Genomic DNA, 72,089 nt, shown 5'->3' with positions numbered 1-72,089 from the left:
TTTCTTACTTTTTGATAATAGCCATTTTGATTGGTGTGAGATGGTATCTCATGGTGGTTTTAATCTGAATTTCTCTGATGATTAGTGTTGATGAGCATTGTTTCACATGTTTTTTGGCCACATTATGTCTTCTTTTGAGAAGTGTCTTTTCATGTCCTTTGTCCATTTTTAATGGGGTTATTTATTGCTTGTACATTTGTTTAAGTTTCTTATAGATTCTGGATGTTATAATCTTTGGTAGATGCATAGTTTGCAAATACTTTCTTTTGTTCTGTACTTTTTATTTACATTTTCCTTTTTTGTTGTTGTTGTTTTTTGGTTTTTTTGTTTGTTTGTTTTTTTGTTTTTTTTTTGGTCAACAAATGTCCAAGCTCTTATTTTGTCCTACATTGATGTGAGAGTGGGGTGACTACCTTCCCCTGATCTATCACATTCTTCAGTGGGACTCCTATGACCAAGGGATTTAGAGTTTAAAGACTTATAGCCAATTAATTATTCTAGGCTAGATGGGAACAAAAGTGGATTTTAATCCTCAAAACCCTTTTAAGTAACATAAGAGCCAAAAACCAACAGCCAAAATAGGAAGGTTAAAAAACTGACTTGTCTATAAGTTCTATGTGTTGCACCATCAGCTGTTTAGGTATCTGTGTATCATTTTTTATTTGGAGGGTCTAAATTAATATTATCTTTCAAAACTGTTCCTTATAATCTCATGTGCCCACTTCTTCCACAATAGTCCCTGGACCTCGAGGGATTGAATAATTTCAAATTTTGGAGGTGAAACAAAACATGAAGCATTAGCAACATTTCAAACAAACAAACAAACAAAAGATTATAAGCCCTGTCTAGTTCTAAGAATGACAGGAAGAGGAAGTTCATAGGTAGCTAAACATTCTAATTATGTGGTATCAAGGATTCAGATGGAGGTAAAATTATTAAATGAGTTTTAATGTCTTTTATTATGGGCCTGTCCCTATGTTTCATGGAAGCAATTTACTTTGATTGTTGCCTTTTTCCAGATCTGGAGACAAGGCTTTGGTTACTTAGAGTTTGTTGTCAGATACTGGCATCACATTCAAGATTTGGCAGCAGATGATGCCTTTTTAGATGAGGTGTGTATATCGAGGTGTCAAAATCCTGTAACATAATAGCACAGGATTAGTTAATAGCACCTGGTAAGGACCTTTTCAAGGGGCTGAAGGTGGTGATACTGGAGTCAATGATCTGTTTGGAAGTTGTAAAACAATTCTATAACTTTGTAGTGATTAATTTTTATGGTTTCGATAAGTCCCCAGTATAAGTCTAGGTCAGAAATTTAGGTTAGAATTTTGATTTTGATGGTGTTTATGAAAGATGTCAAAAGGCTCAAAATATTTGATCACATCACAGGTTATTGTAAAATAATAGTCATTCATTTAACCAATAGTGATAATTTTTAAAACCTCAAAGGCAAAACAGAAAGTTACATGGATGTAAGAATCTTACTTAATCTTTTTAAATCCTAGTCCTCCTAAATAATCAAAAAATTGAATAAAGACAGCATGGAAATTTTCTTGATAAAATGTAAAATCTTTTTTCTTAAGCCGGTTACCAAAAAAGGCAACAAAAAACCTTCTGCACTGTGATTGCTTCTCCTTTTGGGAAGCCCGTTTAGACAACCTGGAAAGCAAACCTGATGAAAAAAAGTACTTGAATTTAATCAGACACAAGAAGAGTGTGTTCAAAGTTATAATTACAGCAGGGGAATACATAACTCTTAGTAACAGCATGAGAAATTTCCTGATTACATTTAAAAATTACATATATCAAGAAAAGCCAAAAATACAGAATCAAGTTATATTAGAGGAAAACATTGCTCTTCTAGACTTTTAAGATAAAATCTTTCGGCATCAGGCCACAGCAATAGTTAGAACTAGGGGGAAAAAAATTACAGGAGTTGGTGAAAAAGTTGAAGGAGACAGTTACCATCTTGGGCACCTCTAGGAGAGAAATAGTTGAAAGCAGTGAGACATTGCAAAAATTGATCTTCTGAGATATGAATCTGAGAAGTTTTAAAAAATAAAAACAGGTTATAGAATTAGAAATTAAAACTTCTGGCCGGGCGCGGTGGCTCAAGCCTGTAATCCCAGCACTTTGGGAGGCCGAGATGGGCGGATCACGAGGTCGGGAGATCGAGATCATCCTGGCTAACTTGGTGAAACCCTGTCTCTACTAAAAAATACAAAAAACTAGCCAGGCGAGGTGGCGGGCACCTGTAGTCCCAGCTACTCGGGAGGCTGAGGCAGGAGAATGGCGTAAACCCAGGAGGCGGAGCTTGCAGTGAGCTGAGATCCGGCCACTGCACTCCAGCCTGGGCGGCAGAGCGAGACTCCATCTCAAAAAAAAAAAAGAAAGAAAGAAAGAAATTAAAACTTCTTATAGTTTCATTAGCAATAAATCAATGCCTTGAGAAAACCTTATTTTAACATAGTGACCAATCTTAGAAAGACTATTACAAATAATTCTCTTTTTGTTATAGCTAAGTTAATCACATACAAATATGTTTTTAAAAATTATCTTTCCATAAACCTTATCCTGACTTACTTAGACTATCTACAACATGCTTGAACTTTCTTATTTGCCATACACTTACCTCTTTTCTAAATAATCAGTCATTTTATTTCAGGACCAAAATTTAACACATAAGATTCTTTCTCATACAAAATTTTTCATTTAAAAATAACCTTCTTTACCAAAACTACATCTTCACATAAATAATTTTCTTCATATCTCTCTTTTGTACTTACTATTTATCTTTTACATTCTTTCACACATTACTTCAAAATAACATCCAAGTTACATAAAGTGATTCTTTCTCAATAAGAACAGAACTTACAGAATTATACACTAACTGGAATTCTTATTCTCAGTAATTTTAAATTTTAGTGAAAACCTAGGAAACAAGAAATCCTAAACTACCTATCAGATGTTTCAGATGCTTGCATTTTATAGATGAAACAACTCCATAATTTTTATAAATATATTTTGCCATATCATAACTGTCTTAATTGGACATGACCCAGATATCCAATGAGTGCCTATTATTCAATTTAAAATAATTTAAAAATTTTAAACTACATAAAAAGTTCACCTGTAAGCATTTATCTCATTTACATGTACCCCAATTCTTTCATGTTTAACAGTTTATAAAAATTACTTTTGAAAACTGAGATATTAGGCAAAACTAGTCATCATTTAAAGTAATTTTCCTAGTAACCAGTTTTAAAGCCTGTGAACATCAAGGGTTCACCTAAGTAAGAACCTCAAAGTTAAATACTTGGGCATTTTGACAATAGTTCAGAAGATTCAGCTGTTTTCACAGAATCAACAATCTTAAATTACTACTTTTTTCAAGAAAAATCACACAAAAAAAGATTATTCTGTTTTTAGTTGGGTTTATAGCCTTATAACTTTTGGGTCAAACCCTGGTACCTTAAAATATCTAGCAGAGCAAACTTACCTAATCAGTAAACTCAGACAAAAAATGAATGCCAACAATTCTAAAGACATTTCTATTTTTATTTTACCAATAATTTTAAATCAAGTTTGTTTATCAAAAATTACTAAATTCATGTGAACTTGAAAAGTATTTGGACTTAATTTATGAGTACTCATTTATTTATAAGCCAGTTTGGTTTTATGCTATGCAGAATACATAACATAATACATGTACATACACAAAAATACATCTAAACATGTATACACACATCCCCAAACAAAAATCCAATAACTTTTACTTTGGAACTCTATCCATGAGACAATATCATGAACTCACCAGCCTACAAAAGATAGCTAAATTCAATTATATCTCCAAAAAAATTGGAACCTGTTTACTTGGCTAATTTTGTTTGCCCCAATAGGTAATCCAATAAAAGTTGAGAGCCAAAATTTGGGGTAAAGCAGTTTTCATGGCAGTATAATTAAAAACAAAAGCAAAAAACATCTCTTTTACTCTTTTCTTCCCTTCATTTTCAAGTGAGTTTCCAATGTTTACATTTTAGGTAGAACTGGTGGAACTATGTAAGAAAAACAAAATCTCCAAATAACCTTGATTACAGGGATCATAAACAGTTTATCTCAACACCAGTAGTTTAATAACAGCAGAGTCAGATCAGGCAGAAAAAGAAAGTGAGAAATAAGTAGCTTTAGATGACTCTACTTAGCTCTGTAGTTACAAGTTAACCATTTGAGCTCTGAATTTTCCTTACTGTAATTTGATCATTATTATTAAAATGTGCACAAAAATGGGCCACAATATGTAACCATCTGGAGTTCCAGAAAATCTGGCATGCTTTTGAACTTTTCCAGGGCCCACAAAGACAATTGACAGACAAATGCAAATGAACCAGCTCTCAAATGACCTAAAAGTCCAACAACTATTTTGCTTTCTGACAGGGCACCCCCGTCAAACACAAAAACACACTGGTTTATTCCAAAAAGAGGGAAAAAGAGTTCCCAGTTGTACATAGCAAAATTACTTACTCCATCTTGAAGCCCATCAACTCCCCAGATGCTGCTTTTTCTTGTATCAACTAAGTGTTGGAGGCAGCTGATGCTACAAAGTGGAGAGGAGGGAAAATCCCTGAGACAGTTCTTGGCAGCTGGTGGAACATCCCTGGAATCCTAGCCATGAGGTCAGCTAGTCACGAGCAGCTGGCACTCACAAGCAATTATTTGCTCTGTCTATAGTATGAATGGGTAAGCCCTGATGCAATGCTGCAGTCAATTGCTCTGACCGTCAGAAAGCAGGCAGGCTAGATCACATAGGGCACACAGTCCCAAATTGGGTACCATAAATTTTAACCAAACCCAGGCTCAGCTGTTTGCTGCTTGCAAGCCAAACTCAAGAAACGAGAGTTAGTAAGAGGAAAAGCAGGTTTATTCAAGAGTCAGCAGCCTGAGGAGATGGATGACAATGTCACAAAGACCATCTCAAGTTTTTCAGGCTAGCCAGAGGGTTTTTATGGGAGTGAGGATGTGGAGAAACTATGTGCAGGGGTCGACTACATGCAGGTCAGTATATCTGGTCTCAATGACTATGTTGAGCAAATGGCTATCTCTTGGTCTGATGATGTCAGCTTGGTTGCAGCAGAAATACAGATTAACTTTTCAGCATTCTTCCTGAGGTGGGATAGCCTTGACTCTATGCTTAGCTTTTCAAGGCCAATTTCTGAAGTTCTTTAAGCAAAGCACATGCATCAAATTAACCATTATTAAAGCATTATTAAAAGCTCAGCATAGAAAGGAGAAGGAAAAAAAGAAAAACAAAGGAGAATAATTGTTTTTCAAGATTTGGTGGTAGTTTCTGTTACATAAGGTCAGCAATTCCTCCTAACAGAATGAGAAAGTCCTAATAGTAAAAGGAAAAGAAGACAAGGCACTCTGTGATTTAATGCCATTTCTGAAAGCTCTGCAACTCTCTTATAAAAGAGGGAGTCATTCTAACATAAAAACAAGTTTTCTGTGCAGGTGTTTGGGTTCAGTTTGCCACTTAGGCCCTGGTGATGGGGCTCAAACCTAAGAAACAGTGTTTGATTGTCCTGGCTGAAAGGTCCAGCTCTCCTTGTCAAGGGAATGGGAAGTAGGAGGGTTAGGGGCACAAGGGTCCAGATGAGCAACTTAGAAGTATTCATTTCTCCACTGCTGCCCCTGTTGAAGAGAATTGCTAATTGCTTTCTGGAGCATTATTTGTTCTGAAACACAGGTCATGTCCTGAGAGCCCAGGACAGGATTCTTTTATATTGAACAAGCTGTTCTGCCAGGTGTGAGGTTCTCACCTGGGAATGAGCTACTACATCTACAACAGAAACAAAAACTTAATGAAGAACACGCATAGGAAATTACGTCAGGGAAGAGGGTAAAGTAAGAGAAGTGGGGTATGGTGAAGGAATCCACAGAGTTGAAGACACCCGTCTGGCTGGTGAAACACTGGTAGAGAAAAGTGTGATCATCAAGAGACACACATGAAAATGAAGGCAGCAAATCATGGAAGGCCATGCCTGGCTACGGAAGGCCAAGATAAGGAATCTGAACTTTGTGGTATGGGCAGTGCTAGGTGTAGGGGCCTGCAAGTTGTGATTAACAGGCACTGTGATGAGCCAGAACTTAGAAAGATCTCTCTCTGCTGCATCTTTTCTGTCTTTTCCTATGCAATTCATTTCCTCTTAATTTGCCTTTACACACACCTTGTTAGACGTAACCATGGAGCAAGGGAGCAAACCCTCGGAGTCTTCAGAGACAGCAGTCACTTAACACCCAGCCAGCAGGTTGAGGAAGCAGCTATCAGGAAAGAAAGCAAATTCACTTTCCTACAAAAGGACACAGGCATCTCTGCAGCCAATGAGTTGGATACAGATGGGAAAAATGACTTCTAACTATCGGGGGTGTTGATCTGCAATGAAATGAACCACCACATCATTGGAGGTTTTCCAATCCTGGCTAACTTGCTAAGTTCTCTAAAGGGTGTGGAAGATGCCAAGTGAAGAAGCAACCTGACCTTCCGTTTTCTTAGGCTTTCAAAGAAGAGAGCACCTTCTAGCAGTTGCGACTTGATATCTGTCATGCCGATTTATGCCATTGTATCCTGGAGACAGCATTCCCTCCCAGCAATGATGGAGGAACCTAGGAGGGAAAGAAAACACAGAAACTGAATCTCTAAGTATTTAAATCAACATCTTGATATGAATTTCTTTTTTTTTTTTTTTTTTTTTTTTGAGACGGAGTCTCGCTCTGCCGCCCAGGCTGGAGTGCAGTGGCCGGGTCTCAGCTCACTGCAAGCTCCGCCTCCTGGGTTTACGCCATTCTCCTGCCTCAGCCTCCCAAGCAGCTGGGACTACAGGCACCCGCCACGTCGCCCGGCTAGATTTTTGTATTTTTTTTTTTTTTAGTAGAGACGGGGTTTCACCATGTTAGCCAGGATGGTCTCGATCTCCTGACCTCGTGATCCGCCCGTCTCGGCCTCCCAAAGTGCTGGGATTACAGGCTTGAGCCACCGCGCCCAGCCTATATGAATTTCTTCAGGAGACATTGAATGTCTTCTTGCCTCATCTTTGTCAGAAACAGGAATAGAATTCCCGTTAGTTTGGGGTTTAGGAAGTGATAATAACAAAATGACCTTCAAATTCTCAACTGTAAGCTTTGAGTATTTTTGCCTGATTGCTGGTTTTGAATGAACCTCACAATCAAGGACCACAATCACACAGAAGAGTAGAAGTTTGGCACAAGCTACGTGGGTTTGCCATGTGGTTCTTTCATTCTGTAATTCTGTAATCCTGTACAAACCATTTAACCTACTTAAAACTCAGATTACTCATTCTGTGAATGGGGAAAGTAATAATGTCTCCCTCTTTAGGACTGAAGTGAGACAATACATATAAAGCACTGAACATTTAGTAAGTATCTCCAAACACATCCATTATCCAAACCGTTAGTGGGGTGTGTGTGTGTGTGTGTGTGTGTGTGTTTGTGTGTGTTCAGAGTGAGAAAGACAAATCACTCCATTTCATACCACAAAGAAGGCTATTTAATAACACCAGTTGGCAGACATATCTGTTCTGTCTCAAACTCTCCTGTGGATACTTGTATTTGCTACTCTAGCTGCTGAAACTTCCATCCTTGCAAGCTGTAATTCTCATGCAGATTTGAGCCTTCAGGCTGTTGACTTCATTGTTCCTCCTCACCCTTTTCTTATTTCAATAAACTGGCTCTGTCCTAGCTCCCTCAACCCACAGAGTCCATACTCAAGGCTTTCATCGACTTCCATAGAAAGAGGAAAGTAAAATAACACATCCTTGTCTTGTTTTTATTATTATTTTTTAACATACTAGGAAGCTGTTAAAATTTGGACGTTGGCCAGCTGCCTCATTTAACATTTTGCTTTCAACCACCTGTCACCTATTTAATTTTAAGCACTTATTATTTACCACTATTTGATTTTTAGTAATTTAGCTTTTAAAAATTTTTTTATCATTATCTCGCCATTATCTCATTTTCTTTGTGATTTAATATTTTGACATTTCACAACACTTCACTACACTATTGACTTTAAAACATGTTTTATTTTTCTTCTGCATGTTTTCTTTCATTTCCTCTAGTGAAAGTATTGATTATCACCTGAATCAGGGCTTCCAGAACTAGCATAGAAGCAAACAGTAATTTTTGTTGTTTTTCCAATTTTGTTTTTAATTTTTTCTCTCTTAAATGCATTTTTGGCATTTTGGGTTTGTTTGTTTGTTTGTTTAACTGTGACACAGAAATAAAGTACAAAAGTTGAATTTGTCCTTATTCATTATCAGTATGAAAAGCAAATATCTAGCATGTTTATTATCCAAACCTGTGAGCTCTGAGCATTTTGGAATCCTGTTCACTTTTAGTTAACTTTATCAATCAACATAAATGTAATTCTCAACATCTTTTCATATATATATTTTAAGTTTAATCATTCTCCTTTATGTGAGTTCATGATTTTAGTACTTTTCAGCATGTTTTTCATTCCTATATTTTATTTAGTCTTTTCTTTACATTTGTCAGTAACATAAAAACTTTTTACAGAAACTTAATTTTCACTTTGTGAAAATATTTAACATTCTTTTTGTGTAAATATTTCTCTCTTTATTTCTGTTTTGTTTTAACTCTTTGTTCTTTGAAATCTTCAAATCTTTAGATTTAGTCTGGTTTTGTCTTGTTCTTTTTCTATTTAAAATTTTAATACATATGTACTTATGTCTGCCTTTGCATGTTATTTTTACATTATATGTTTATGCACTTATGTCATTTTATTCATTTGTATATCAGTAACTTGAAAGAGATTATTTAAAATTCCTACATACCTAAAAATTATATTTTTATATACAGTATATGTTTTATATATTTGTGTATATAGGCATAGTAGAGAATATATGTTTTATGTATGTATGAAATATAATATGCTAAAATATATTAGCTCTTCACTCATTCCCTCTGACCATACAAAATCTATGCTAATATGTTTTCTTTTAATTTTATACCTTAGAGTATTTATTGCATTATCTTATTTTATTTTAGGATTTTTTATTTTTTTGAGACAGAGTCTTGCTCTGTTGCCCAGGCTGGAATGCAGTGGTGTGCTCAGCTCACTGCAACCTCCACTTCCCAGGTTCAAGTGATTCTCCTGCCTCAGCCCCCTAAGTAGCTAGGATTACAGGTGTGCACCACCATACCTAGCTAGTTTTTGTAGTTTTAGTAGAGATGAGGTTTCGCCATGTTGGCCAGGCTGATCTCAAATTCCCCATCTCAAGTCCTCAGACTCTCAAAATGCTGAGATTACAGACATGAGCCACTGAACCTGGCCTATTGCCTTATTTTAAATTTACACTTAATTTTATTTTTTATTATATTCTACATCTGCATATATTTCTTATTAAAATGATCTAATTATTATGTACATTGAAATACTTATAATACAAGTTGTATAAAGGTAAGAATAATATATGGGCTATGAGCTATCTGCTCAAATAATCTCTGTTGACATATACTCATGCATTGCATATAATATCACAAAAAGCAGTATGGAAAATTAGAGAATGAAAACCAAAACTGTTCTTTGTCTATCTCCTCCTCTCTTGCAAGAGCCTACCACTCACATCCCCTAAAACCATATTAATATTGGTTTTATATCATTCTAGATTGCACAAGTGCAAATATAAAGACAAAGAGAGAATTTACTTGAAGGTAATAGGAAAAAATTATGCTTATGTGAAACCAAAGGGCTCTCCAATCTTCAAAAAAAATTTCTTCCCGGCCGGGCGCGGTGGCTCAAGCCTGTAATCCCAGCACTTTGGGAGGCCGAGACGGGCGGATCACGAGGTCAGGAGATCGAGACTATCCTGGCTAACACGGTGAAACCCCGTCTCTACTAAAAATACAAAAAATTAGCCGCGTGAGGTGGCGGGCGCCTGTAGTCCCAGCTACTCGGGAGGCTGAGGCAGGAGAATGGCCTAAATCCGGGAGGCGGAGCTTGCAGTGAGCTGAGATCCGGCCACAGCACTCCAGCCTGGGCGACAGAGCGAGACTCCGTCTCAAAAAAAAAAAAAAAAAAAAAAAAAAATTTCTTCCCTAAAATGACATTATTTTATAGAAGTTTCCTTTTTGGTTTAAGAAGTGATATGAACAAAATTGAGGAAGCTGAAATCATTGCTTGTTTGTTAAGATCATGTTTAAATTTGAGATAATACCATTTGTTTTCCTTCTATGAAAGTTAGAGAAATTAGTTTTTGTATACTTTTCCCAAAGTTTCTTCCAAGTTCTATGCCTTATGTTATTAGTTTGATTTTGTAATGGCTTGTAACACTTACTTCTCTTCAATGGCTTTTATTCTCATAGATAGCTAGCCCTGGACTCTTATTGGGTTTGAGTCAATGCTTCTCGTGGTTTTTTAAGCTACTATTCTTTAGTTCCTTCACTTTTATTTCTCTATAAATTGACTGGGATCCAAACTTTTGTCTTGATTTATTTTGCTTAAAAAATCATCTCTAACATTTTATTTATTGCTAAAGGTTTTCATTTGTTATAAAATAATTTATTTGTCACTAATAGTTTCTTTTTTTTTATCTCTAACTTCTTAATTGATTAAAGACCAACTGAAAGAGTTGGTAGAAGATGGAAATAGGTATAAGAATTGACCATGCCTTTAGAAAAACTGAACACAACTGTTTCCTTCCAGTGATAGCTGTTACACCATGGCTATATTCCTGCAATTTGTGACAAGAAATGTTTTGATCATACTGTGAGGCAAAACTTAACTCCAAAATTAAAACTTTTTTCTAGAAAAGCATACGTCATGGATTGAATCAAGTATTCAAGCATTAGTATATTTCCCAAAATTTCCTATGTCTACATCTGTATCTATCCTCCATTATTCCCCCTTTTAGTTGTGAGAGCCATGGAGAACTGGCTAAGCGTGGGATCATCCTGCAAAGGACATACAGAGTGAAGATAGCCAGATTTTAAGATCATTCTCATAGAAAAAAAGCAAACCCCTGTTAGGCATAAACTATCTGCTTAAAATATCATGTAGCTCTACAAATTGAACACTAAGCTCATCCCTGACTCTTTGTCTTAGTGTCACAATAAGCATCAGCTGTTTGCAGGAATGACAAATTTTTGATGAAAGAATCATGGATCCCATTTGCCCACATTACAAAACAAAAATTTGATTCTATTTTGTCTCACAGTGGAGTTTATTTAAAATAAGCTTTATAGCAAGTAAATTTATAAAACTCCATTTGATTAATATTTGTTTAATTAGCTTCTATTATGGGAAAAGTATTATACTCCCTACTTGAAAGTTGATTATAACTACTAAATTATACAATTATTTTATTACATATGTATGTTACATCGATTTGGAATATGAAGAATAATTAAGCATTGTTAACCACAGGTAAAGGATGTGGTGGAGACATATGCAGAGAGAGAAATTTATAAGCAGGGTCTGAGCTACAAAGAATTATAGTCCTCTCAAGGATTTGAATGTCAAGGCATATTTGGCTGGATCACACTGAAAAACTAAAGAAAGTAACATAGAATGATTCTGGTGAGATGACTTAATCAGATACTTTGGGCTCAGTAACTGAGGTTAAAAATTTTGTATTTTCAAAAATCAACTTCAAATGCAATCCAAAAAAGGATTAAAGACTTAAACATAAGACCTGAAACTGTAAAAATACAGGAAGAAAACACAGAGAAAAGCCTATATGACTTTAGTCTGGCCAATTATTTTTTACATTTGACCCCAAATACATAGGCAGCAAAAGAAAAAATGTAAAAGTGGGATTATATTAAAATAAAAGCTTCTGCACAACAAAGAAAACAATTACTGAAGAGGCAACCCCCTATGGATTTGGAAAATATATTTGCAAGCCATATATTTGATAAGAAATTAATATTCAAAATATATAAGGAAATTAAATAACTCTCTAGAAAGTAAACAATTCAATTAAGAAATGGGCAAGGGGCTTAAATAGATATTTTTCAAAAGGCTTACAAGTGGCAACAGAAACATGAAAAAATGTTCAACATCACTAATCGCGAGTGAGATACAAGTTAAAGCCACAATGACATATCACCTCACAACTGTTAAAACAGCTTTTATCAAAAAGATAAAAGATAATAAGTGTTGGAAATGGTGTGAAGAAGATGGAACTTTTGTATGTGGTTGGTGGGAATGTAAATTATTACAATCATTATAGAAAAGAGTATGAAGGCGCCACAGAGAACAAAAAAATAGAAGTGCCATGTGATCCAGTAATTCCACTTTTGGATATTTACCTGAAAGATTTGAAATCAGTAGGTTGACAAGATATATGCAATCCCATGTTCATTGCAGCACTGTTTACAATAGCAAAGACATAGAATCAACGTAAGTGTCCATCAAGGAATGAATAAAGAAATAAAATGTGGCATATATACATAATAGTATACTATGCAGCCTTAAATCACTTGCAATAACGTGAATGGAACTGTAGAATATTACACAAAGTGAAAAAGCCCGACACAGAAAGACTAAGATCTCATGTTCTCACTTATATGGGAAATCTAAAAAAATTGAACTCATAGAACCAGAGAGTAGAATGGTGGTTACTAGAGGCTGAGTGCTGGGGAATGAAGAGAAGATGGTCCCACAGTTCAGAGCTTGAGTTAGATGGTGGAATGTTTGATATTTTTTAGATAAATTGCACAGTGTGGTAAATATTGCTAATCATTGAGTACTGTATATTTTGATGCAAAGAGAGTAATTTCAAATGTTCTCATCACAAAAAAAGTTAAATATTCAAGGCAATGGATATGGTAATTAGTTCACGATCACTATGGTAATTAAATCACATAGTATCTAAAAATCGTAACATCACTCTGTACCATGAAAATATGTCCAACTATTATTTGTCAATATATAATAAAATTAAAAGAGTGACTAAAATAGGAATTTTGTATTTTATTCTGTGAGTACAAGAAAGACATTGAAAGGCCTTAAACATGACAGTGATCTGTGCGGTAAAACTGTACTGTTCTGTCTCAGATTTAGAGATTGCAGTAAAGGTACAAGATCAGACAGCAATACTATAGTAAGGAGACTGATGCAGGATGAAAGATAATGGGATCTTGGAGTTAGCTGGTAAAAGGTGATTTGAGCAGCAAAGTGATTTTCAAGATATTCAAAGTATAAAATCAAAAGGATTTGGGGACTGATCTATGTGGAGACTAAGATTTTAAGAATGACAAGTTTCTTGTTTGAACAAATAGGTAAACTAGATGAACAATTAAGTAGATAATTCATTGAGAATGGAAACTAAGAAGAAGTAAAATTAACATCAGGGAGAAAATCATCTCTTCAGTTTTGGACCCTCATGCTAGTTAACCTTGGATTAATGTTGATATCATTATTTAAATTCCCTACTCATCTTATCCAGTATACCCTTTGGATTATTGACCATCATCTATATCTGCTCAGTTGATATCTTCCTTAATTTGCTTCTTTTCATATTCCAGGGGGTATGCTGGATATAATTAAAACTAAAAATGGAAGTAGATTCAGAGATAATATGGCTTAAAGACTCTTAGTACCTGATAGGTGTATTTTCCCCAGAGTTATAGTCCCAGAACAAATTGGACCTTCAGCTTATAAATCCAGAAACTCTTAAATCAGAAATTATCAGAGCAAACGCTTTAATTAAATTAAGTCTTTGGATTATATTCTTCCTCCACTACTATATTAAAGCTTTTCATATCTAAATTACCAAAGTATTCATATTTACTTACTTTTTGTATATGCTAAGTTCTGAAAAGATTAAAAATGATATATTTTTCCAAAGGAATGCTTCTGTTTTCTCAGACCATGTTTTTCAGGTGGTAGTATATGCTTTCAGAACCTGATTTCAATTATTTTTTTTTTTTCCAGAAATTGTTGTGTCTCCATCCAATATCTCTATCCAATGGGAATCTGCCAGGTATAAACCAAAACTACTTTGCTATTGCTTACTCTTAATAATGATTTATTTCAGTATGTAAGACAGAACCTTTTATTGACCTATCAGTGATTATTCACAAAAAGGGAGTAGTTAGAAACAAAATGTCATAAATTCAAGAAACCTGAGTTGTCAGATCGATAAAGAATGAATAAAAGTTATCCAGGACTACTGTAGGGTTAAAGGGAGGGTGCTGCTTTAAGAGGGTGAATTTACCACAGGATTTTGGATTCGCAATTGCTCACATACTCAAAATCTAGGTGTGAGCTTGTTTCTTAAGAAGGTACATGTGTTTCTTCAGATAAGGTGTATTCATCAGTTCATATCAAGATATCATAACTTCTACAGAAATTTATTTTCTCACAATTCTGGAAGCTAGAAATCTGAGATCAGGGTGCCAGCATGGTTGAGTTTTGCTGAGAGCTCTCTTCCTGGCCTGCAGATGGTCACTTTCTTGCTGTAGCTTTTCTTCAGTGTATGCAAGGGGAGAGAGGAACTACTTCTTCTTTTTTCTTTTGGTTCTTTTTGTTAAAACTTTTATTTTAAATTCAGATGTACAAGTGCAGGTTTGTTACACAAGTAAATTTACGTCATGGGTATACAGATTATTTAATCACCCACGTATTAAGCCTAGTACCTATTAGTGGTTTTTCCTGATCCTCTCCCTCCTCCCACCCTCTACCCTCTGAAAGTCCCAATTGTGTGTTGTTCCCCTCTATATGTCCACGTGTTCTCATCATTAGGAGTGATCTCTTCTTAAGGGCCACTGACTCCATCAGATTAGACCCCACCCTCATGACCCTATTTAATATAAATAAATGCATTTTTTCCGGATTCTTACTAAATCTGAAATTGTTTCTTAAAGATAGTAAAAATATAAATGCATATTCAGATATTCAGAGAATTGTCAGCTTCTCACCTATCTTATCTGTTTCTAACTGTACAGTGCTTAATGCTGAAGGTGACGTAACAAAATAGTGAGCTTCTATCGGCATTTTAAAGCTAGTTTTCCTGGTTTATTTTCAAAAACAAGATAAAGGGGTGGAATTTTTTGAACATTTTGGTTAAGAAATTCCATATAATTTCATCATTGTGATTTACTCATCTGTCCTAAAGCATAAGTCATAGAGTGACTAGAGCTCCTCAAAAATAGTATAATAGTTGTACATTTAAATAGTAGAAATCATTATGTTTTCTTATAGCCTACACTGTATTCAATCAAATTTATAAATTATAGGAATAAATTAAGCACTGAAAAATTGTTTTTTGTTTTTTGTTTTTTTTTTTTTCTTGAGACGGAGTCTGGCTCTGTCACCCAGGCTACAATGCAGTGGTGTGATCTCGGCTCACTGCAACCTCCACCTCCTGGCATCAAGTGATTCTCCTGCCTCAGCCTCCCAAGTAGCTGGGACTACAGTTGTGTGCCACCACGCCCAGCTAATTTTTGTGTGTGTGTATATATGTGTGTGTATATATATATATATACACATATATATATATATTTTTTTTTAGTAGAGATGGGATTTTACTGTGTTAGCCAGTATGGTCTCTATCTCCCGACCTCGTGCTCCATCCACTTTGGCCTCCCAAAGTTCTGGGATTACAGGTGTGAGCCACCGTGCCCTGCCGGTCCTGAGAAATTCTAGCATAGAGTTCAAAATGGGCAACTACCCTCGATTTTCGAAGTGGATTATTTTAGGCAGAAATAAGAGCAAATAACTACTATAATCAAAGAAATTCATTTATCATAATCTAAATAAATATGGGATTGGAGTGCTATAAAGGCACATATTTGGGCCTCTCCCAAGAAAAACATACTACAACCCATTGTTGCTGAGCAACCCACTCTCAGAGAGTCAGAGATAGAATTCGTGTCAAAAGTCGATATCCCCATGAAAACATTTTTTTTCATGTGGGAAAACTAATACCTTGACAGGGAGAAATTCATCCATGTCCTAATTCAAATTCAAGTCTAACTCAAAAGTGATGTAAACCCCATATTTGTAAAGAATGTTTAAGTCTGTATTTCACCCTTTCTATACCTTAGCAGAAAAATATTTCCTCTGAGGTCGAAAACATTTTACAAACATTTTACGCGTGCCCCTACCAAAGTGATTATATTTATTTGTTTAACTATCTGATACCTCATGTCAGATAATAATACCACTGATGACAAGGATTACATCTCATTGCTCTTTGATATGGTGATAGGAATAAGGATATAAAAATAGTTCCTGGATTACTTCCAACATTTGTAATTTTCTGAAGTTATATAGTGGAGTCCAAAACTGGTATGCTTTTGCTGCCAGGAGCACAAGGTCAAAGGAAATAGAGACAGGGTAGAAATTCAGGCCCTGAGTTAAGGTACCCTGACTTCTCAATTGAGAAACGTCTTCAACATTAACTAAATCAGCATCCCAGATAGTACCATGGCAGGCTATAGGAGAAGTGGTTGTAATGATATTTGAGATAGACTTTTATGTGTAAAAAGCTCAGAATGGGCCGAGTGCGGTGGCTCATGTCTGTAATCCCAGCACTTTGGGAGGCCAAGGCAGGTGGATCACGAGGTCAGGAGCTCAAGACCACCCTGGCCAACATGGTGAAACCCCGTCTCTACTGAAAAAAAAAATACAGAATTTATCCGGGCGTGATGGCACGTGCCTGTAATCCCAGCTACTTGGGAGACTGAGGCAGGAGAATCACTTGAACCAGGGAGTCGGAGGTTGCGGTGAGCCAAGATTGTGCCATAGCACTTCAGCCAGGTGACAGCGCAAGTCCCTATCTAAAAAATAAAAAATAAAAAATATATTAAAAATGCTCAGAATGATCTGAAGGTCCATGGTTGGTAAACAAAATAATAATAATAATAATAATAACACTTCATATTATAATGAGCTTTGTCCTGTGGCTCTTTGGTAGTCTAACCCCTATGGGAATCCCGTAATACCAACTTTTAGTAACATCATCAGAAGCAAAGGTCAGATCTTATTGGCCACTCCATTAAGATATCTACACCCTTGAGTGGACATAACTAATTCACAGGATGGTTTTTTATCTGTCATGGATTTTTTTTTTCTTTATGTGCTTTATATCTTGCTAAGTTAGAAATAGGAATCCTGGTCCCTAACAGATGTCAAATGGATTTTTTAAAAATACTATTTAAACTGTATCTCCACAATTCGGCTGATCCACACGTGATTCCTTCTATATCTTTCATGGCCAAAAACATACGTGTTATCTTGAGCCTATGTGCTGTCACATCCTTTGAAGTTTCTTAGTTTATTAAGAAAATTAAAAACAACATGTTTTTCTTGCTTTAAAACTTCTACTGTCTTTATTGGTGCCCCTCCTAGTTCCTTTCTGCTTAGTAATAGAGCTTTATCTCTGGTAAATCACGACTGAGACATAGTAAATACATCATTAGGTAAGCAACCTGAGCTGAAAATTGGCTATATTTTTTAAATGCTGACATATGGGATTTGGAGGTCTTACCTTACCTGACAGATGGTGAAAGAAAATTAAAGAAAATGGTCACAGCGGATCCCTTCCTCCACACTTCAGTGCTTTGTTAAATAAGAATAAGCCTATTTAATTAATATTGATTTAACACTGACTGTCCTTGAGACATATTACCCTTTGACATATTTTTACCTTCAAAACTGCCAAAATTGTAAAATGTATAATAACAAAATGTAAATCCATTCCTAAGCTCAGGGTTATTGTGGGTTGTTATCACCAATTCCCAGCCACTCTAGGAAGAAGCCACGTGTTTTTGCAGGTGGCAATGTCTTTATTTATGACCTCCAGTGATTAGCTAGCTTTGCCAGAGATTTCTGAGAATGGCCCAGGTCATCCAAGTGTGGGACTTCAGGGAAGAATAAAAGATTCTGACTATTTTCCTTATGATTCTGGCATTTGTGAGAGCATTAAAGCCTTACTTTGATATAAATATTAGCTGGTTATTGCTTTCTAAGTCTAATAATAACCCAAAGGAGGCATTTGTTTATCAGCTGAAGAAACATTACAAGTTTGTTATTCTTGACACTTTTTATCTGGTAATTTGAATCATACATAAGTAACCAGCAACCGTTTGCTTTCTTCTGTGTTTCAGAGGTCTTGGGTCATAGTCTTTTGTAAGAAAACTTCATCTCTCTTCGTGGGATGAGTGTACATTATTAGATTCAGTAAGCAATCTGAAATTCACACTACATTTTCAGTCTCAGAATAGACTATTAGACTACAGCAGACTATAAGCAGAGTGACTCTATGTAGAATGAGAGTCACTCTGCCTATAACTTATTAGTACATAATTTCCACACATAATTTATATACATATAAGAGTGATATAGTTGCAATATCATAAAACATATAAATTATACCCGAGCACCTAAAATAACCAATACCCTTTTCTGTGCCCTGGTGCAGATCACAGCATTTTTCCTGGCTCTGACCCCATTTGAGAGAAAGATGAACAAGGAGGCCCAATGTCTGTTGAACTTTCCACACTTACTGAAGAAGTAGTCATACAGCACTTATTTCAGCCCTCACCACCCTAGAAGTCATTACCCCTGGAAGTCCTCTGCCTAGATCTAGGTATAACACTTGCAGTATGTTTCTAGAACAGCATGATCAGAGGGGAAAGCTGTCCCATTATGGGGCAACGTAGAACTAAAAGTTAGAGACCTAGAAGTAAGAAATCTCACTTACACTCCCTTTGAATTTTCTCCCAGTTTTCTCTCTCATAGTAATTAGCTAGATTTGTAGGCAGTAAGACAGGAAACAGAGAAAATCCTGGAGCCAGAGCAAGCCGTGTGTTTGTCTAGTTTAGAGGAAGACATGTGGTCATTCCAACCTGGTATGATATCTGTGGCAGAACCTAGGCTAAACAGTTGAGCATGAAAAGGATTAAGACAAAATCAATTGACAGACAGAATGATTCTGAGTCAATGTGTAGAAAGTCAGGGCTGGTAAAAATCAAAAGGCCATCTCTGGGACAAACTTTGCCAGCAGCATGAGGGACAGTCCGCCTAATTATTATGGCTGTGAGAAAGGTTTTGAAGAAATCGCTGGTTATTTTTCCTAATGGCATAGTTTCGCCCTCCTTCTCTGCTTTGTTTCTAGGGTGAGCTATGGCCCTTTTCTCTGGGTCATGACCATCTTCTCCTTCTAATCTTAACATCCATCCGTGTAACTCATTTTTACTCCCTTTGAAGTAAACTGTAACAAAGAGTGGGTGTTGTCCTGTGCTGAGGACAGAGAAGTAGTGTCAGATGTACCTCTGAAAATCAGTAGATTAGCAGTTGGAGGAGTAATATAATTGTCCCTGGCAATTCCCACTTTCCATTCCAATCTCTGTGACAACCTGTTGGTTAGCACCATACTCTAGAAACACAGAACTTAGGCAGTCACACTTCAGAAGATACTTCTACCAACTCCAAAAATCACAAGAAAGATTTTCATGAAGTCTCTCATACAGATCTCAATATCATCTTCAATCTTAAATGAGTGGTGGTGATCATTTTCTACATAGGCACCTTCCAGGATTCCCTTGGGCAATGCCCCATTACAGGTCTAAAGCTTTCTAACTCTCATCATATATTTTTTCAAAAGAAGAAGAAATTAATAGAAAAATTAATAGAAACCAATAATTTCTAGATATTAATTTCTAGAATTAGAAAAAATTAAAAATATTAAGATAAAAATAATAAGTTGTGATTGTTAATTACTATCCTCAAGTAAATCCCATCAAGATATATGTGCTTCTCTTTCCCCAAAGAGAAAATTATCCCATTTCAACAATATTTCTGGAAATATAAAATGTAATATTTGCAAAATTCATGTAAGATATGTCTGTTTACAAGCTGTGCCAACTCCTTGTTTAACAGTTCTTTGAATGAACAGAAAGAAGGTGCTGCACCTTGAACCTGCCTTAAATGAGTCCTGGAGTTTTGATCGCACATCACTGTTGCTAAGCATTTTAGCTCCAGAGGAAACCATTTAGAGAACTGGGAAACACCCCGTCTTTGTAGAAAATTTATAGTTAGCGTCAAAGTTTTTATGCCGATTCTTCCTAAAAGGTAAATATTTGAAACAAAAGAATCTATAAACAGAGGAGAACAGACACCAAGGTTGTGATATCAGAACTGTTCGTGATATTGGTTGGCCTGGAGAACACAGAGGCAATTGTGTTAGACTTAACTAGACATTAGTCTCTTTTTATCTTAAGATTTCTGCCTCATCAGACATCGTAGAAAAATAAAAATTAGACAAAGGCTAAAAACTAGAGCCATCCAGCCGGGCTCAGTGGCTCACACCTGTAATCCTGGCACTTTGGGAGACTGAGGTGGGCAGATCATGCGGTCAGGAGTTTGAGACCAGCCTGGCCAATATGGTGAAACCCCGCCTGTATTGAAGATGCAAAAGTCAGCCAGGTGTGGCGGTGCGCGCCTACAGTCCCAGCTACTCAGGAGGCTGAAGCAGAAGAATCGCTTGAACCTGAGAAGAAGAGGTTGCAGTGAGCTGAGATCGTGCCACTGCACTCCAGCCTGGGCAACAACAACAACAACACACACACACACACACACACACACACTAGACTAGAGCATTCCATGATTTGGCAAATATGTAAGATAGAGCAGACCATGAAAGAATCACGGGCTTGAAGCTCTGGGAACTAAAGATGGACTTCAAAATGTCTTAGCCTTTTGAGACTTTCTATATAAAAATGGTTATGATTTTCCCTTATGTAACAAAAAATAATGGTCCATTAATAGACACACACCCATCCATGAACAATGCTCAGAAGAGCTCAAGCAACTCCTGAGCATTTCCTTAAGCCATCCCCGTGTTCACATTGATTTATGGGCCTCCAGTCCATCGTTTCCTCACCATTAGCTGTCATTAGACCATTATGACTCCCTGCAGTCCCTCAGCTTCCTGCTTCCAGGAGGGAGACACAATTGCGCCCAGCTGTGCTGAGCTAGCTATCATTACCACTAATTTTCTACCAGAACCTATGAGTAATGTCACATTTCATGCTGTTCCAACAAAAACATTTGCTCCTTGGCAGGGCTAGTAAAGAGCTTGATGAAGAAACTATAGAAAGTCCCTGAAGGGGCAAAAGGTGACAGAGCGACCTCGTCAGGAGAAAAACTGAGTACCTGTTAGGCTACACAGCAGATCAGAACAAGGAAGAGAGAATGAGGCAATCAGGTCAGAATGCAAAGACTTCTTGATATTTATTTATTTACTCAACAATATTTTTGAGCACCTACAAAGTGCCAGACACTGCGCAAACAGAATTGTCATGACTGTTGGATACAATCTCTTGGAGCCAGAAGGCTTGGGATCTGCTCCATGTTTCCACTTAACTGAGCTGTGAAACCCAATAAAAACTGCTTAACTTTGTGACGATCCCAGCTTCTGATCTATATAATAGTAGCTATTATATAATAGATCTATATCATAATAATCTATATAATAGATATCTGCGTAATGTACTCTAGATAATAATCATCCATGTCTCAACTTATTGATAGAAAATTATGGAGCATGTTATTGTAATAGGAAGCATTTGGAAAAACCTGAAACTGCATATAAACATATATATGACATTATATTTGGCATATATATATTTTTATATTACATTTATATGACACACATACATATATGTGTATGTGTGTATATGTATTAGAAGTATTTAGAAAAAGAGAAAAACATATATATGATTATATATGTGGTTTATACATACGTTTTTATATTATATTCATATAACACACATAGGTGTGTTGGGGGGGTGTGTGTGTGTGTATTTAGACAGAGTGTGTGTATTAAAGAGCTCTTGGGGAGAACATTCTCCTACATAATTTATCCACTGCAGTGAACAGGCAGAAAGGCAGGTTCTCATAGCATCCAGCTAACAAGTGCAGTCTCCACATTGCCACCTACCTGTGAATCAAACACAAAGGTTGACTGGACACTAGGAGTACCCATTCTGAAGAGCATTAAGTTCTGCATCATGCATCATGTTCAATTGATAATGAAACATCAAGAACATGCCTGAAGCATAGACTCCAGGAGAAGTCACTGCCAATCAACAGAAGTTTCTGGGATCATTCCATTTGTTTCTCTTTATTTACAGTATCTGTGAAAATTTGGACATATTAACAGGGACACAATGTCTCTGATGCTAGTGTTGTTGCTAAAGTAACATTCCCCTATCTGCATTGGCTTCCAATCTGTTATCACAGCTGCTTTGAGGCATGTAACTCAGTTTACATGAAAACTATAGGAACCAACTCAGAAACATTAGTTAAAATAAACATAGGATGTATTTAGCATACTCCATACATGTTTCTCAACACCTCCTTCCAGACTCCATTAGTTGTGTCATGAAGTGGAGATGGGATAATTAGAACCCTAATCCCACGTAACTCAGATGAACACTGATATGGTTTGGCTGTGTGACCTCACCCAAATCTCATCTTGAATTGTAACTTCCACAATTCCCACGTCATGGGAGTAACCCAGTGGGAGGTGATTGAATTATGGGGGTGGGGCTTTCCTGCACTGTTCTCACGACAGTGAATGAATCTCATGAGATCTGATAGTTTTAACAAGGGGAGTTTCCCTGCATAAGCTCTCTCTCTCTTTGCTTGCTGCCACCCATGTAAGATGTGACTTGCTCCTCCCTGCCTTCTGCCATGATTGTGAGGCCTCCCCAGCCACGTAGAACTGCAAGTCCAATAAACATCTTTCTTTTGTAAATTACCAAATCTCAGGTATGTCTTTATCAGCAGCATGAAAATAGCTAATACAAACACCATACTAGATTCATACAGTATTCTACCCTTTCCACCTAGAATGCATACTGAACAATGCCCTCTAGCCATCGTCCAGGGCTCTGGTTCCAGGCACATGTCTGTTTTCCCACCATGGTTTTAGGACCCCATGGCCTTCATGACCCTTTTAGTTCATTACATGACCAAGAGTCTGTCTAAGCAGCTTGCTCAATGCTCCCTTCCCCTGAATCCTACCTTGATAGCTTCTTGACATTAAGTTGTGGGTTTATGTTGAGAAAGAAGCATCCAGAGGTTCATGATTTAGGGCAACAAAAGCTAATAAAAAGTAAATACAGAAACACTTTCTGAATGAGTAGATCCAAATATTAAGAGAAGAGAAGTAAGGTCACCCCTGCTATACCCCAGTCACCGTTCTGCCAAGGCCCTTCTGTGGGCTCAGGAACTTTATTCTGTTTCTAACACATGTCAGAACATTTTCTCTTAAGAATGAAGTATGGAAGAGATGGACTTCTGAGCTTCCTTTCAGAATTCGCTACTAATATTGCCTATGCACTGCTACCTCACCTCACTGAGAGACATCTGGTTTGTTTCCAGTGTTTTGGCTATTACAAATAAAGATACTATAAACCCATGTATAAGTTTTCTGGAAACAGATGATTTCATCTCTCTGAAAGAAATATCTACAAATGTGATTGCTGAGTCATATGGGGGTTGCTCGCTTAGCTTAGATTTTTACATAACTTTTTCATTTTATCCTAGCATGCCTGCATGACACTCTTGCAAGCAGTGTTTAAATGACATGGTTTCTCTGTATCTCCACCAGAATTTGATGTTGTAACTACTTTTTAAAATTTTACCCATTCTGATAGGTACATAACAATATGTACCCATTAAAATAACTCAGTATGGTTTTAATGTTCATTTTTTAGTGACTAATAAAGTTAAACATCTTTTCATGTGCTTATTTGCTATCTGTGTCTCCTCTTCAACAAAATGTCTGTTCATGCCTTCTCTCCATTTCCTAATTGGGTTTTATTTTCTGTTGACATTTGATTCTTCTTTATGTATTCTAGACACTAGTCTTTTCAGAGATATGTGGTTTCCAAATAATTTCTCCCAGAGTTTAGCTTGTCTTTTCATCCTTCTCACAGTCTTTTGCAGAACAAAGATCAGTAATTTTAAAGAAATCCAATTGATTTTTCTTATTTTATTGATTATACTTTTGCTGTCAATTCTAAGACTTCTTTGCTTAGCCCTAGAACCTAAAGACAATCTCTGTTCCTTTGTTTAAATTTTATAGTTTTACATCTTACATTTGAATACATAATGAGATTTATATTGAGTTTCTCTTTTTTGTCCTATAGTATCCAATTACTCCAACATAATTTTGTTGAAAAGCCTCTTCTAATCTATTGAATTGCTTTTGCAGCCTTGTCAAAATTTAACTGGGCCTATTTATATGGCTCTATTTTTTGTTTATCTGTGCCCTCCCGTTGTCTACCTCTCTACTAAAACTACAGGTGGTAAATAGTATTGATTTTATTAACTTCAATGCCATGTATTCATTACTAGTTTATAAAAATATAACTTATTTTTGTAAGTTTACCTTGCATTCTGTGACCTAACTGAACTATTAGTTCTAGCAATTGTTTTGTAGATTCTTTGGGATTTCTTATGTAAACAATTATGTTATCTTTAAATAGAAACCATTTTATTTTTTCGTGTTCTATCTATATGACTTGATTTATTTTTCTTTTCTTATTTCACAATCTTGAACTTCCAGCACTCTGATGAATAAGAATAGTGATGACAGTATCCTCATGCTGTTCTCAATATTAGGGTGAAAGCATTCATTATGCTATTTGCTATGGGGTTTTTTGTAGGTGTTTGTTAATTTCACCCTATTCTTTACTTGATGATATTCTATTATAAATACATGTTGAACTGTAACAAATGTTTTTTGTGCATCAATTGATGGTATCATATGGCTTTTTATACTTAGTTTGTTGATATGTTGAATTATATTGTTTGTTTCTTTAATGTTGATCCAGGCTTGCACTCCCAACTAAACCTAATTTAGTTATAACAAACAATTTTCATATATATTACTAACTCTTATTTCTAATATGTTCTCAAGGATGTTTGCATCTACAGTCATGAGAGATCTTAGTCTTTAGTTTTCTTTTTTTTTTTTTTTGAGGCGGAGTCACGCTCTGTCGCCCAGGCTGGAGTGCAGTGGCCGGATCTCAGCTCACTGCAAGCTCCGCCTCCCGGGTTCACGCCATTCTCCTGCCTCAGCCTCCCGAGTAGCTGGGACTACAGGCGCCCGCCACCTCGCCCGGCTAGTTTTTTGTATTCTTTTAGTAGAGACGGGATTTCACCGTGTTAGCCAGGATGGTCTGGATCTCCTGACCTCGTGATCCGCCCGTCTCGGCCTCCCAAAGTGCTGGGATTACAGGCTTGAGCCACCGCGCCCGGCCATAGTTTTCTTCACTTGTACTGTCTTTATCTGGTTTTTATATCAGAGCAATAATAGCCTCATTCATCTTCTTGGAAAACATTTGCGTCTTAATTCAATGTACTTTTTACTTTTATTGAGACTTTCTCTTTGCCTCATTGATTATTTAGAAGTGTGTTATTTAGTTTCCAAGTATTTAAATATATACTTGTCTTTCTAGTGATTTCTACTTTGATTTTATTGTGCTTAAAGAACATACTCTGTATGATTTCAACTTTTTCTAAATTGTTGAAGTTTATTGTATTGCCTATATTATGATCTACCTTGGTATGTGCTCTGTGGACACTTAAAAATGTGCATTCTGTTGTTGAGTGGAGTATTCTATGAACATTCCTATTTCTAATGGTATTATTAAGTTCTATGATCTTCTTGATTTTCTATTTAGTTATTGTATTAATTGTTGAGAGACAACTACTAAAATCCCAGCTTCCTATTTAGTCTTCTGTAACGGTGTTGTGGTGCTTCACTATCATGAGGGTGAAAATCTAAACTTCCCACTTGGCTTTGCTGGTGTATTTGAGGGTGGGTTTGGTTGGAATACAGTGATTACTGTTTAAGCATGTTCTGTCTTGCTAGGCTATGCCTATCTTGGTCCTTTGACTAAAGAGAGCAAGCTTTGTCTGCTCTCATTGGCACTTCTGAGTTGGTAACTTCTTCAGCTCAGAGTCTGGAATACACAAAGTGAAAAGAAAACCAGGAAACTCACCACTGTGTCATCTCCTGGGTCCCAAAGTCTTTAGCCAATTTGCTTTCTTTGTCAGCATTTCAGTCTTATGTTTGTTTTATACATTATGTCCAAATTTTTCAGTTGTACTTTGTGGTTGAAATAGAGAAAAGAAAGTCTACTCCATATTTCAGAATCAAAAGTTTAAAAAGCTCCTTTTAAATAAAATACAAACAATTTTACTATTTATCGAGGTGTTTGCTCTAGTTTTGCTTGGGTTGAAGAAGTTACGTATGCTATAGCCACAGATAAACGTCATAGTAAGTCCTCAGTATGCACCCTGTCAGGGAAACTTGCCTTGAAGAGACTGTTCATCCTACTGAGAATGTCGGGTGGTTCCATTTAGGTTTTTTTGAAAGAGGTAAAGTTGATTGTTTTCTAATTTAAATTAGGAATTTTTGAACCCTGATTGTAACCATCTAATCTCTTCAAAAGTGCTTCTGGGTTGACTTCTATTATGCTGGTGCAATAGATCTTGTCCCTGGAGTCAATACCTAGGCTGTGATCATCTTCCCCACTCAACTCATTCCCTCATACACACCTTCAATTGACTCTTCTTCAGTTTGTATTGCACCCATTTCCCCCCTCTGTCTTTCAATAATTTAAAAAAACAAGCTGAAGCATTTTTATCTTAGTTCCTTTGTGAACCTACTTCCATGACTCCTGACATTTTCACTGGAAACTTGTCTCAATCCCCAGTGAAATGAAAGTATCCTTGTTCTAAAGTTTTATTAAGTTTGATGTCTCTTTATCAGTCCCCTTGCTTCTTTGCTTCTGCATTTGCCTCTGATTTATCTGACTCCAAAGAACTACAAGTAAGCCACAGTTACATACATATTAACTTGGGTAACCCGGGAGCAGAAATAGCACCAAAATGAGTGACTAATTCTAGTGAGTCAATAAATAGAAAAGACAGGTAGGAAGTAGAGTGGGTGAATCTGAAAGCAGGTGGTTTAAAGAGAAAAAAAGAGGTTGCAGGTGACACTTAGAGAATTCTAGAAAGGTGACTCAATGAACAGAGGCATTGCTTCACTGCATATTAGAGGCCATTTCATTTCTAAACTAACACATTTTCACAATTGGGCTTCTTATCTTGACTTCAGCACAGACAATATTTGGAAAGGCAAATTTGAAAAAACAAAGATTTAATTGTTTATCAGATTAGACCAGTCTTCAAAATGTCATTTGCTGCTCTATCCTGCCAACTGGACCTAGTCGCATACTCTGAGGACTTTAATATCAGGACCCAGGAAGATTGGCACCTCCCAAGATCTGAAGTGGCTCAAAGGGGATTTTCTCCTTGACACTTGAACTTCATCAGTTAACCTCTCTCTGTAGTTCTCAAATACACGCATCACATGGGGTATTTGCTTTTCTGCTTCCTGTAGCCTCTGTCTCGGGGAAAAATCAAACAAATAAACAAATAAAGGTTTGAGCTGAATTTTAACAGCTTTTCCAGAGAAGTCATTCCAAGTTTATTTGATACTGACTGTGCTTATAATATAGCCTGCTTTTTTCTTTCTCCTGCTTAGTTTCCAGGTAATCTTAGATTTAAATATCAGGCTAGGGACTTAACACCCACCCCTGCTCTTCATGTATAAATCACAGCCACAAAATCCCTCGTCCTCTGTTCCTCCTGCCTTGTAACAAGCTAAGAATGGGAAGTAGATGTAATCTTCAGACTCTTTCATGCTGTGACACATCAGCTGAAAATGCCATCCAGAAAAATGTTGTGTTCTGTTCACAATAAACGTGTTACAGAAGGAAGATGATGCTAGTCTCATGTATTACCTGTGAAGTGTACTACATATTTTTTCTCTATAATCATTAGCCTTCATTTTAATGTTTCTTTTTCATGAGCTTTCCTGAGCAAAGAGAACTGGAACATTTAAAGCCAAGTTAACGCAAAATGTTGTTAGGAGCCAGCGTCTTGGAGATATTGATCAAGTTGTCACCAGCAAGCATTTTCCAGGCACCAATGCAGCAGATTTTGACCTTAGATATCTGCAAAAAAAAAAAAAAAACCATATCAGACATGGCCCCTTTCGTGGGATACCTTCGAGTCCAAGAATTACAGTACTAGCATTATAATACAGAAAATTCAAGCACCTTGTATATAAATAAAAGAGTGTTCACTTAACATAGGTACAATACATTCAAGCAGCAAACATATTTTCAGTAGACTCAATAAAATCTTACAGAGCATACAAAATAAAAGGCCATAATGATACAAAAGTAGAGGGGGATTGAGCTAAATTCTCAGATATAAGAACTGGGTAAAGTTTTCATGCCTGCCTTGACCAGTTCAGGAAAAATTCGCGGAAGAGTAATTATTTCTGGATTTGCTTTTCAGCACTGCAATAACATGAAAGCTGTGTTTGGAATAAGTTGCCAACTTACAGGAGCATTAAGTAAATTCACTTATGAGCTGTCAAAGAGCTGGGCTGGATTATGGTTTAAGGGACTTGGGAGATTCATTGAAGATATGACTATGGGTTGTAAATATGTAGAACTCAGTGGAAATCTAGGAAATATAACTAAAATATTGGTGGAAAAAATCCAGGTTACTTTATCTCACAGAAATTTTTGAAAGAGCTCACCCAACCCATGCCATTCAGAATCTCCAAGTTTGGCTATTTCCAGAACCTATTATTTATGGAATAAAAGCACAAGAAGCTGCATCTCTGGTTTACAGTTATTCCTGATTTAAGAAGTCTAACTAGACTTGTTTAGAAGACCAAAATCAGGGTCTAGAACTCCCCAAATCCAGAGAGTAAGTGTTTGGATGTGATTCACATTATTCCTAATTGGTAGAGTATCCTTTGGCAACACCGTGAGAAAGAGAGAAGACTTGAAATCCGGGGACTAGATTCTAACTTCAGGTCTGTTAATTACTGGCTTTGTGCCCTTAGGCAGATCATTCTACATCCATGAGTCTCAGTATCCTAATCTGGAAAATCTAAGAATTGTTCTACATTGACATTTTCTGAACTGTGTTCCAAAAACTGATCAGCAGTTAGTGGTAGATTATATTCCAAGATGGCCACAACAATTCCTTCCTGCATTCCAAGGGCCTCTTTGCAGTGTGACTTTATCTGTCCTCCCTTCCACAGAGGGACATCAACTTATATACACTTTGAATCTAGCCTAGCCTTATGGCTGCTTTGTTTAATATTACGTGACAGGGTGCTGTTGCTCGACTTTCGCAGCTAAGCATTTAGTAGCTTAATGGTGCCTGTTGTTTGTCCTATTGAGTACAACACTGTGTTGAGCCCACCTTTTAAGAAAGGTTTTTGGTGGATGAGAAACCATGTAGAAGAGGAGTGAGGCTCCCCAGACATCAACTGCCAGACAATCTTCCACCTTCCAGCACAGGACAGCCACACTATTATAAAAAATATCATCCATCATTGTTGTTTAAAGCCACTAAATTTGGGGGTAATCCGTTATGTGGCAATTGATAAATGAAATAGTGCTCAGTAAGATATGTGATTGTATTGTCAAGTAACATTGGGTTAAGATTGCCTGAACAATGTAAAGAGATGGCTCAAACTGCAGAATTTCAGAGTTTTTAATATGCCAATGATTAATGTAAGACTCCAAAGTGTGAGAGACATTTGTATGCCGGATCTGCCAGATTTCTTTGATCACAGAATGCTGTCTTCCCTAGAAAACTGTTGAACCAGTTGTGGCTCACAACTTGGTTGTAGTAGCAACTATATATGCTGATGTCATTGAATTCCAAAGGCCCTGTCAATTCATGCATTATAGAAATCTGCAAATGGAACGAGAAGTATTTTGGCCACTATTTCTTCTTGATTATCTTGATGACAAAAAAACTCGTTCCATAGTTCGCTGCTACCAAACTTCATTATTCACTTCCGCTGAAACTGTTTTTTAATCAATTAACAGAGGAAAGCAGTATTGGAATTATTAATGAGCAATTAAATAGAGATTAAGGAGCTATTAACCTGCAGCTTGGTGGTGGAGACTTGCCTGTCAGGTGGCAAGGGAGCCTGATGGATGTAAACCCATGAGAGGCTGTCACAATGATGAAACAAGCAAAGAGCAGGCTAATAGATTTATCTATTTCATCTTGGCAGATTGTAATAAGATATGGAACTGCCCTGCTGATCCAGGGATCTAGAGAAAGCTCCTCATAAAAAGAATGTGATTAAAATAAGCAGAATTGTCTATTTGTACTATATATACTCCATAGTCCTGCAGGATAGTCACATGATCAAAGTATGTGTGTGTTTGATGATTGTGTGTGTCTGTGCGAGAGTGGGCATGGATGAGTGTATTTGCAAGTATTTTTTTTTATATCTATTAAATATGGCCACACGGTATTTATGTTTTTCAGAGTACTTCTCACCTGACCTTTGCATATTTGTGTGAATGCCTGTAAATGCATTTTTGTGTATTCATGTGATCTTGTGTGTGGAGGTAAATGTACATGCACATACATGCAACTGGGACAATATGCCATTGTTATGAGCTATGATTCTCTTTGTGCCTAAAGAACAAAATACAGGGTGACAGAAATAAGTCATAGCCAGAGGGAATGGAAGGTGGCCATTAGGGCACAATAGTTTTGTAGGCCAGTATACCTGCTTAAGCCGTTCCATTCAGGGGAACCTATGCCTCATCTGGGGGCAAGTGAACTGCTTCTCTGTCATGGTGAATTCATCCTCCTTCATGGTGGGGGAAATCAGGAAGATAGTAAATGGAAATGAATCAATAAGAAAATACAAACCTGAGAATCACCAGCAAATCCAGTCAGCCACTGACTTCCTGGCTATGACTGGTCCAATGTCTAATTGAGATCAAATGTTAAAGATTATAATAAATAAAGCTTTTATGTAGCTTAAATAAGAAGAGAAAATGCTTTGTTGTTCTCCCTACTTAATTAACATTTGTCCCAGGTAAACTATTATCCTTTTGTTTTTTGATAATCCAATTCAAACTGCTTTGGATTCTTGTCATTCAGTAATTTCTAAACTCTTGAATGCATAATGTGACTTGAAGGTCCTCACTGTTACGTTACTTTGCAGTAGAGTTGTATCAAATACTACATACAGATTTTACATTAATTGTCTTATTTAATCCTTCTAACAATGTGAATTGAGTAGTGTTATGACTATTGCACAGAGGAGGCAAGTGGGGCATGGAGAAGCTCAGGACCTGGACCATGGTCACACATCTATGCAGATTTTAGACTCACAGTAGTAGCAATTAACTACAAACCCATGCTCTCGATAACTTCACTGCACTGGTTGTCTTAGGAGGACTGCCCACGTCTCCCTCCCATCATCTCTTGGGCTCTGCTAGGAGTCAAAACGTAGGCATTGAAAGGCTTAATTTTGACTCCCTGAGGCTAAGGAAAAATCTTCTAGCTATACCTCCTCACCCCGTTTCTCAAGAACTGTTCGAGAAAAACTATGGGTACCTAATATATCAAGAAGAGAGGGGAGTGGGGATCTTTCAGGCTTGAGTGGTTCATCCATTCTGCTTCAAGCCCAACTTCCAGAGAAGCAGCAGGTGATACCCTGCTCCAGGAGTAATGTCTGGGAGGGTCAGGGAAAGAGTGGCTAGGAGCAGGTGACTGGTCTTTGTGACCCCAAGCAATAGTGTGTTGAGCTCCTGGCAGCTAGGAGAGGTCATGATGACGACAATGACACCATCTTAACCAAAGATAAAATGATGCTTATTTCTTATAGATCAGTAATGTCCATGATTTTCCATGGGGCAAAAGTCAACTGCTGAACTCTGAGCAACTTGGAGCAGAAACCACCAGGTTTAATCTAAGAGCCTTAAGCAAGTTTGCTAAACATTCAAGTACTAAATAGCCTAGGATGGCTCCAAAGCATCAGGTGGGTATAAAAAATTCATTTCTGGAGAAAGTTTGGAATCAGCCCTAGATCATACTCTTTTCTTCAATGACAGAATGTGATGCGGTCATAAAATTAGCACAAGCTTCTAGTTCTGACTTCCCAGATGTCCTTCATAAGAAACTGACTACTTGTAATCAGATGAGAAAAGGATCTTGTTGGTTAACTTTAAAGAGAGAAAAAAAAAGGTGCCAACATGTATCAAACATCTATTTCATGCCAATTACTGTGATAGGATCTTCATGCACTTTATCTTATTTGATGCTCAAACAGCCCTAGGTGGTAAACATAATCATCTCTATTTTACAGCTAAAGGTTAGAGGCATTAAGAAAACTTCCCAAGGTGTTACTGTTGGTATAAGGAAAAACTTGACACCAACAACAGTACATTATTTTTTTCCACTATGTATCTGCCTAATTCAGATCATGATGTTATTATTCAAATAATTAGTTTAAAATTAAAAAAAAAAATCTGTCCCAAATGCATGTATGCATACTGCTTTCCTACCAAGGCAGGGCTTTGAAATGACTGGAAGATAAAAAGGTACACTTCAGAACATGCAGTTAGTCAAACAGGCAGATACAGCAGGGTAGGAATTTTTGAGGGGAAAGTGAAATGTACATAAACAGAACTAGACTTCAGAAAACCCTTCTGTGAGGGGCCTAACCTTTCTATCAATAAGACAGAACAGTCTTATCTACCAATAAGATAAAACTTGCGACAGTCTTTTGCTTTTGACTTCATGAGACTAAGTGGGAGCCAGGAAAGAGCTCTGAAGAAAGATCTGTGCAGCAAGCCCCTGAAGCCTGCCATTGAGTGTAGCTCTTGGATCAAGAGAATCGCTACTCTGTTTAGTCTGCACAAGGGCCAATCAAGTCACCAGAGCAGGGGACATGGGAGCTAGGTTCTCTGCTAGAAATCAAGACTATGTCTCTGGCATTGCCCTGTACATATGTTCTTCATACTATCCTTCCCCTATATAGGATGTGTCAGAATGGAAATCAAGTATTCAGACATCTGGATTCTGGCATTATCTCTCATCAAGTGTTTATAATCCTGCTTCACATGTGAGGAAATTGAGGGTTCTGAGAGATAAGTAGCATGAAACCAGTAAGCAAGCAATTGTACCCCCACCCCGTCGCTTCAGCCCAGAAAGTTGTTTGAGAAGGACCTAGCAGTAGGTTCTCATTGCAATCCCAAAATATTAACTGAGACATTGTGTGCAGGGCTGACACGTGATTTGCATTGTGCAGGATACAACATAAGCATTACCCCTGCCCTCCAGGAGCTCCTGTTCTAGTGGGAAAGACAGAGCAAAAAGTCAACAGAGGAAAGGGGTATAATAAAATTTTATTGCAGAGATTTATGAGCATGAAAGACAGTAAGTTTATATTCTCCTGGGAGGCATAAAAGAAAGTTTTATGGTGAAAGCTGGTCTCTGAAGGAAGGGCAATTTCAAGAAACGGCAATATATAGGACCTTTCAAGCAGTAAGAATATGAACAACAACAAGGGAGGGCGCGTGAAGCTTGAAGGACGCATTGAGAGACAAGTGAGTATTTGGGAGTCACTGCAGCAGAGGAGAAAGACAGATTGGAAAAGAGCTGAGGCTAGAAAAATCGATTTGAATTTGAAAGCAACATTAACTGATAATAGAGAGGCCTACATTCCAAGATAGTCTTGGAGTGTATTCTTTGCTTGGGACTGGATTCTTTGCATACTAGGGAGCCCCAGAAGATCTCTGAAAAGAAGCTTCAGGAGCTTTCTTTGCTGTCCACTTTTGTCTCTACTTAGAGAATCAAAGTGGGCAGAGAACTAGAGCCTGAGAGTTCAGGCAGAAGTGTGTTCACTTCACTTGAGGATGAGCATGATGGGTCTGTAAGTTAACAAATTGCTCTCTGTCTCAATTTCTTTACCTGTAAAACAGGGACAAATTGTAACTCCTTCAGAGCACCGTTGGGAAGATTAAATGATATCAAGTCTGTGAAACTGCTGATCTGAGCATTATGGCACTTAAACACTGCTATCCTCAGATAATGAGGAATAGAACAGAGAGTGGCACTGTTTGGGGATGGAGTCAGGTTTGGGTGAGGGTAGAAAATATGATGATGACTTTTTTCTCCTTAGGGTTGATCTCCTTGCAAAATATTTAGCTTCCACCCTCTGAGCCATGAACCACTTTCAAGACTCTGTTGTCCAACGTGGAGAGTAGCACATGGCTGTTCAGTGAACTGCCCAGCCCTGGATGGAGGATGATGACATCTTTCCCAACAGATGTTCACCCTTCCCTGTGTTCTGGAGTGAAAAACTGCAAGAAGTGAGGATGGGAGCCATGTTCCCAACATACATGTCAATAATTCAGGCTGTGTCAGATACCTTTCCTATGTGCTCCTACAAGATCCTGTACTTGCCTCACCAGAAGACTTGTGTTGCTCAATAGATACTTATAATGCAAATTCCTTTGAGACTATGATCTCCATGAGGGCAAGGACTATGTTTTTTTTCCGTGTTGCATCACCTAAGAGAGATCCTGGCACATAGGAGGGGCTGGATGAGCCCTTGCAGAAATGAATGCATGACTGAACCAAAAGCAAAGGATCCAAGGTATTCCACAAGCAGGGGACTCAAAAACAGATGGAGGGCAGGTACAATGTCTAATATATTCCCTTGAGGTTAGGGTTTAGAAAAGACACGTTCTCTCAATGTTTTCTGCACTAGGAAATTCTGACGCCTCCTTCTTGTCCTGCTACGATGCTTTAAGAGTGATATGGTTTGGACGTTTTGTCCCCTCCAAATCTCAAGCTGAAAGGTGGCCTTCACTGTTGGAAGCAGGCCTAGTAGGACGTGTTTGGGTCATGAAGGCGGATCCCTCATGAATGTCTTGGCACTGTCCTTCAGGTAACAAGAACGAGTTCTCACTCTATGAGTTCACATGAGACCTGGTTGTTTAAAAGAGCCTGGCATCGCCTCCTCTCCCTCTCTCTTGCTCCCTCTCATTCCACATGACACACTGGCTCCCCTTCACCTTCTGCCATGACTGTAAGGTTCCTGGGGCCCTCACCAGAAGCAGATGCCAGCACTATGCTTCATGTACAGCCTGCAGAACTATGAATTAATTAAACCTCTTTTAAAAATAAACTACCCAGTCCCAAAGTATTCCTTTATAGCAATGCAAATGGACAAAACCTGAGGGCAACATTGATCTTGTCCCCACTAACTGCAGCTCCCGCTCTGACCCCATTTCTCAATTTGTGTGACCATCACAAGGCATCTTAACCTCAGTCTCATTCCTGCAAAATGCAGCTGTGTTCCTGCACCTGGCCCCATGGCCCTTGTGGAGAAAGATTATCTCCTAATGTGCTGGATGAAGGTAGGGACAGGCAACAAATCAGAATGAGAGGAAAGCACACATTGTATCCTTCCTCCATCTGCCTGAGCTAATTTTTAATAAGGCAAACAATGAATGTTTGAGCTTCCTTCCTAAAATAGTTTGACTAGCAATTTTATGAGTGGGAAAGTTTTAACCAGGCTGTCTCCAAAATAGTAAGAAAAACAAACTGAGACATGCTAATTTCGAAGAAAATTAAATTACGACATAGCTGACATCAAGCAATTTCGTAAAATATTAAAATGTGAGAAATTAAGAAGAAACAACTTCTAAGACTTGTCCTGCTGGGATCCAACCTTACCACCTAGGATTTGGCCTCATTGGACAACCTGGAGTATTATTGTATCATGCAGCATAAACACTGTTTCATCAATACCTTTTCAACATGAGGCCAAACAGCCCCAAAGCCAAAAGGCCCTGGATGCGCTGGGCCTCAAGACTACTTCCTCCCTCACCCAGCTGACCTTCTCTGAATTTCTTTATCCCACAATGTCCTCATATCCATCAAGTCCTCTGTCTCTTTTCCCATGTTCATTTCAGTCTTTTTCTTTTGCCTCATTGAACAAAGTACAAGACATAAACTTTTCTTTACCCCAAGTCTGGAGCTTAGAGACTCTGGGTTCTGACTGCTGAAGGGAACAGGCTGTTTTTGATGTTTGTGTCTTCTCTCTTCAAGTTTGAAAGGTCATGCACACTTTTGCAGAGTGCTGCATGTGGCTAAATGCATTCCAAGCTCTTCCTAAGTAAAGCAAGACACTGTCTTTCAAAGTTCTTTTGTTCCATATTTGAAGGTTTCAGTATATATGCAAAGAGGTTGATCTTACAATTAACCTTCTGTCCCAAACTTTTCTATGAGAATTGAAGTGTTAAAATGCAAACTCTTGGGACAGTATATATGGTTACACTGCCCAGTTGTAAGTTCCCCAGTCCCCAAGAAGCCTCAGGTGTTTCCATGAACTCTCTGGAAACCCTGACACCTGGAGGACACGTTCAGGCCAGTATACTGAAAAACAACAGATGTGTGGCCCAGTCACCCCTGTCATTCTTCTCAATTGACAGCTAATGCCAGAAAGGAGAGCAAAGCTACCCAAGACCAGCCAGATCTCTACCACCTACCAGCTGGCAGAAACACCTAGGCAAACCCAGAAGGCGTTAGCGGTGTCCAGCACAAATCAACAGAACTTCCTGTTGAACAAACTTGTGATCCATAATAAACACCTGCTGTTTTAGACCACTAAGTGCTGGGGTCGTTTATCATGCAGGAACAGATAACCAGCAGGCTAAAATACGCAGCTATCTTTTCTGTTCTTTTCTCTTGCTTCTTTGTCTGCCTCAAACGTTGTTTTTTAAATCCATGAATGTCTCTACTCCAGCCCAGTAGAGTCTGAGAAAGGGGTTCAGCAAGTTCAGAGGGAACAGCTTTACAGCACAGATGGTAGCTTCACACAGATTTTCTTTTGGGGGGTCACTTTTTCTGTCTCCACCTACTTGTTGAAATTGTCATAAAGACCCACAATCCCCTTCTCAATTTTCCGGATAAACACGCAATCATTTCTAATGGTCTTTTTCTATCTATTATCTTGACTTCAGGAAATGTAGTAGTTAGGAAGAATAATGAGAAAGGCTTCTTGGAAGATGTAAAAAAGGTGCCTACATTCTGAGAATTGGCTAGATTTAGTTAGGTATTGAGAAGAAATTTCCTGTCCAGGGAAGGGATAATCAAGCAAAAGAAGGCATTGATTGATTTATCCAGCAAATATAACTGAGCAGTTGCCTCAGGTCCAGATCCACTCTAGAAAATGCAGGTAAGTGAGTAAACAAAACATATAAAGTTCCTGCAGAGGGAACAGGAAATGAGTGAAAAGGTAAATGAAATAGTGTCAGATGATGAACAGAGCTATGGGGAAAAATAAAATACGGATTTCTTGGAGCTGGGGAGTAGGTTATAATTTTAAATAGTAGGGTCAGAGCAGTTGACATTTTATCTGCGTTCTAAAGGAGGTGATATCATAAGTCTTGCAAATGTACATGGAAATAGGCTTCCAGGTAGAGGGGACAGCAAGTACACAGGCTACTTGGAATGAACATGTCTGAGGTTTCCAGGGAAAACTGAGAAGGCAGTATAGCTGGAGTGAGTTGATGGTGGAGGGGTCAGTAGGAGAAGACATCAGAGAAGAAATAAAAGGGGGCTTTGAAAAAAGGATAGCATGATCTGGGCTACATTCCAGAAGAATGAACTGGCTGCTGTGTTGACCACAGACTACTGGGGAGCAATGGTGGAAGTGGGAAACCTATCAGGAGATCATTAACATGATCTGACAGGTTACAGTGGCTTGTGCTGTCATGGTGGCTTTGGAGGTGGTTTGGAGTACAGCACTTGAAACTAAGGGAAATTTTGGAGGTAATACTGAAAGAGTTTGCTAATTGATTAGATATGCTTTGTGAGACAAAGAGAGGAGTGAGGATGAATCTATTGTTTCTTAACTTGCCACTTATAAGGAGGGACAATCGGGTTTTGGCGAGATGAGTAGTTTGGTTCAGGACAGGAAAGCGTGATTCCAGTGACGTTGTCTGTGTATCACAGTTTAGTCAATTTGTTTTGAAAAGATGCAATAGGCATATAGGCCTCTCATGTAGGCATGAGAGTGGTGGGACATAAGGTGAGGGGATTTGGGGAAATATAATGAAAATTTCTCAATGTTTTAAACACCAAAGAGAAGAGTTTGAACACTTATCTGACTGTGGAGATGGAGTCATAGAGGGCAAGTAAAATTCTTAGAAACTAGTTGTCCACTAGTGGCCCTTGGAGTGTGGTTATGAAGGAAGAAGTTTCCAGAAATCAGGGGCTACCCATGCAGAGGTCGATAACAGGTAGGCAGGGAATGTAAATGAGTGAAGCAGGATATAAGAAAAGCGGCAAGATGGCCGAATAGGAACAGCTCCAGTCTCCAACTCCCAGCGCGAGCGACACAGAAGACCTGTGATTTCTGCATTTTCAACTGAGGTACTGGGGTCATCTCTCTAGGGAGTGCCGGACAATCGGTGCTGGTCAGCTGCTGCAGCCTGACCAGCTTGAGCTGCAGCAGGGCGAGGCATCGCCTCACCTGGAAGCACAAGGGGGAAGGGAATCCCTTTTCCTAGCCAGGGGAACTGAGACACACAACACCTGGAAAATCGGGTAACTCCCACCCCAATACTGCGCTTTAAGGAAACAGGCACACCAGGAGAATATATCCCACACCTGGCCGGGAGGGTCCCACGCCCACGGAGCCTCCCTCACTGCTAACACAGCCGTCTGCTGCGATCTATCCGCAAGGCAGCAGCGAGGCTGGGGGAGGGGCACCCGCCATTGCTGAGGCTTAAGTAGGTAAACAAAGCCGCTGGGAAGCTCGAACTGGGTGGAGCTCACAGCAGCTCAAGGAAGCCTGCCTGTCTCTGTAGACTCTACCTCTGCGGACAGCGCACAGCTGCAGTCCATTAGGGGAAAGAGCGGGGGCGGTGCAGACGGGAACGACTCTGTCTGACAGCTTTGGGGAGAGCCGTGGATCTCCTAAAGCAGAGGTTGAGATCTGAGAACGGACAGACTGCCTGCTCAGGTGGGTCCCTGACCCCTGAGTAGCCTAGCTGGGAGACATCCCCCACTAGGGGCAGTCTGACACCCCACACCTCACAGGGTGGTGTCACCCCTGAGAGGAAACTTCCAAAGAAAGAATCAGACAGGTACACTCGCTGTTCAGCAATATTCTATCTTCGGCAACCTCTGCTGGTGATACCCAGGCAAACAGGGTCTGGAGTGGACCTCAAGCAATCTCCAACAGACCAACAGACAGTCCTTCTGACTGTCAGACGGAAAACTATCAAACAGGAAGGACACCTATACCAAAACCCCATCAGTACGTCACCATCATCAAAGTCCAGAGACAGATAAAACCACAAAGATGGGGAAGAAGCAGGGCAGAAAAGCTGGAAATTCAAAAAATAAGAGCGCATCTCCCCCTGCAAAGGAGCGCAGCCCATCGCCAGCAACGGATCAAAGCTGGTCAGAGAATGACTTTGACGAGATGAGAGAAGAAGGCTTCAGTCCATCAAACCTCTCAGAGCTAAAGAAGGAATTACGTACCCAGTGCAAAGAAACTAAAAATCTTGAAAAAAGAGTGGAAGAATTGACAGCTAGACTAATTAATGCAGAGAAGATCATAAACGAAACGACAGAGATGAAAACCATGACACGAGAAATACGTGACAAATGCACAAGCTTCAGTAACCAACTCCATCAACTGGAAGAAAGAGTATCAGCGATTGAGGATCAAATGAATGAAATGAAGCAAGAAGAGAAACCAAAAGAAAAAAGAAGAAAAAGAAATGAACAAAGCCTGCAAGAAGTATGGGATTATGTAAAAAGACCAAATCTACATCTGATTGGGGTGCCTGAAAGTGAGGGGGAAAATGGAACCAACTTGGAAAACACTCTTCAGGATATCATCCAGGAGAACTTCCCCAACCTAGTAGGGCAGGCCAACATTCAAATTCAGGAAATACAGAGAACACACAAAGATACTCTCCAGAAGAGCAACTCCAAGACACATAATTGCCAGATTCACCAAAGTTGAAATGAAGGAAAAAATTTAAGGGCAGCCAGAGAGAAAGGTCGGGTTACCCACAAAGGGAAGCCCATCAGAATAACAGCAGACCTCTCGGCAGAAACTCTACAAGCCAGAAGAGAGTGGGGGCCAATATTCAACGTTCTTAAAGAAAAGAATTTTAACCCAGAATTTCATATTCAGCCAAACTAAGCTTCATCAGTGAAGGAGAAATAAAATCCTTTACAGATAGGCAATTGCTTAGACATTTGTCACCACCAGGCCTGCCTTACAAGAGACCCTGAAGGAAGCCCTAAACATGGAAAGGAACAACCGGTACCAGCCATTGCAAAAACATGCCAAAATGTAAAGACCATCGAGGCTAGGAAGAAACTGCATCAACTAACGAGCAAAATAACCAGTTAATATCATAATGACAGGATCAAGTTCACACATAACAATATTAACCTTAAATGTCAATGGACTAAATGCTCCAATTAAAAGACACAGACTGGCAAACTGGATAAAGAGTCAAGACCCATCAGTCTGCTGTATTCAGGAGACCCATCTCACATGCAGAGACATACATAGGCTCAAAATAAAGGGATGGAGGAAGATCTACCAAGCAAATGGAGAACAAAAAAAGCAGGGTTGCAATCCTAGTCTCTGATAAAACAGACTTTAAACCATCAAAGATCAAAAGAGATAAAGAAGGCCATTACATAATGGTAAAGGGATCAATTCAACAGGAAGAGCTAACTCTCCTAAATATATATGCACCCAATACAGGAGCACCCAGATTCATAAAGCAAGTCCTTAGAGACTTACAAAGAGACTTAGACTCCCATACAATAATAATGGGAGACTTCAACACTCCACTGTCAACATTAGACAGATCAACGAGACAGAAAGTTAACAAGGATATCCAGGAATTGAACTCATCTCTGCACCAAGCGGACCTAATAGACATCTATAGAACTCTCCACCCCAAATCAACAGAATATACATTCTTCTCAGCACCACATCGCACTTATTCCAAAATTGACCACATAATTGGAAGTAAAGCACTCCTCAGCAAATGTACAAGAACAGAAATTATAACAAACTGTCTCTCAGACCACAGTGCAATCAAACTAGAACTCAGGACTAAGAAACTCAATCCAAACCACTCAACTACATGGAAACTGAACAACCTGCTCCTGAACGACTACTGGGTACATAATGAAATGAAAGCAGAAATAAAGATGTTCTTTGAAACCAATGAGAACAAAGATACAACATACCAGAATCTCTGGGACACATTTAAAGCAGTGTGTAGAGGGAAATTTATAGCACTAAATGCCCACAAGAGAAAGCAGGAGAGATCTAAAATTGACACTCTAACATCACAATTAAAAGAACTAGAGAGGCAAGAGCAAACACATTCAAAAGCTAGCAGAAGGCAAGAAATAACTAAGATCAGAGCAGAACTGAAGGAGATAGAGACACAAAAAACCCTCCAAAAAATCAATGAATCCAGGAGTTGGTTTTTTGAAAAGATCAACAAAATTGACAGACCGCTAGCTAGACTAATAAAGAAGAAAAGAGAGAGGAATCAAATAGAGCAATAAAAAATGATAAAGGGGATATCACCACCGACCCCACAGAAATACAAACAACCATCAGAGAATACTATAAATGCCTCTACGCAAATCAACTAGAAAATCTAGAAGAAATGGATAATTTCCTGGACACTTACACTCTCCCAAGACTAAACCAGGAAGAAGTTGAATCCCTGAATAGACCAATAGCAGGCTCTGAAATTGAGGCAACAATTAATAGCCTACCACCAAAAAAAGTCCAGGACCAGATGGATTCACAGCTGAATTCTACCAGAGGTACAAGGAGGAGCTGGTACCATTCCTTCTGAAACTATTTCAATCAATAGAAAAAGAGGGAATCCTCCCTAACTCTTTTTATGAGGCCAACATCATCCTGATACCAAAGCCTGGCAGAGACACAACAAAAAAAGAGAATTTTAGACCAATATCCCTGATGAACATCGATGCAAAAATCCTCAATAAAATACTGGCAAACAGGATTCAGCAGCACATCAAAAAGCTTATCCACCATGATCAAGTGGGCTTCATCCCTGGGATGCAAGGCTGGTTCAACATTCGCAAATCAATAAACGTAATCCAGCATATAAACAGAACCAAAGACAAGAACCACATAATTATCTCAATAGATGCAGAAAAGGCTTTTGACAAAACTCAACAGCCCTTTATGCTAAAAACGCTCAATAAATTTGGTATTGATGGAACGTACCTCAAAATAATAAGAGCTATTTATGACAAACCCACAGCCAGTATCATACTGAATGGGCAAAAACTGGAAAAATTCCCTTTGAAAACTGGCACAAGACAGGGATGCCCTCTCTCACCACTCCTATTCAACATAGTCTTGGAAGTTCTGGCTAGGGCAATCAGGCAAGAGAAAGAAATCAAGGGTATCCAGTTAGGAAAAGAAGAAGTCAAATTGTCCCTGTTTGCAGATGACATGATTGTATATTTAGAAAACCCCATTGTCTCAGCCCAAAATCTCCTTAAGCTGATAAGCAACTTCAGCAAAGTCTCAGGATACAAAATTAATGTGCAAAAATCACAAGCATTCTTATACACCAGTAACAGACAAGCAGAGAGCCAAATCAGGAATGAACTTCCATTCACAATTGCTTCAAAGAGAATCAAATACCTAGGAATCCAGCTTACAAGGGATGTAAAGGACCTCTTCAAGGAGAACTACAAACCACTGCTCAGTGAAATCAAAGAGGACACAAACAAATGGAAGAACATACCATGCTCATGGATAGGAAGAATCAATATCGTGAAAATGGCCATACTGCCCAAGGTGATTTATAGATTCAATGCCATCCCCATCAAGCTACCAATGACTTTCTTCACAGAATTGGAAAAAACGGCTTTAAAGTTCATATGGAACCAAAAAAGAGCCCGCATTGCCAAGACAATCCTAAGTCAAAAGGACAAAGCTGGAGGCGTCACGCTACCTGACTTCAAACTATACTACAAGGCTACAGTAACCAAAACAGCATGGTACTGGTACCACAACAGAGATATAGACCAATGGAACAGAACAGAGTCCTCAGAAATAATACCACACATCTACAGCCATCTGATCTTTGACAAACCTGAGAGAAACAAGAAATGGGGAAAGGATTCCCTATTTAATAAATGGTGCTGGGAAAATTGGCTAGCCATAAGTAGAAAGCTGAAACTGGATCCTTTCCTTACCCCTTATACGAAAATTAATTCAAGATGGATTAGAGACTTAAATGTTAGACCTAATACCATAAAAACCCTAGAAGAAAATCTAGGTAGTACCATTCAGGACATAGGCATGGGCAAGGACTTCATGTCTAAAACACCAAAAGCAATGGCAGCAAAAGCAAAAATTGACACATGGGATCTAATTAAACTAAAGAGCTTTTGCACAGCTAAAGAAACTACCATCAGAGTGAACAGGCAACCTACAGAATGGGAAAAAATTTTTGCAACCTACTCATCTGACAAAGGGCTAATATCCAGAATCTACAAAGAACTCAAACAAATATACAAGAAAAAAACAACCCCATCAAAAAGTGGGCAAAGGATATGAACAGACATTTCTCAAAAGAAGACATCCATACAGCCAACAGACACTTGGGGGCGAGCGGGCGGATCACGAGGTCAGGAGATCGAGACCATCCTGGCTAACACGGTGAAACCCCGTCTCTACTAAAAATACAAAAAAAAAAAAAAAAACTAGCCGGGCGAGGTGGCGGGCGCCTGTAGTCCCAGCTACTCAGGAGGCTGAGGCAGGAGAATGGCGTAAACCTGGGAGACGGAGCTTGCAGTGAGCTGAGATCCGGCCACTGCACTCCAGTCCGGGCGACAGAGCGAGACTCCGCCTCAAAAAAAAAAAAAAAAAATGCTCATCATCACTCGCCATCAGAGAAATGCAATCAAAACCACAATGAGATACCATCTCACACCAGTTAGAATGGCAATCATTAAGAAGTCAGGAAACAACAGGTGTTGGAGAGGATGTGGAGAAATAGGAACACTTTTACACTGTTGGTGGGATTGTAAACTAGTTCAACCATTATGGAAAACAGTATGGCGATTCCTCAAGGATCTAGAACTAGATGTACCATATGACCCAGCCATCCCACTACTGGGTATATACCCAAAGGATTATAAATTACTCTACTACAAAGACACATGCACACGTATGTTTATTGCGGCACTATTCACAATAGCAAAGACTTGGAATCAACCCAAATGTCCATCTGTGACAGACTGGATTAAGAAAATGTGGCACATATACACCATGGAATACTATGCAGCCATCAAAAAGGATGAGTTTGCGTCCTTTGTAGGGACATGGATGCAGCTGGAAACCATCATTCTTAGCAAACTATCACAAGAAGAGAAAACCAAACACCGCATTTCTCACTCATAGGTGGGAACTGAACAATGAGATCACTTGGACTCGGGAAGGGGAACATCACACACTGGGGCCTATCATGGGGAGGGGGGAGGAGGGAGGGATTGCATTGGGGAGTTATACATGATATAAACGTCATGCACATGTACCCTAGTACTTAAAGTATAATAAAAAAAAAAAAAAAAAAAAAGAAAAGCAAAAGCGAAAGCACTCTGGTAAATGCAACTGACAGTCTCAGTAACAGGGGAAAAAGTTAGGGGTGGTGGGGCTGTGCCCAAAGGAAGTCCATTCCCCATCCATAGGGGAATTCGCTACTTACCTCCCAGGTAATGCAGCCACGTGTAAAGGCAGTCTCTGCATTATCATCAGATTTTTTAAAACAGAAGCTAGAAATCTAGATTTTTATATAAATGATGTAGATTTGTATACATTGCAAGTAATTTATTTACACACCTACTTTCTCTCTTTCTTTCTCTCTCTCTTTCTCTTTCTCTCTCTCTCCTCTCTCTCCCTCTCTGCCAAACAAAATGTAACTCTAGGAAGCTGAGGCCCATGGCCTAGTAGTTGAAACCTCTCATACAGAGGGTGTGCATTCCTTGTTCTCCAGGAGATCTGGATTTAGACTTCCTCCAGTGCTGGGGCCAGATTCTCAGGCTCCCTAAGTGCATCCTGCTTTCTTTTGCCTTGTCTTTCCCATCAGCCACCTTCAGAGGACTGGTTCAGGGTCCTTGCAACTCTAAAAGGGTGATACAGTCCAAATTCTGGTGAGATCATCAGCTCCTTCTTCTCCTGCCTTGAGGGTTCACACTTGTAGCAAGGGTGGTGTTCCCCCTATACCCTCAGTACACACCAGTGTTCTGTTCCACAAGCACTGCTCTATTCTGTTGCAAAGCTTTCTCTGCACGCAAAAGAGTTCTGGGGAATCTGAACCCCTAAGAAAAACCATGTGCCAATAACAAATGGAATTTGGTAGATATCTACTGTAGCTCCCTGTTTTCATCAGTGGGACAACTTTGAGGCATGTTTCACGCTGTCCCCCAGAGATCCCCAGCCAGACTGGGACCCGGTTGCCTACAGATGCAACCTGCTCATTAACACAGCCTGTATGGGCTTCGTTCTTTATCTATTTCCTCACTCGCGTCCTGGAGCATTCTGGGATAACTACTTGCATTCAAGTCACCGTCTTGGGGTCTGCTGCAGCAAAGTTTTATACATCTCCTTCCTACCAAGAGGCCAGAGCAGGAGTGTTATTAGGATGAGTACCGACATTTGCGGCCCCTCTGCTGGGGCTGGATTCTTAAGCATGCAGGGACTTTGTGACAAGCAGGCTGATTTTTGCCCTTTCCAAGCCTGGTTTTATTGACAAATGCATACAACTCAGCTTGAAACAAAATGTTTTTAGCTCTGTCATAAACAAGCTAATCCACTGACAAAGCACTCCCTCTGCTTTCTCTCCCCTGAACCCTGGCACAATTTATTCAGGATCCTTGGTTGACCTTTTAATTGCATTTCAGTGGAGGATGGACAGAAAAAACAAAAAGTCTCACATCTGCATCCGTACAAGTAAACGGCTACAGCTTAGGACAAAGCCTGTGACCAAAGAAGGGGCAGGATGCTGGACCAGCTACCTGGACAAGCCAGGGAACTATAAAGCCCTGCACACCCCCTGCCTCTCTTGCCCACCTCCCCCAACACCCCCCGCCCCCCACATCATGGAGCTTTTAGGGGATTTCGTTAGCTGGGCTAATTGAGGGCTACTTGCATCTTGTTCATTCTACTTAGGAAGAAAGAGAAGGAAATACAGAGAAATAACACCTTAGACAAGGACTGGACTCAGACTAGACCCTTGTCCTGATTTCTGGGGCATTGGGAGTGGCTTCCCCAAAGGGCTGCATTCTCCTTCAGTCCTGCCTTGCCCAGTTACTCTTTCTCTGTGTGCTCTAATGCTGAATTTTGTCTCAATAATGTAGCAGGTACAGTCATTAGTTTAGCAAGCTAGACTATAAACATTGCCAGAGCAAAGATCATGTGTGTCTTATTCTCTGTTGTGTCCTCAGTGCTTTGTTCAGAGTCTGCAAAATAGTAAGCATTTAATCGATATGTACTGAATCAATCAATAAATCAATCCTCTATGCATCCTAGGGAAATAAAGGTTGCTATATAAAAAGAAAATATATATTTTACAGTAACAAAACAAACTAGTGCTGTTAATCCTTAATAAATTTAAACAAGGCAGGCACGGTGGCTCACGCCTGTAATCTCAACACTTTGGGAGGCTGAGGCAGGTGGATCACCTGAGGTCAGGAGTTCGAGACCAGCCTGGCTAACATGGTAAACCCATTTCTACTAAAAAAAAGCTGGGCGTGGTGGTGTGCGCCTGTAGTCCCAGCTACTTAGGAGGCTGAGGCAGGTGAATTGCTTGAACCCAGAAAGTGGAGGTTGCAGTGAGCCGAGATCACGCCATTGCACTCCAGCCTGGGCAACAAGAGCGAAACTCCATCTCAATAAATAAATGAATAAATAAATAAACAAACAAACAAACAAAATAAAAATATATAAATTTAAACAAACACACACCCAGGCACTCACACACACATACACAACACATGTGCACTTTGGTTCTGGATGTGAGAAACACAGCAATGTTCCAGGTAGTGAAGGAAGGCTCAGCGAATATTCTCAGTCAGTCAGGGATATTATTGCTTCGCATGCCTCTTTTCAGCCTATTTTCAACAGTTATAAGCAAGTTCCCAGCATTTTTAGACCATGCTGGAACCATTTTTCCTGTTTGCTAAACTGTTAAGCCATGTTTGCCTCTGATTACCTAGCTCAGTGATTACTCAAACTCTCTCTCACTCAGTTTTCTCACCTGTGAAAGTAGTTATAATAGTAACACCCACTTTAAAAGGTTTTAGGGGGATTAAATGAATTATTTCAGGATAAATACATAGAACAGTACCCGGCACATGGCAAACTCTTTAACAAAACTCTTAGCTATTGCAGCTACCTGACTTCTGAGCAGTGGCAGAATGAACAAGATGACATGAATTTTTCTCTGCTCTAAATCCCATTGAATTATTCTTTAAACCCTCTGAAAATGTCATTTCTCTGCAATAGGTGTAACTAAAACTGATGACAATAACTTTACACATTTCAGGTCTACAGTTCTTCACACCAGAAGAACTACATTTATAAGCATCTCTCCTCCACTCACTAACCCACCTCCATTCTATCCGCTGTCACCTCAGTAGTGCTTGTTTCAGAAATAAACTCTCAGCCTGGAACAGTGGCACACGTCTTTAGTCCCAGCTATGCCAGAGGATTTCCTGAAGCCAGGAGTTCAAGGGTGTGATGCGCTATGATCAAGCAAGTGAATAACCACTGCACCCCAGCCTGGGCAAAATAGTGAGGCTGGGGAAGGAAAGTGAAGGAAAGGAAGGAAAGGGAAAAGGAAGGGAGGGAAAGGAAGGGAAGAGGGAAGGGAAGGGAAGGGGGAGGGGAAGAAAAGAGGGGGAGAGAGAGAGAGAAAAAGAAAGAAGAAAGAGAGAGAGAAAAGAAGAGAAAAGAAAAGAAGAAAAGAAAAGAAAAGAGCTCTCTGTGAGTAAGACTAAAGGAAAAGCCAATCCTTGCAGTCAACTTCCACTGCAGTTCCACCATGCATCTGGCTGGCAGAAGAAGTGCATAGCCCGTCGACCCACCTCTCATTCCACATGTTGTTGGGAGAAAGCTGCTCAGAGCATATCCTTTCAGACAATCTCCCTGGGGTCTCAGAAGTTTCCTAGAGGGCAGCCTCCTATCCTTAGACTGAGAGGGCATCCATCTGATAACAAAGAGTATGGGAACAAAAAGATGCAGATAAAGATGCCTGACTCTCAAGAGAAATCCCTCATCTCAACCCTTCAGCCTCTGTGGAACCGGCTGTATTCAGGACTGCTGAGAAGTAAAATCTTCACTTTGTCTTCTGTCTTTTTCTGACCACAGAAAGTGAAATAACACTCAGCAGGCCAGGAGGCTCAACCCAAATCAGAGTCCACTCTGCCACTAAAATTGAAAACATATACATTGGTTCTGGCTTTTGGAAACATAGGTGAATGAGAAATAAAGATACGGAATGAAGGGCTTTCTAACTCTGTGATTAGCCTTCTGTGATCTTCAGATTATCTGATGAGCTCTGCTCAAATTCAGTCTTGAAAGAAGCATTACTGATAGCCCATGCCCATCCATTTTTGTTAAAAAGCAATCCTGTCTGTGTCACGTTCCACGAAATATGAGCATTACTGATACAGTGCTTTTTTTTTTTTTTTTTTTTTTTTTTTTGAGGCGGAGTCTCGCTCTGTCGCCCGGACTGGAGTGCAGTGGCCGGATCTCAGCTCACTGCAAGCTCCGTCTCCCAGGTTTACGCCATTCTCCTGCCTCAGCCTCCCGAGTAGCTGGGACTACAGGCGCCCGCCACCTCGCCCGGCTAGTTTTTGTATTTTTAGTAGAGACGGGGTTTCACCGTGTTAGCCAGGATGGTTTCGATCTCCTGACCTCGTGATCCGCCCGTCTCGGCCTCCCAAAGTGCTGGGATTACAGGCTTGAGCCACCGCGCCCGGCCGATACAGTGCTTTAAAAGAGAAAAAGAAAATGAAAAACAGAGACGTACAGAGAGACACAGAGAAATTTGACTAGATTTCTTAGCAAGGCAACTTGCCAAACTAAACATAGAATTAGCTATTTGTGAATTCATACACTTAAAATTTAAGTATAAACTTACAAAATAAAACAAAACTTATGAAAACAAATTCCAGGGAGAAGTCTTGGCCTTATCCTTCAGGACTGATAGTTAAGAGGACCTGAGAACCTTGCTGCCCATGGTATGGTTTTGGTTGGGGAAGAAAAGAGGGGAGCTATAATGCACAAATTCTCGTTGATAGCTCTGTATTAGTTTCCTAGGGCTTGCCAGAACAAAGCACCACAGACTGGTGGCCTAAACAACAGAAGGGTATTGTCTCACAATTCGGGAAGCTAGAAGTGCAAAGTCAATGTGTCAACAGGATTGGTTCCTTTTGGGACCTGTGAGAGAGAATTTGTTCAGTGTGTCTCTTCTGGCTTCTGGTGGCCTCAGGTGTTCTTTGGCTTGTAGATGTTGTTCTCTGTGTCTTTATACCATCTTTACCCTGTACATGTCTGGCTCTGTTTCCAACTTTCCCCTTTTTATGAGGACACCAGTCATATTGGATTACAGTCCACCCTAATTACTTCATCATAATTTCATCATCTGCAAAGAGCCTGTTTCCAAATGTGATGGTTAATACTGAGTGTCTTCTTAATTGGATTGAAGGATGCAAAGTATTGTTCCTGGGTGTGTCTGTGAGGGTGTTGCCAAAGGAGATTAACATTTGAGTCAGTGGACTGGGAGAGGCAGACCCACCCTCAATCTGAGTGGGTACCATCTAATCAGCAGCCAGCCAGCTAGGATAAAAGCAGAGAAATGTGGAAGGACTAGACTTACTGAGTCTTTACTGAGTCTTCTGGCCTCCATCTTTCTCTGGTTCTGGATGCTTCCTGCCTTCGAACATCAGACTCCAAGTTCTTCAGCTTTTTGACTCTTGAACTTACACCAGTGATTTTCCAGGGGCTCTCAGGCCTTTGGCTACAGACTGAAGGCTGCACTGTTGGCTTCCCTACTTTTGAGGTTTTGGGACTCACACTGGCTTCCTTGCTCCTCAGCTTGCAGATGGCCTATTGAGGGACTTCACTTTGTGATCATGTGAGTCAATATTCCTTAATAAACTTCACTTTCTATATACATATATCCTAATAGTCCTGTTCCTCTAGAGAACCCTGACTAATATACCAAATAAAGTCACATTCACAAGTACTAGAGGTTAGGATGTCAACATCTTTTTGGTGGACACAATTCAACCCATAGCAAACTGAAGGCCTCCTTCCTACTCTTCAAACCAAACAATGTCCACAAGTGAGTAGTGTCTAAGACGACATTCTTATCTTTTTTTCTTATCTTTATTTTGAGATGGAGTCTTGCTCTGTCGCCAGGCTGGAGTGCAGTGGTATGTGTGTTGATCTCAGCTTACTGCAACCTCCGTCTCCCAGGTTCAAGCAATTCCCCTGCCTCAGCCTCCCAAGTAGCTGGGACTACAGGCATGCACCACCACATCAGGCTAATTTTTTTGTATTTTAGTACAGATGAAGTTTCACCATGTTGGCCAGGAGGGTCTTGATCTCCTGACCTCAGGTGATCCACCCGCCTTGGCTTCCCAAAGTGCTGGGATTACAGATGTGAGCCACCATGCCTGGCCAGTCACTCTTATCTTACAGAAGCTCATTTAATCAAAATCAAATATTGCACATTATACAAGATTGTGTGATTTTTGTTTTTGCAGAGCAGAGTATTGTAATATGTTGGTCAATTTGGAAACTTTGCAAACTTTCTCAGGGACCATCTGTATTCGTTTCCTATGGCTGCTGTCACAAATTATCACAAAGTTGGTGACTTAAAACAAGATACACTTACTCTCTTACAGTTCTGGTGGCCAGGGTCAGCAGTGGGTTTCACTGGGCTGAAATCAAGATGTTGGCAGGGCCACACACTCTCTGGAGGCTTCAGTGGAGAATCCATTTCCTTGCCGTTTACACCTTCTAGTGGTCACCTGGATTCCTTGGCTTGCGGCCCCTCCCTCTGTCTTCGAAGTGCATCACTTCTTTCTCTGCTTCATCACAATACCTCTGCTTCTTAGCCAAATCTCCCTCTGCCTCCCCCTGGTAAGGACATTTGTGATTACATTTAGGGCCCACACATATAATCTAGAATAAACTCTCATCTCAAGAACCTTAATTTAATCACACTGGTGAAGTTCCTTTTTCCATATATGACAACATTCATAGGTTCTGAGTACTAGGACGTGAATATATTTGGAGGTTGTTATTCAGCCTACTAAACCATCCATCCTAGATCAACCCAAATTACAGTCTACCTAGTTTGCTTTTTTTTTTTTTTTTTTTTTTGAGATGGAGTCTCGCTCTGTTGTCCAGGCTGGAGTGCAGTGGCATGATCTCAGCTCAGTGCAAGCTCTGCCTCCCAGGTTCATGCCATTCTCCTGCCTCAGCCTCACAAGTAGCTGGGACTACAGGTGCCCACCACCATGCCCCACTAATTTTTTGTATTTTTAGTAGAGACGGAGTTTCACCATGTTAGCCAGGATGTTCTCAATCTCCTGACCTCGTGATCCAACCACCTCAGCCTCCCAAAGTGCTGGGATTATAGGCGTGAGCCACCACGCCCGGCCCGGTCTACTTCATTTTCACAAAGGAAAACCTTTCCCTTAAAAGAGCATTTATTTCCTAGATATATCTTCAAACTTCCTCTCAGTTTTCTTCTCAGACATGTACCCCATCATTCAACACCTTATCAAAGAAGAGTCTGATTTTAAGTACAGCTGTGCCTATTGATCAATGCATGGAGACATTTGAACTATAAGAATACTTGAAACTACTATCAATCTTTTTTTTTTTTTCATTCTGAAGACATAGCTTAATTTCTAATGTGTTACCAGTTTTACAAAATATGCACCATATGTTTTCCACCAGACTTGGGGAATGCAGCAAAGTCCTCTTGGCAAATCAAATAATTTTGAGTATTACAAATTAGGGGTTTAAGCACCTCTTCTTTTAAATTTATCCCTGAACTATTTAAAGTGATTTTTATATAAACTCTGAGCATGTCCCTGCCATAATGAATAAGAGGATAAATTGCCACATTTGCCACTTTAGAAAACATTCTCTCCTGCTTTCTCCATCCCATTCCCCATGGAGAGTTTACCCTTGGATATTGAGTTTAACCATGTGAGCTGCTTTTAACATATCAGTGGAAGTGACGGTGTATCAATTCTGCTTTTAAGACTCTAGGAGGAATAATGTGGTCCCACTAGCTCCACTGGGAGCTTTCAGACTTCAGCTTGAGAATGAACTGCTCTAGGAAGCCAGCACAACTCCAAACCAGGCCCAGAATGAGTCGGGTGGGGCAGCCATCTTATAGACCTCTAAGCATGAGAATAAGAGTTCATTGCTATAAGCTGCTAAGCATAGATTTACACAGCATTTTATACCAGTAGTAGACTAACAAGGCCACCACTCATGATTACTATATTTTTAATCATTATTAATGAGGAGTAGCTTCAAAAAACAATTTTCCGCCTATAATCCCAGCACTTTGGGAGGCCAAATATAGTGGATCACCTGAGGTCCGGAGTCCAAGACCAGCCTGGTCAACATGGTGGAACTCCGTCTCTACTAAGGATACAAAAATTAGCCAGGTGTGGTGGTAGGTGCCTGTATTCCCAGTTACTTGGGAGACTGAGGCAGGAGAATGGCTTGAACCCGGGAGGCAGAGGTTGTAGTGAGCTGAGACGGCACAATTGCACTCCAGCCTGGGCAAGAAGAGCAAAATTCTTTCGCAAAAAAAAAAAAACATCGAACCAGTATTTAATTTTTAATTAACATATGGACAAGAAATATAACATCAAAAACACTCACCTTCAATCAGTGTAATATTTATTATTTCTTAAATTATGATTATAAATATTTTATTAATGCAAATTATTTTTAAATTAAGCAAACAGTAGGTGTAAATTGTATACACAGTATGATCTCAACTATGTAAAAATCATAGAAAAATAACAGTAATTTATTTGGGGTAAACTTGATTATCTGATTACTTCGTTCTTCACGGTATATGACCTGTACTATAGATTTTAGATATCTACTATATATCATTCTATAATATGTTTGTTCTATAGATATTGAATAAAATAAATAATAATGATTTTTTTCCTGAGAAAAAGAACCCAGAAGTTCACTTAGAAAATTGAACCTGCCGGGCACGGTGGCTCAAACCTATAATCCCAGCACTTTGGGAGGCCGAGACGGGCGGATCACGAGGTCAGGAGATTGAGACCATCCTGGCTAACATGGTGAAACCCCGTCTCTACTAAAAAATACAAAAACCCAGCCGGGTGAGGTGGTGGGCGCCTGTAGTCCCAGCTACTCGGGAGGCTGAGGCAGGAGAATGGCGTGAACCCGGGAGGTGGAGCTTGCAGTGAGCTGAGATCCGACGACTGCACTCCAGCCCGGGTGACAAAGCGAGACTCTGTCTCAAAAAAAAAAAAAAGAAAGAAAAAAGAAAAGAAAATTGAACCTAAGTAAAATTGTGAATATGACAGAAATTACAGTGGGGAATAGAGAAGTGTGTGCATGTGCCAGACAGTAATTTTGAATGTATAGATGAGGGTTTTTGTGTGTAGCGTTTTGTTTTGTTTGTTTGTTTGTTTTTGGCTTTTTTTTTTGGGTTTGGTGTTTGTTTCTTCATTTTTTGTTTTGAAACAAGATCTCAATAAGTCACCCAGGCTGGAGTGCAGAGGGGCAATCATGGTTCACTGCAACCTGGACTTTCTTGACTTTCTTGGCTCTGGTGGTTCTCTTACCTCAGCCTCCCAAGTAGCTGGAACTACAGGCACCTACCACTACACCAGCTAATTTTTGCATTTTTGGTAGAGATGGGGTTTCACCATTTTCTCTAGGCTGGTTTCAAGCTCCTGGACTCAAGCAATCCTCCCGCCTCGGCCTCCCAAAGTGCTGGGATTACACGTGTGAATTCCCGTGCCCATAAGAGGTCAATTTTGAATTTCTTTCTCTGGAATGTTGGCTACTTAAGATAAAATGCCTTTTTATTTTTAAAATCAAGTATTTTCTTTTTCTAATCAGCTGAGAGATGATGGTGTGCAATACAGTTTCAAATACCTTCAGAGATCTTGTCCTCAGAAATTAAACTATAACTTGGTTTTTATTTTTAAATAACTGACTTTTTACACTTATTCCAACATGCCCACAGAAAGTAAAAGAACAATTTTTTCATCCTAATTAGTTATATGAGTTTTCTCTTTTTCTTACTTACAAGCAGAGAGTAAAAAAAAAAAAAAAAAACACGTGCACATTTTTATCAAGATGAAGACTCTGAAATAGTCATTCGTATATAATACCTTTCCATTCAGAAAATGAGGGGGTGTCTTAGTCTGTTTGTGTTGGTATAACAAAATACTGAGAATGAATAATTTATAAAAAAAAAAAAAGAAGAAGAAATTTGTTACTCACAGTACTGGAGGCTGGGAAGGCCAGGTCAAGGTGTAGCAGGCTCAGTGTCTGGCGAGGGCTGCTCTCTGCTTCCAGGATGGCTTCTGGCTGCTGCATCCTCCTGAGGGGACAAGGGCTGTGTCTTACATGGCAGAAGGGACAGGCGGGAAATCAGACCTCTCAAGCTCTTTCATAAAAGCCTGAATCCTATTCACGAGAGCTCTGACCTAGTGATCTGATCATCTCCTGAAGTCTCCACATATTAATACTATCACAATGGTGATTAAGTCTCATCATATGAATTTTGGGGGACACATTCAGACCACAGGGGGCTTTTGTTTTCTGAATATCCGAGGGTAGGGGGCCATAAAGGAGAAAGACGATGGATTATCTCAAGCCACATTTCAAAATTATTTTGAAAACTATAATTTTCCTATATAAATGCATGTATGTATTCATTCAACAAAAATTGATTTGTATCACTCATTGTTCTAAACACTGAGGACCAGAGGTAAACAAGACATAAAATTTCCTTAGCTGGGCACAGTGGTTCACACCTGCAATCCCAGCATTTTGGAAGGCTAAGGCGGGAGGATCGCTTGAGCTCAAAAGTTCGAAACCAGCTTGAACAACATGGCAAAACCTCATTTGGACTAAAAATACAAAAATTAAATTAATGAGGCTTAGTGGCACATGCCTGTAATCCTAGCTACTCAGGTGGCTGAGGCAGGAGAATGTGTTGAACCTGGGAGGCGGAGTGGCAGTGAGCTGAGATGGTGCCATTGCACTCCAGCCTGGCAACAGAGTGAGACTTCGTCTCAAAAAAAGGTTTCTGCCCTTACAAAGGTTAATTTTCAGTTTAAGAGCTGGTTGCCTTTTGGAGGATGAGGATTTCACTGTCTGAGAAGTAGAAGGAAATTCTGATTCTAATGTTGGGATGTTCTCCCCATTTGAAAGAAAGAAAAGAAAAACTAGCTGAAACCTTTGGAAAGCATTTAAAAGCAAAATGTTTCAAATTGTGGACACTTATCTACCTTAAATTAGAATTTTCTGACATTTTATTAAAGCTATAGATTTCTAAGTTACATCCAAATCAACTAAAGAAGGCGGGGCACAGGAGTTTCTAATTTGAACAAATTTGTCAATTGATTATAACATCATATTTAAAAAGTTTGAGAATCTGCAAATAGAAGCTCGAAGGACAGTCCAGCAAAAAAAAAAAAAAAAATACAATCTGAATGTACCAATTTGAAAATTGATTTTGGTGAATTTTAAAAATATAAATGTTTAAAATTAACATCTTTTTACATTTAAATAATGCAAAAGTATTCAGGAATTGTAGGAAGAAATTTGCAAAACTGCATTGAAGTAAATTGAGAGGACACATAAATGGTGATACATTCCTCAAAGGAAACATGTATAATTGTAAAGAATGAAAATCTCCCCTGATTAATCTGCACTCTTCATGTATTATTTCCAATCCAATTAACACACACTTCGGAACTTCAAATTATACAACAAGAATAAATCTGGAGGCATCACATTTTTGGTATATTGCTTTGGCCAGGACTTCCAGTACTATGTTGAATAGAAGTAATAAAAGTGGACATCCTTGTCTTGCTCCAGTTCTCAGGGGCAATACTTTCAGCGTTTCCCCATTCGGTACAAAGTTAGCTGTGTGTCTCTCGTATATGGCTTTTATTACTTTGACGTAAGTCTCTTCTATGCCTATTTTACTGAGGGTTTTTATCATAAAGAAATGCTGAATTTTATCAAATAGTTTTTCTGTATCTATTGAGATGATCATATGGTTTTTGTTTTTAATTCTGTTTATGTGATGTATCACACTTGTTGACTTGCATATGTTAAGCAATCACCAGTAAATAACTTATTCGTGTAACCAAAAAGCACCTACCCAAAGAACTATTGAAATAAAAATAAAAATTGAAAAAAATCTAGTATTTAATAGCACAACATGGTGACTACAGTCAGTAATAATTAATTGTATGTTTTAAAATAACTGAGTGTAACTGAATTGTTTGTAACATGAAGGATACAGTTTGAGGTGATAGATATCCCATTTACCCTGATGTGATTATGTCACATTGTATGCATGTGTCAAAATATCTCATATACCCCACAAATATATATGTACCTTTTATGTACCCACAAAAATTAAAATAAAAAAAAAAAAAACCCAACATTTCAATGCTTACAACAAGAAAGGATTTTTTCCCCATGCTGTATGGGCAGCATGGTTAGACTGAGGCTGATTCTTCTAATCTTCAGACAAGGATCATATTTTCAGTGTGTAGGTGTCAAGCTTTATGTGTCTATAGACCATACTATTCATCCCTGGTGCATGGGCAGGGTCGTTTAGCAGGACATTGGATGTAAAATGTAAACAAAAATACATGTTTTTGAATAATTAAACAGGTAAATTCTCATTTACCTATGATTTGGATATCATATCATATGGAGAAAATTTAAAATATTTAATAACATTGGAAAAGATAGGAAGCATTTCAGTTTATTTTAGTAGACTAGCATAACCATGATAATAAAATTTGACAAATAGAGCATTATGAAATAATCTACCGATTAATTTTTTCACTAACTATGTAGGATATATGAAATGATTAAAATTGTAGACTTAAAAGTTAAATAGAACTATATTCAAATTCTTACTCTATTACCCAAAAATATTTTGTGACTTGACCACGTAACCATTCTAAATTATTTTTTTAAGTAGGATAGTAATAGTTTTCTTAAGAATAATTATGAGGATTAGAAAATGATGTAAATGAATTCCAAAATATTGCATGCATTCAGCGTATGTCTGATAAAGCTTGCTAATGGATGAGGAGGAGGAGGAGGAGGATGGTGAAATTGCTGCAACATCAAAAACCAAATATTAGAAACCTAAATCTTGAAGTATGTTATAAAATAGAGTCAGCACGTTGTATATGGTTTATTCTACAAGTGCAAGAAGAATTTAACATTAGAAACATTTTTAGTTCATCATATCATTGGTGCAAGGAGGAAAAAATGCATGAACATCTCAATAGATGCTTAGAAAGCATTTTTACATCTGGTCCTAACCAAAGGGAAAAAATTCTAGGAAAACTCAGAACAGAAAGCTACTTATTTGGTGTGATAAAGAATATCTATCAGAAATCAATAGAAAATACTGACCATGTCTTGAAGCATTTCTATTACAGTCAGGAAGAAAAAAGGAAGCATAGCATCACTGTAATTATTTTGTATGTTCTAGAACTTCTAGTCAATATTACAGAGAAGAAAAGTGTAATAATTAAACAGAAGGGCAGAAGTTATCATGGCTTACAAATATGACTGCTTGACTGGAAATAACTGAAAAATATCAGACAGAAATATATTAGAATGATTAAAGATGTTTAGTAATAAGGCCAAAAATGACAACTATTACAAAAGCAAGAACTATAAAGGTGATAATTATAAATTTGAATTGTTAAGAAAAAAATCTATGCTAATATAGAACAACATTGTGACATAAAAAGATATAAGTTTAAAAACTTACCTGATGGAAACTATAGAACTTGACTAAATGGTGTAATTATGAGACCAGGCATGCTCTTGGATAGAAGGACTCACGATTATGAAGATGTCATTCTCTCCTAATTTTCATCAGAATTAAAATGGGAGTAGTTCTTAATTTGATCACAAAAGATTTATACTTTCACATTTTTTTCTATGAAAACGGAGAAAAAATGTTCACAAAGAGTGATGACGGAACATATTTTTAAGGCACATTAAAAGACACTGTGATTTAACCCACCTGAGGATGGTGCAAAGAGAACTGAGAACTCTGAAACAGACAAATAAAATGGAATCTAATATATGCTATAGGTGAGTTTTAAATGCATAAAATAATGAATTATTTATCAAATGGTGCTGGGAAAACTGGCTAAATTTGGACAAAATGAAATTAGATTCTAATCTTATAGCCAACACCAAAATACTTCTAGAGAAGTTCAAGAGTCAAATAAAAAAAATAAAATATTAAAATAACTGGGCAAGATGGCCGAATAGGAACAGCTCCAGTCTCCAACTCCCGGCGCGAGCGACACAGAAGACCGGTGATTTCTGCATTTTCAACTGAGGTACTGGGGTCATCTCACTGGGGAGTGCTGGACAATCGGTGCTGGTCAGCTGCTGCAGCCCTACAAGCAAGAGCTGAAGCAGGGCGAAGCATTGCCTCACCTGGGAAGTGCAAGGGGGAAGGGAATCCCTTTTCCTACTCAGGGGAACTGAGAAACACAACATCTGGAAAATCGGGTAATTCCCACCCCAATACTGCGCTTTAAGCAAATGGGCACACCAGGAGATTATATCCACACCTGGCCGGGAGGGTCCCACGGCCACGGAGCCTCCCTCATTGCTAGCACAGCAGTCTGTGATCTAACCGCAAGGCAGCAGTGAGGCTGGGGGAGGGGTGCCCGCCATTGCTGAGGCTTAAGTAGGTAAATAAAGCCGCTGGGAAGCTCGAACTGGGTGGAGCTCACAGCAGCTCAAGGAAACCTGCCTGTCTCTGTAGACTCCACCTCTGGGGACAGGACACAGCTAAACAACAACAGGGTAAGCAGCAGAGGCCTGTGCAGACGCGAACGACTCTGTCTGACAGCTTTAAAGAGAGCAGTGGATCTCCCAACACGGAGGTTGAGATCTGAGAACGGACAGACTGCCTGCTCAAGTGGGTCCCTGACCCCGGAGTAGCCTAACTGGGAGACATTTCCCACTAGGGACAGTCTGACACCCCACACCTCACAGGGTGGGGTACACCCCTGAGAGGAAGCTCCCAAAGTAAGAATCAGACAGATACACTCGCTGTTCAACAATATTCTATCTTCTGCAACCTCTGCTGCTGATACCCAGGCAAACAGGGTCTGGAGTGGACCTCAAGCAATCTCCAACAGACCTACAGCTGAGGGTTCTGACTATTAGAAGGAAAACTATCAAACAGGAAGAACACCTATACCAAAACCCCATCAGTACATCACCATCATCAAAGACCAGAGGCAGATAAAACCACAAAGATGGGGAAGAAGCAGGGCAGAAAAGCTGGAAATTCAAGAAATAAGAGCACATCTCCCCCTGTAAAGGAGCGCAGCTCATCGCCAGCAACGGATCAAAGCTGGTCAGAGAATGACTTTGAGGAGATGAGAGAAGAAGGCTTCAGTCCATCAAACTTCTCAGAGCTAAAGGAGGAATTACATACCCAGCGCAAAGAAACTAAAAATCTTGAAAAAAGAGTGGAAGAATTGATAGCTACACTAATTAATGCACAGAAGGTCATAAATGAAATGACAGAGATGAAAACCATGACACAAGAAATACATGACAAATAAACAAGCTTCGGTAACCGACTTGATCAAATGGAAGAAAGAGTATCAGCCATTGAGGATCAAATGAATGAAATGAAGCGAGAAGAGAAACCAAAAGGAAAAAGAAGAAAAAGAAATGAACAAAGCCTGCAAGAAGTATGGGATTATGTAAAAAGACCAAATCTACGTCTGATTGGGGTGCCTGAAAGTGAGGGGGAAAATGAAACCAAGTTGGAAAACACTCTTCAGGATATCATCCAGGAGAACTTCCCCAACCTAGTAGGGCAGGCCAACATTCAAATTCAGAAAATACAGAGAACACCACAAAGATACTCCTTGAGAAGAGCCACTCCAAGACACATAATTGCCAGATTCACCAAAGTTGAAATGAAGGAAAAAGTCTTAAGGGCAGCCAGAGAGAAAGGTCGGGTTACCCACAAAGGGAAGCCCATCAGAATAACAGCAGACCTCTCGGCAGAAACTCTACAAGCCAGAAGAGACTGGGGGCCATATTCAACATTCTTAAAGAAAAGAATTTTCAACCCAGAATTTCATATCCAGCCAAACTAAGTTTCATAAGTGAAGGAGAAATAAAATCCTTTACAGATAAGCAAATGCTTAGAGATTTTGTCACCACCAGGCCTGCCTTACAAGAGACCCTGAAGGAAGCCCTAAACATGGAAAGGAACAACCGGTACCAGCCATTGCAAAAACATGCCAAAATGTAAAGACCATCGAGGATAGGAAGAAACTGCATCAACTAACAAGCAAAATAACCAGTTAATATCATAATGGCAGGATCAAGTTCACACATAACAATATTAACCTTAAATGTTAATGGACTAAATGCTCCAATTAAAAGACACAGACTGGCAAACTGGATAAAGAGTCAAGACCCATCAGTCTGCTGTATTCAGGAAACTCATCTCACATGCAGAGACATACAAAGGCTCAAAATAAAGGGATGGAGGAAGATCTACCAAGCAAATGGAGAACAAAAAAAAAGCAGGGGTTGCAATCCTAGTCTCTGATAAAATAGACTTTAAACCATCAAAGATCAAAAGAGACAAAGAAGGCCATTACATAATGGTAAAGGGATCAATTCAACAGGAAGAGCTAACTATCCTAAATATATATGCACCCAATACCGGAGCACCCAAATTCATAAAGCAAGTCCTTAGAGACTTACAAAGAGACTTAGACTCCCATACAATAATAATGGGAGACTTCAACACTCCACTGTCAACATTAGACAGATCAACGAGACAGAAAGTTAACAAGGATATCCAGGAATTGAACTCATCTCTGCACCAAGCAGGCCTAATAGACATCTATAGAACTCTCCACCCCAAATCAACAGAATATACATTCTTCTCAGCACCACATCACACTTATTCCAAATTTGACCACATAATTGGAAGTAAAGCACTCCTCAGCAAATGCAAAAGAACAGAAATTATAACAAACTGTCTCTCAGACCACAGTGCAATCAAACTATAACTCAGGACTAAGAAACTCAATCAAAACTGCTCAACTACATGGAAACTGAACAACCTGCTCCTGGATGACTACTGGGTACATAACAAAATGAAGGCAAAAATAAAGATGTTCTTTGAAACCAATGAGAACAAAGATACAACATACCAGAATCTCTGGGACACATTTAAAGCAGTGTGTAGAGGGAAATTTATAGCACTAAATGCCCACAAGAGAAATCTGCAAAGATCCAAAACTGACACTCTAACATCACAATTAAAAGAACTGGAGAAGCAAGAGCAAACACATTCAAAAGCTAGCAGAAGGCAAGAAATAACTAAGATCAGAGCAGAACTGAAGGAGATAGAGATACAAAAAACCCTCCAAAAAATCAATGAATCCAGGAGTTGGTTTTTTGAAAAGATCAACAAAATTGACAGACCACTAGCAAGACTAATAAAGAAGAAAAGAGAGAAGAGTCAAATAGATGCAATAAAAAATGATAAAGGGGATATCACCACCGACCCCACAGAAATACAAACTACCATCAGAGAATACTAGAAACACCTCTATGCAAATCAACTAGAAAATCTAGAAGAAATGGATATTTTCCTGGACACTTACACTCTTCCAAGACTAAACCAGGAAGAAGTTGAATTGCTGAGTAGACCAATAGCAGGCTCTGAAATTGAGGCAATAATTAATAGCCTACCCACCAACAAAAGACCAGGACCAGATGGATTCACAGCTGAATTCTACCAGAGGTACAAGGAGGAGTTAGTACCATTCCTTCTGAAACTATTCCAATCAATAGAAAAAGAGGGAATCCTCCCTACCTCATTTTATGAGGCCAACATCATCCTGATACCAAAGCCTGGCAGAGATACAACAAAAAAAGAAAATTTTAGACCAATATCCCTGATGAACATCGATGCAAGATTCCTCAATAAAATACTGGCAAACCGGATTCAGCAGCACATCAAAAAGCTTATCCACCATGATCAAGTGGGCTTCATCCCTGGGATGCAAGGCTGGTTCAACATTTGCAAATCAATAAACGTAATCCAGCATATAAACAGAACCAAAGACAAGAACCACATGATTATCTCAATAGGTGCAGAAAAGGCTTTTGACAAATTTCAACAGCCCTTCATGCTAAAGACGCTCAATGAATTCGGTATTGATGGAACGTACCTCAAAATAATAAAAACTATTTATGACAAACCCACAGCCAGTATCATACTGAATGGGCAAAAACTGGAAAAATTCCCTTTGAAAACTGGCACAAGACAGGGATGCCCTCTCTCACCACTCCTATTCAACATAGTCTTGGAAGTTCTGGCTAGGGCAATCAGGCAAGAGAAAGAAATCAAGGGTATCCAGTTAGGAAAAGAAGAAGTCAAACTGTCCCTGTTTGCAGATGACATGATTGTATATTTAGAAAACCCCATTGTTTCAGCCCAAAATCTCCTTAAGCTGATAAGCTACTTCAGCAAGTCTCAGGATACAAAATTAATGTGCAAAAATCACAAGCATTCTTATACACCAGTAACAGACAAACAGAGAGCCAAATCAGGAATGAACTTCCATTCACAATTGCTTCAAAGAGAATCAAATACCTAGGAATCCAACTTACAAGGGATGTCAAGGACCTCTTCAAGGAGAACTACAAACCACTGCTCAGTGAAATAAAAGAGGACACTAACAAATGGAAGAACATACCATGCTCATGGATAGGAAGAATCAATATCATGAAAATGGCCATACTGCCCAAGGTTATTTATAGATTCAATGCCATCCCCATCAAGCTACCAATGAGTTTCTTCACAGAATTGCAAAAAACGGCTTTAAAGTTCATATGGAACCAAAAAAGAGCCCACATTGCCAAGACAATCCTAAGTCAAAAGAACAAAGCTGGAGGCATCACGCTACCTGACTTCAAACTATGCTAGAAGGCTATAGTAACCAAAACAGCATGGTACTGGTACCAAAACAGAGATATAGACCATTGGAGCAGAACAGAGTCCTCAGAAATAATACCACACATCTACAGCCATCTGATCTTTGACAAACCTGAGAGAAACAAGAAATGGGGAAAGGATTCCCTATTTAATAAATGGTGCTGGGAAAATTGGCTAGCCATAAGTAGAAAGCTGAAACTGGATCCTTTCCTTACTCCTTATACAAAAATTAATTCAAGATGGATTAGAGACCTAAATGTTAGACCTAATACCGTAAAAACCCTAGAAGAAAACCTAGGTAATACCATTCAGGACATAGGCATGGGCAAGGACTTCATGTCAACACCAAAAGCAACGGCAGCAAGAGCCAAAATTGACAAATGGGATCTAATTAAACTAAAGAGCTTCTGCACAGCAAAAGAAACTACCATCAGAGTGAACAGGCAACCTACAGAATGGGAGAAAATTTTTGCAACCTACTCATCTGACAAAGGGCTAATATCCAGAATCTACAAAGAACTCATACAAATTTACAGGAAAAAAACAAACAACCCCATCAAAAAGTGGGCAAAGGATATGAACAGACATTTCTCAAAAGAAGACATTCATACAGCCAACAGACACATGAAAAAATGCTCATCATCACTGGCCATCAGAGAAATGCAAATCAAAACCACAATGAGATATCATCTCACACCAGTTAGAATGGCAATCATTAAAAAGTCAGGAAAGAACAGGTGCTGGAGACGATGTGGAGAAATAGGAACACTTTTACACTGTTGGTGGGATTGTAAACTAGTTCAACCATTATGGAAAACAGTATGGCAATTCCTCAAGAATCTAGAACTAGATGTACCAAATGACCCAGCCATCCCACTACTGGGTATATACCCAAAGGATTATAAATCATGCTGCTATAAAGACACATGCACACGTATGTTTATTGTGACACTATTCACAATAGCAAAGACTTGGAATCAACCCAAATGTCCATCTGTGACAGACTGGATTAAGAAAATGTGGCACATATACACCATGGAATATTATGCAGTCATAAAAAAGGATGAGTTTGCATCCTTTGTAGGGACATGGATGCAGCTGGAAACCATCATTCTTAGCAAACTATCACAAGAACAGAAAACCAAACACCACATGTTCTCACTCATAGGTGGGAACTGAACAATGACATCACTTGGACTCGGGAAGGGGAACATCACACATCAGGGCATATCATGGGGAGGGGGGAAGGGGGAGGGAATGCATTGGGAGTTATACCTGATATAAATGACGAATTGATGGGTGCTGACGAGTTGATGGGTGCAGCACACCAACATGGCACAAGTATCCATGTGTAACAAACCTGCACGTTATGCACATGTACTCTAGAACTTAAAGTATAATAAAAAAATGTAAAAAAAATTAAAAAAATAAAAATAAAAAATAAAATAGAATAACTGAAAAAATTCTTAGAAAAATATGTCTGTAATCTAGGAATAACAAATCATTCTAATTTTAACATTAAAAAGACAGGTATGAGCCAAACAAACAACTAGGGAAATATTATAAATACATAGAAAAATGGTGTCCCTGATAAATAGAAATATATTAATATATAATATTAAACTATGTATAATATGTAATAATTATTAATAATATTATTAGGATAATATTAATAGTATATATAGCAAACAACAAAGAGCTTCATTAGAAAAAAGAATATTGGGATTTCCCAAAAGGTAAATACAAATGGATTTTAAACATAAGCAAAAATATTCAAAGAGTAATAAATTAAGAAATATAATTTAGAAAAAGATATTATACCTCTTGTTCCTGAAAATTAATAAAGTCAAAATAGCAGTAATTAGTTTTATCAAGGGCATGCAAAACTGGCCACTACTGAAGCAAGCATAAGTTAGTATGGCCCTTCAAAGGAATAATTTGCTAATGAGTAATTAACAAATTAAACATATGGTTGATTATGCTTCAACTTAGTCAATTAACTTCTAAAATTTACACGAAGGGCATAATTGGACAAATTCACTAAATATATGTCCAAGACAAATCATAAAATTTAGCAAGTAGCAAAATTATACATCCAATCTAAATGCCTATTAATAAAGAATTGGCTAAATAAAATACCACCAGTCCATGGGATACTAGCTTGCATTAAAAATAATGGCTCAGAGCTACTTTTATTATTGAAAAATGTACTTGCTTTTTAAAAACCAAATTTGTGTGCTTTCACAATAACCATGTTAGAATAATAAAAACAAAACTTAGCTATGTATTTCATACTAATTTAGGTGAAAACATAGGGAAGCAGACCCTCTCATTAGAATATAAATTGATGACCTCATTCTGAGGGCAAGATGGTCTGTATTTATTAAAAGCCTTAAAAATGGCCATACTTAAAAAGACAATTGCACTTCTAAGATATTGTCTTAAGGAAATAATAGGACTTGAAAATTGCGAAGAGACTAGACTTTAAATGTTCTCACCACAACAAAAGTAATAATAAGTATGTAAGGTAATGGATATGTTAATTAGCTTTAGTCATTTCAAAATATATGCATCTATCAGCACATCATGTTGTACACCATACATTCATATAATTTGTGCTTGTCAATTACAAAATAAGTTAAAATATAAAAATAAAATCACCAGCAGGAAAAAAGCGCATACAAGGATGTTCATTATTTATTGGGGGAACCACTGGAAATGCCAATAATAGCGCAAGTGCAGTGAGTTCTTACACCGTGAGGCACTGTGCTAGGCACTTTTCAGGTGTGAGTGTATCTCCTTTCTGTTTCTGTTTAGTCCAACCCCTTCAGACGTGAGAGCCTTCCTTTAACTGCCAGACCCTAAGGGATTAGGTCTAGGGATCATGTGTGTTCCAGGCCACCCTACAGTTGTTAATCAAACTGGATGATCAGATGGGGGCTAAGCAGTTTGAGAAACAAAGAGTCACTTCCAGAAGAATGGCCTGTGGGTGCTTTGCTGCACATCATCTATTGCTTCCTCCCACATACAGAAATGCAAAGGGCCCATGGCCCCGACTCAATTTCACAGAAGTGTCTAGTGCCAGAGTGGTAAGGGGACCCATGATGCCCCCCAACTTCCTTTTCCTTTTCAGCTCATGATTACTCAGTTTGGGAACAGTTACAATAACTTTACAAATACATATACAGATTTATCTTCTGTCTATTCAGGTCAGTAATATTGGAATTTGATTGTCAAGTATTTTCAGTCTTTCTTTTCTGGTTCTAGAGAGTCAGGTGCCAATCTCTCTGAAGTAGGACGAGCCATTGTAGAATGAAAATGAAGAGACTCAGTGAGGACAGAAGGCAGGGTGGAGGGAAGGCATATGAGGGCCAACTTCAATAATGCCCTGCCGCACAAGCAGTTTTTATTTAATCTTCACAAGAAACCTTATATTGACAGTATATAGTTGTATATACATATGAGGATGACATATATTGGTGCTGTGCTGTATTTCCATTTTGCAGATCAGGAAAATGGAGCTTAGAGAAGTTAAGACTCTTGTCCAGAGTCACATAGTCTATAAATAATAGATCCAGTCTTTCAAACTTGGGCTATCAAATCCCAAAACCCATGGATTTCATCCCTACTGTATACTAAATTTTTTTTTAAAAAGGTCAAAAAATAGGTTACCAATAACACAGTTTATAAAGAAAAAATTTACCTATTAAGTCTTATCTAACCCTTCAAAGTAAATGCTTAGAAGATAATCTAATCGCATGGGGAAATATCACAATACATAAACTTAAAAAATGAGAACAATAATTGTTCAAAATAAGTTATGATATTCACGCACTGAAAGAATACTAGAAACATACTGTGAAAGGTTAATAGTGTTGGGGTTTGGTGATTTTTATTTTATTTATATTTTTAAATTTCTTTTTTTTTTTTTTTTTTTTTGAGACGGAGTCTTGCTCTGTCGCCCAGGCTGGAGTGCAGTGGCCGGATCTCAGCTCACTGCAAGCTCCGCCTCCCGGGTTCACGCCATTCTCCGGCCTCAGCCTCCGGAGTAGCTGGGACTACAGGCGCCCGCCACCTCGCCCGGCTAGTTTTTTGTATTTTTAGTAGAGACGGGGTTTCACCATGTTAGCCAGGATGGTCTCGATCTCCTGACCTCGTGATCTGCCCGTCTCGGCCTCCCAAAGTGCTGGGATTACAGGCTTGAGCCACCGCGCCCGGCTTATATTTTTAAATTTCTATAACACCTATTAATATTTGTGTAGCTGAAAAACAACAATAAAAGAACTGCTCACATTTGCTTTTCTGGTAGCTACTATGAAAATGTCAGCATGAAGCAGGATAAATAATTCGACCTCTCGCCTTGGAGCATGTTTTCAAATAGTAGACCTGGAGATAACTGAGCTGAAGGAAAAATACTAGAACTACTGAAAGTTAGATCTTCAAGGGACCTTAGCAAACATTGCATTCAGCATCTTAGTTTTTCAGATGAGGAAACAAGAGAAGAATAGGAGAAGAAAGTCAGCACACTTGACCCAATAAATCATCGTCCTTTTAACAGAATTGAGAATGGATTCCTTAAAAGATTTTCTATTTCTTAAAATTAAAAGAATAAGAAATTCCTTAAAAGATTTTCTATTTCTTAAAAAATGCTTTATAAAAATGTGATCTTTAGCCTCTGCCCTGGGTGCAGAATTTAACTAGCATAGAAAAATGGACATTTTATAGAATTCACTTTCCCTTTAAAAGCTGTATTTAAAAAACCAAATGTTCTCCCATCCCCGCCATCAATGCTGTGTTGTTCTTGCTGCTGTTAGCTGAGAAGCAAAAGACTCCTTGGAAAACTCCCCGCATCCCTCCGTCCCTTCCTCTTTCCCTCGCTTTCTTCCTTCCTTTCTTTCTTACTTCTTTCCTTCCTTTTTTCTTTCCTTCCTTTCTTCTCTTTCTCTTTCTTTCCTTTTCTTTCTTTCTCTTTTTTTCTTTTGTGTATCATTTTTGATTAAGAAAACATTAGATATCTGTGGCAGATGCTGAAAATAATACAGAAAATCCTAATCACACATCATATTGTCACTCCAAAACAATGATAGTTAATATTTAACAGAGATTCAGATTCCCTCCTTCTCTCTTCTCCTTTCCTCTTCTCTTTCAACACTTTTTTTGGCCAGTTCTTTTTTAGTTCACTTGGGGACACAGCTACCCAGCTCTGGGCTCTCTGATTATCCCCTGACCCACTCAGGCAGGATCTTGTGGGGATGGAGATGGTTTCCACATTCAAAATCATTCACTGCCCCTCCCCAACCACAACCTCCATGGAGTAGGAAGTTCCAGCCCGTAGATATCAGACACAGCACATGATTTGCTTTGGCCAATAAAGTATTAGCAGATGCAATACAAACAGAAGCTTGCGATGTACTGGCACGGGTGGTCTTTTCCTCTCACACTTGTGCCATTTCCATGAGAAAGGTTTCCCCCATTAGCTGATGCCTCTTCTGCGTGAGCCCAGAATCGAGAATAGATGTCCCAGGCAACATGCACACCTGAACCAAGGAGATTCACCCCAGCAGACCCACACCTGAGAGAAAAAATAAATGATCATTGCTCTCAGCCACTAGTGTTGCTAAAGGGTATCCATACACAGAAAGGTTCCTTGAAGCTGAATGCCCACCAAAGTTTCTGAACAAGGTCCCTAATGGAGGGTCTTTTCAAGTGAAGAATAATAATATTTGATTTATTGGGTCAAGTATGCTGGCTTTCTTCTCCTGTTCTGTTTCCTCATCTGAAAAACTAAGATGCTGAATGCAATGCTTGCTAAGATCCCTTGAAGATCTGACTTTCAGTAATTCTAGTATTTTTCCTTCAGCTCAGTTATCTCCAGGTCTACTATTTGAAAACATGCTCCAAGGCGAGAGGTCGAATTATTTATCCTGCTTCATGCTGACATTTTCATAGTAGCTACCAGAAAAGCAAATGTGAGCAGTTCTCATTTAAAGCCTCCTCAACTTTTTGTGAATGGGTGGCACTCATCTCAGTAGATATCTAACGGACTGCTCCCAGCATGGACCAGCTAGGAATATCTTCTTCCACCAGTCATATTCCTCTGGCTTTCCTGGGGTACCGTGATGGTCCAATAAATGTTTAATTCTTCATGATAGTTATTTATTTTAACCTGATTTTCCTCAGATTATTTATCCCTTCGACTGAGACAGTTTATAGTACATCTTCACCTTTTATTCCGTTTTGATTTATTGCTATAACCTTGTGTCCATTTGAAGAAGTAAGACTGAACTCCATTAGACAAGGCAGACATGAAGGAAAAATAGTGGCAGAGACTGTGAGACCTGAAGGAAGAGGAGTCCTGTGAATGTACTTAGTGGAGAGAACTACAGGCTGAACCCCCAGTGCCTGTGGGAAGGAAGAGGAATGCAGATGGACTCAGAGTGAGCAGTGATCCATCCTAGCAGAGGATATAGGCTCTGGCAGACCCTCAACCTTTATGAGCCCTTGCATAGTATTTTTTTTTAATTCTCCCCAGACTGGTTATCCCCTTCTTTTGATGAGTACATTCCATCCTTCTTTAGGAAAGTATTCCCTTTCTCCCTTGCATATAATCTTGGCAAGACTAAACCAGTCAACTCCAGCCTACTCTGAACAAGGGTCTTGCTTGTAACCCAAGCTTGCACAGTCGTACTGTATGACTTAAGACTTTAATTCATGTTCCCAGTGATCCCCAGGAGGAAAACAATCTGAGTGTATTCACTCTGAAGTACCAAGAAATTGAGCACTAATTCCCTCTTTCTAGACTTCCAGTGCTGCTGAGGCCTTTATCCTTCCAAAAGACTATTGCAAAGTTTTGTCTTCAATTCAGACTATTTCAATTGATTATTTGGTTCTTATTATTTCTCTTTCATTTTCTAGAGCTTTTTTATGAAAGAAATTTAACCAATATGGCACAGATTTGCAAAAGTCCCAATTTAATTCTTAAGCTGGAATTGCCTTAATGGCATTGTGCTTTAAAACAAAAATTATACTTAAGAAAAAGCTTTATCTTGTGTTTTTATCATCGCATAATTTCTTATAGTAAACATTGTGAATGATTCATAAAAAATAAAACAAAAACCAAATTACCCTGAAATTCCACCTGAGATCATGGGCACCATAACATGGCTTTGGCCATCACTCCATGTGTCTTTTTATAGATCTCTTTGTAATTTAACATGATTGGAATGTTATCATTTGTGCTGTTTCTATGGTGATTAACACCATAGTGTAATGCAGTCTTTTTTGTTTGTTTTTGCTCATCTACCCTTGTCAATATAAGTCTATTGACATCTTTTCATAGCTTTCCCTCTACCTGTATAATCATATGCACATATATTGTATATATAGCTGCATACTGACACTTTTCTATCATTTTAGAAAAAATAGATCATATTACAGCATTTTTCTTTCTCACTGTTGAAATCTATCCAAGTTAATTTATTTCCACAGGCAGTTATCGTTCAGTTTTGTGGACAAGTTGACATTTATTAAACCTTTTCCACATAGAAAGGTTTCTTTCAGTTTTGTTTTTTGGCCACTAAACTAGTAAAGTAATTAATATTGCTATGGAGATGAGGAGCAAATAATTAAAAACATTTTTGTTGATAATATGATTGCATGCCTAAAAGCTACAAAAGATTCCAATAAAAAACTCACAAAATCGGTAATGGTATTTGACAAAGTGACTGTGTACAAGGTAGTTATACAAAACTAATAGCATCTTTGCTAGACTTAAATGGAGAAAAATAATCAATTCATAGTAAAAACTAAATGAAATAGATTTCTTAGGAATACATTTAACAATAAAAAGCATTTAATCTATCACAAGAAAACCATTAGACCTTAAAGAACATAAAATAAAACAATAAAAATGGAACATTGCATGTTTTTGGATGTAAGACTATCATAAAAACATTATTTTCCCCTAATTAATATAAAATGTATACATACATTTAACTCAATTTCAATTAAAATTCCAATTTTATGGTTATTCTTTTGAAGCAAGATAAATGATCTTTCAGAAAGTACAAAATAGTCTGAGAGTGTTCAAAAATTGTGTAAAGCAGATGAATAGGAGAGAACCTGCTTAGCATATGCTGAAAATGCATTATGAAGTCACTGTGCAGAAAGTAGGATGATACTCTCATAATTTTCTCTAATCTCCTCACTAAGCACAAGTAAAATTCCTACACATTATATATAAAACAAATATAAGGACACTCTGAAAGTTGGAGAAAAGAAGGCAGATGGGCTAAAGATCTCAGGACCCAAAGAATAACATGGTGGCGAGTTTCCTGGGTTTTCTTTTTGCCTCCTACACACCAGACTTGGAGCTGAAGAAGACTTCCACACTGTCAGGCTAAGCAGAGGTGCCCCTAACACCATCCCTGCCACACACACCCTCATGATTATTCGAAAAGGCTGAGGAGGGAGCCAGGACACTCATCTCTGCTGGGCAGTAATGACCTTCTCTAACCCCCACCCACTATGGTGTACATGTGGATAGCCTGGACTTATTACCAACTCGCAGTAAAGAAGTGTTCCTCCCACTTTCTACTGGAAGCCTAGGGGAGACTCAAGATTGTTACCACTCCTAGGTTTCATTGAGGCCACCCCCCTATGCTGTCAGTGGAGGCCATGCAGGGGGATTAAGGAGGCACTCTTACCCTCCCAGTAAAAGTACTGTGACCCAAGGC

The 72,089-nt window shown here is 38.8% G+C and overlaps 1 long non-coding RNA gene across 1 annotated transcript; it reads right to left on the bottom strand.

Moving 5' to 3' along the window:
• Positions 1 to 27,230: 27,230 nt before the first annotated feature.
• On the bottom strand, positions 27,231 to 56,959 carry LOC117082142. The gene is made up of 3 exons (XR_004436488.1): positions 56,771 to 56,959; positions 54,576 to 54,675; positions 27,231 to 28,086 (listed from the first exon to the last, which is right to left on the bottom strand). It is a non-coding gene; the product is annotated as an uncharacterized LOC117082142 (long non-coding RNA).
• Between the last annotated feature and the right edge of the window lie 15,130 nt (positions 56,960 to 72,089).

The sequence above is a fragment of the Trachypithecus francoisi genome, unplaced genomic scaffold (assembly GCF_009764315.1).
Source record: "Trachypithecus francoisi isolate TF-2019V2 unplaced genomic scaffold, Tfra_2.0 Lachesis_group9, whole genome shotgun sequence".
In the NCBI taxonomy this organism is placed as follows: Eukaryota; Metazoa; Chordata; class Mammalia; order Primates; family Cercopithecidae; genus Trachypithecus; species Trachypithecus francoisi.
This window is presented reverse-complemented; position numbering and strand designations above follow the sequence as displayed.